This window comes from Pteropus vampyrus, unplaced genomic scaffold (assembly GCF_000151845.1).
Source record: "Pteropus vampyrus isolate Shadow unplaced genomic scaffold, Pvam_2.0 Scaffold607, whole genome shotgun sequence".
Taxonomy (NCBI): Eukaryota; Metazoa; Chordata; class Mammalia; order Chiroptera; family Pteropodidae; genus Pteropus; species Pteropus vampyrus.
This window is the reverse complement of record NW_011889388.1, coordinates 77690-149778: the sequence shown is the minus strand read 5'-3', so window position 1 is coordinate 149778 and position 72089 is coordinate 77690. Positions and strand designations below refer to the sequence as shown.

The 72089-nt window shown below is 43.0% G+C and overlaps 1 long non-coding RNA gene, 1 other non-coding gene and 1 pseudogene across 6 annotated transcripts; 2 read left to right on the top strand and 1 right to left on the bottom strand.

Annotated features, from left to right (window-relative positions):
* Nucleotides 1-14036: 14036 nt before the first annotated feature.
* LOC105308663 lies at nt 14037-14349 on the top strand (annotated as a pseudogene).
* A 27786-nt stretch (nt 14350-42135) lies between these two features.
* LOC105308662 lies at nt 42136-63161 on the bottom strand. 5 transcript variants are annotated; one of them, XR_002778089.1, is made up of 8 exons: nt 58422-58622; nt 57919-57996; nt 52860-53215; nt 52570-52675; nt 52175-52223; nt 49898-50125; nt 44515-44620; nt 42136-43851 (listed from the first exon to the last, which is right to left on the bottom strand). It is a non-coding gene; the product is annotated as an uncharacterized LOC105308662 (long non-coding RNA). The 5 variants fall into 5 exon arrangements; XR_002778091.1 differs by lacking the exons at nt 57919-57996; nt 58422-58622 and adding an exon at nt 63071-63161; XR_002778090.1 differs by lacking the exon at nt 57919-57996.
* LOC111733660 lies at nt 59949-60067 on the top strand. Its single transcript, XR_002778093.1, has one exon. It is a non-coding gene; the product is annotated as a 5S ribosomal RNA (ribosomal RNA).
* Nucleotides 63162-72089: the final 8928 nt, after the last annotated feature.

Here is a 72089-nt window from a genome sequence, read left to right as displayed (position 1 = left end):
ACACTGGGAAAGTAATACAGATGAGTCTGACATGGAGAAAATTAAGGCAAGGTCTTGATTCCCTGTTGCCCATTGGCATTGCAAGGGAAGGCATGTGGAGGAGTTCACACTCTGTGCACACTGCCCATCTCCTGTCACCATCAAAACTCATATTCCATTACCAGCAACAGGGACATTATTGGAGGATGACCCTGGTCCTAAAGACCCTGTCTGCTAATCTCACCTGCTTTTTTTACATAATGATACACAATGTACAACCATGAGCACCAGAAAATCTCCGGATGAATCTACTGCCTCGCACACCTTGGCACCACTATTGCTTAGATCCTCCCAAGGCCTCCCAGTATCTAGCTTCAGTAGGTAAGAAAAAAAAAAAAACCTGAGTTACATGAATCTTACACAACAAATATGGCAAAGGTAAAGGGCACCAGCTCTGCAATTACAAATGTACAACAGAGAGTGCAGGCTATGGTCACACGACCTTCTCTCTACATTAGAGAATGCACACTAGAGAAGTCCTTCAGCACTGACCAGTGAGATGGGGGTCACACCTGTGCAGACCTCGGCCCCTACTCCAGGCCACCCACAAGCTGATTCCAACACCGGTGCTAGTTCATACACTCAAGAAGTGCTGCAGTAGACGCTTAGTCTCTGTCCCTCATGGAGGGTCACTCACACCCTCTCTCTTGACTGCTCCACAAAACTCAGCTTTGTCTCTCAGGCAGAAGGGATCACTTGCTATTTGAAGGACAAGCCAAAGTGGGTACCTCTTTGCAAAGGGCCAAGCCACTCCCTGGGAAACACCATTAATCGCCCCCAATCCTTAGCAATAGTTCATGTAGTTACTGTTTAAAAACCTTATGCCTTACATTGAGTATACCACATTAACACATAAAATCTGTCCTGTTTTATAAAATACATTCCCTAGTATAACAAGAGACTAAATTTTTAAGAATCAAGAGTTGGATTTCTGTAAGTAAATCTTACTCTCCTGAGCACTCCAGCAACAGCAGCAGAGCCAGGAGTTCACAAAAAGTGTTGCTCAGTGAAAGCATGAGAAAATGGGTAGTCCTGAGAGTGCCAGATGCCCGGAGTCCTGCCATAGTCGAGTAGATAACATGTGTGCACTCCAAACCACCTCCTCTGGCCTGCACAGACAGGCCCTCCTCAGACCCAGTATGGTCTGTGATCACCATTTACCCTTGTTCTCCCACCCCTAGGCCACCTGCTCTGCATGCTACTCTCCCTCTCAAGCCCGCCCACTGTTGCCATCAGAGTGACTCCATGCTTAAAATCCGACAGAATAACACCTGGGCCTGGCATTCAAAGTTAGACTCATCTGGTCCCAATTTCACCTCCTGCTACTCCTCTCACCCCAGGGATCCTTCACTCCAAACATGGGCACCTCATTGGGATGCGCCACCAACTGGGCCCCCATTCTGTTGCCTTGAAAAATCCCACTATGCTTTGCAACTCAACCCAAATGGCCCTCCCAGGGCAGTGGCCTTCCAGGTGCTCCTCAGCATTTCATCTCCTTATCTGGCCCCTCTTATCTCTCTGTTGCCCCCATGATCTATGGTGCCTAGGGGCAGAGTCAGGCTTTTTATTCTGGAACCCAAGTGCCTACACTGCACCCGGCATCTAGGAAGACCTCAATAAATAGCTGATAGGTAGATGTCTGAACTAGTGAGAAAACATGGAATAACCTATATGCATAACAAATTTCCTAAGGTTAAAACAAATCTCAATTAACACAATAAGTGGCATTTTGTTGACTCTATTTAAGGAACATGAAATTATTAGTGTTTAAGTCTATGACCATACTATCCTCTAATCTTAGAAACTAAGCAGGGTCGGGCCTAGTTAGTACTTGGATGGGAGACCACCTAGAAAGATCAGGTACTGTAGGTGTAAAAAAAAAATTAAACCAGAAATTATTAGTGTTTAGTACACAGAGAAATCTGAGAATGAAACTGGATGAAATTGGTGTCAAAACATAGAAACCTAAGGAGAAAAAATAAATGGTGTGCTTGGTTAGGAAGGTGCTATTCCTCCAGGTGGGTTACTCCTGGAAGAGGGGCATCTTACTGCAGAAGACTGTTACAATGTGAAAAAACTCTTTTTCCAGCAGGAGAGCTGGAAAATGTGATGGTTCTGAGTTTAGATGGGTGTCCAGGAAGCCAGGTGGCTGAGCACCACATGGCAAGCCTGCCAGCCCCACCGTTATGAGGTAGGCGTTTGCTGAGTGCCAACCATGCTGGACATTTTATATTCACAAAACTCTCATGAAATAACGCTCTCATTATGTTCATTCTATCAATGTGGAAACAGAGGCTAAGCCGTTACATAATTTGCTCAAGGATTCAAATGCAGGTCTGTTTAGAGCTAAGACATGTATGTATTGACATTCTCTGGCAAAGAGACTAGCCTATCTTTCTCAGTTCATCAGTCCATGGTACTACTTCATTGTCAGTAGTGTGGCCTCCTCCTAGCTATCTTTTCAGACTCCCTTGGCCTCTCTATCTCCTGACTTTCAACCTCCTGGTCCCTTGGCCACCAGTACACTTGACCACTCTTCAGTTCCATTGTGTGTCACACTCCTGGAGTCTCTGGCTGCTCTTGCCACTTCCAGACTTGGAGATGAGATGTTGCCAAAGACCAAGTGATGTGACCCCACGTGGCGCATCACCTGTGCCCAACTCCCAATTATCCTTCCCATCTATCATCCCTAATAAAACATTAGCATTTAGTCCTTGCCTCTGGCTTTGGTTTCTAGAAAACCCAGGCTGACGCACTGCTCTAGTTTTTGCCTTTATTTTCCCCTTTTGACCCCAACCGTACCCTCCAACCTCCTTCCCATCTGAGCTGAATTGTCGCTTCCTCTAGGTTTTACCTTTGAGCTCATGTCATCCCAACAGTACTGGCCACCTGGGCTACTCGCCTCAGAATGAATTTAGAAAATTTAGGAAGGAAGAGGATCACATATCAGGGCAGAGAGCATCCTGGACTTGACTCCTCCCCAACGGCCCCCAAATCCTCTAGGGTGAGTTCAGGATTTATGGACCTAAAATTTAGAAAAAGAATCATGACTAGCACTGACTCAATACATTTTAAGTTTTATTTCTTCTTCATTCCCACTGGTTCAGAAGATATCAGATCAGGTCCTCTGTATGAAGGTCTAAAGACCAGGACACTACAGCCACAAATGACCCCACATGCACCTGGCTCCAAACACTGCTGATCCTCAGAGGATCTCACTGTAAAAGCCCAGAGGGACAGGGTCACCCTGAGTCAACCTGGTGCCCTAGTGTCAGGTAATCTGTCCTTCCCAGAGCCCAGAATCCAGCCAGAGGAACTCACAGGAGACAAGGAACAGCTCAATGGCTCCTCATCACCCCCAATAGTATTTACCAGAGTATGTCCCATAAAAACCACTGTTGTGCTATGTTAATATGAATTACAAAATAAAAGTAACCTGGTGGCCCTGTATCTGGGTTTATTTTTCATTAGATGTGAAAAGCATCAGGACCTTCCAGAGCCTATGAGTGTCCCCATGCACCGACATCCCAGGTTTGTGGTACAGTGGGCAGCACTTTGCAGAGTACTCTAACCAGAGAGCCCCTACTTGCTGCCCACCTAAGTGCATTCTTTGGAGTTAGCATTTCCACATGTAAACCCAGGGAAAATCAGTCTGCAGTAGAGAACACAGACTCCTCAACCTGCAACAAGAGAACCTTCTCCTTCTTCCACTGCTCCACCAGCATGCTCCCGAATACATTTCTCCAAATGCCAAGTGCTCTCAGGTCTTTCCTGTGGCCTCAAGAACTTCCATGATTTCTGCTCACCCTTTATGCTCAGCCTAAAGTTCTCTCCTTCTGGAACCCTCTCTGATTTCTCTAGACAAAGCCAGGCCCTTCTGCCCTTCATCTTTACAGCCCTGCAAACAGACAGGACTTTCTCCTGCGGTGCACACTCCCATAATATGAATAAGACACAGTGCAGTTGGTTAATTAAGAGCCCCGGTGTGTACTCCACACAGAACCCTGGTTCAGCACACATGTGAGCCTGAGCTTCACATATAGGGATGACATAGGCAGTACTGGAACCAGATCCTTCCTGTGTACACCTTCCAGATCTTTGCTCAGGCCACTTCCAGACCTTTGCTTTGTGATTGCTGTGGTAAAGTGTGCTACAATTTATTTTGATTTCCTAGAAACTCTACAATTTTAGTTTGTAATATCAAAATATACTTATAACTGTTAAGACACTAGTACTAGTAATAATTATACAGGAAAAAAATAAATTTATTTCTGCAAGTCAATTCTGAAGCCCCAGAGGTTGGCCTTTCCAGGGTTCTGTAATTCCTGATGTGGAGGGCCTCAGTCCAGAGTGCAGTGCCCATCTCATTCATGGAGTGATTGCATGCACGTATGCACACACTACTACACACATTACACACAGCATATGATGAAGGAACTGCATAAACCCCAGCCAAAGACCCAGATCCTCTCACCATCCCGCCCACCAACCAAGACCAACTCAGGTGCAACCTGAGCCCCTGGTGATGCAGGACAGTGCAAATTTCCCCAAGTGGAGAAGACCAAGCCCTGCAGTGAGAGAAAAGAGGGTCCTTTAGCAGAGAGTGTAGAAAGAATTCAATATACACGCCAAAGTCAGAATAAAAGGAAAGTTTATTAGAAAAGCAGTAACTATTCACAGACAGAGTGGTCTCTCAGAGGCACAGAGTGAGAAGGCCTAAGAGAGATATAGGACAGTGAGAGAGTCAGAGTAAAGAGTACCCAGAGAAAGACACTAAGAGAGACCTTGAGTGTTCAAGTGTTCAGGGAATTCAGTTTTTATATCATTCTTTAGTTCCTGGGAGTTACAGTTTAAAGACTTCACTTACCCATTTCCTTTGATATAGACATACAGTGAGGAAGGAGAAGGGGAAGAGTATGTAACATGACAAGGTAAGAATATGTGGCATGAAAGGCCTGCTGGCAGTTCTCAGCCGTTAATCCATAGTTTCCCTATAGTTTTAGTTATTTTGCATAGAGTAGCCACTTAAAAACTCTGTTTTTCCTGTTTCCCCTTCACAGATGTGGAATATGGGTGGTTAGTAATCCCAGCAGAAATATTCCTTTGTTCTGCAGGTATCCTCATGGCCTGGCTGCAGGGCTGATCAGCATATTACCATCTCTGAATGTGGCTTGATTTAACATTTTAATTCTCTTACCTCCTCTCTATGTTACCAGGACGCACTGGGCCAGGACACACTGCTCTCCCTCAAGACCACAACTCCTCCGGCCACCTTCAGGCCCTGCATTCAGAGTCCCCAGTCCCACTTAGAACACAACAGCCTTTCCAGAATAGCTCTGCACATGGGATGGTAAATTTAGAAACAGAGATCCATGGGCCCTCAGGGTGGGAGCGTGGCTAGTGAGGAAAGACACTCTTCATGGTTATCAAGGACTGGGAGCCAAAAGTTGCTTCCTCCCCACTGGGATGCAGCACCACAGTGAGAACTATAGCCATCCCACATCTCCCACAGGCAAGCTCCTGGATGGAGTTATATGGACCTTTGCTAAGGCTATAAGGACATATGAGTATCTATCCTGTGTCCCAGGGCAGAAGCTGAGGCATTTGTAAGTACGGCATTCGCTCAGACAATCCAGACAGTGGGTGTGGCACCAGAGACTCAACCTTCACCGGAGCCCAAGACTACAACCCGGCTGCTCAACACCAAAACATGCTGCTTCCTTTATCGCATCTCAGAGGGGAGGAGGAAAGCCACTCCACTTCCTGAATGCATTATTTATCAGGAGCACATTAACTGTGGGTGACATCACAGGCATTGGAAGGTAATTTGTGGAAAGTATTGTTAAAGTAATTGATTTGCAAATTCCTTGGCAGGAAAAGCAGAGCATTGAGCAGGCAAAGATGTGACATGGAGACTTTTTTTTAAAACTGTATTTGGGAATAATTGAAAGTTAAGCTGTGTAGCCAGTAAGAAAATGAGATTATTCTGTCCATTATACAAAGAAATTGTATATTGTGCAAAACAGCATGCTGAGGGGCTGTCAGGGCAGCTGAGAGGTACTTGATCTCTGTGTAAAGTAGGGGGTAATGTCTTTCTTTCCAAATTCAAATTCAAATCAATCATTTATTACTCCCCTTCCCCCAGAAAGCCTCTACATCCTCCTCCTTTTGAGCCTCTTCTCTCCCTCTACCTGCCCCTGCTTTGGGCCCAGGGCCTCAGCCCAGACCCATCCCTTTCCCTCCAAACCACTGTGTTCAGTCAGTCAGTCTCTGAGTTCCACATCCAAGCACCATTCCATCAATTATCTGTGCCAGCCCAGGCCAAAAGGCTAACTCTCAAGAACACAAGGGTCACCTGGGAAGCCAACGGGAACATGGGTGCAGAGTGCAGGGCAGGAGAGGTACAAATGTTAGTTAATTAGTCAGGCAAGAATGACATGAGAACAAAGAACAAAGGTCCAGACAGAGACAACCCAGAGACTGACCAGAGAACACCCAGTTTGTAGTTAAAAAAAAATCCCTCCTGCATCCTGAGAGACAAAGGAATGGAGGGCCATAAACCTATACCTGGTTTAGTCCAGTCACAGACACTGGCACAGAAAGTACTACCCTAACCTGCCCATAACCTCAGCCTCATTATACCATCATTATAATACCGTGTCTGTGCCCAGAAATACATAAATCTATAATAGACTGAATTCTGTGTAGCCACATGTGCACTAGACACTAGGCGGGGAGTTATAGGCAGCCAAATGTCAATCAGAATGACTTCACGTGCCAATCAACTAGGAACACCTTTGTAACTACCCATCATGGCCCTGATATAATACAGACCTTCCCACTTCTGCATCGTTACAGCCCTCTTCACTGAAAACCCTCTCCTCCTTTGGAGCATACTCTATCTTTTATCTTTTATCTTTTCACCTCCCAAATTCCACAGGGCTGCAGTCTTTCTTAGCAAAAGAAAGGTGCATTTAATAAATCTTACCTCTAAAAACTCTCTATGTGCTGGAATTATCTCTGCCTTGGCGAAAAGAACTGAGAATCACGTGTTACTGAGGCAGTGCCAGAGTTCAGATCACCCCTTACGGTATCACAGAGATTCACACTGCTTTCAGCCTCCACTATCCCTCACCTGGTCAGTTCAGTCCCTCAATAACAAGAACTGTGCTTCCTAGCCCACAAAGCTGACTGCCACCATTTATATAATTTACAAAGTGATCATCCTGATAGATCTAGTACCCATCTGACACCATACATAGTTATTACAATATTATTGACTATATTCCCTAGGCTGTACTTCACATCCCCATAACTATTTTGTAACTACAATTTGAACTTAATTTTTTCCTCTTTTTCACCCATCTCCCTAATGCCCCTCCCATCTGGCAGCCATCAAAATGTTCTCTATATCTATGAGTTTGTTTCTGTTTTGTTTGTTTTGTTCTTGAGATTCCACATATAAGTGAAATCATGTGTCATTTGTCTTTCTCCATCTGACTTATTCCACTGAACATAATACTGTCTGGGTTCATCCAAGTTGTTGCAAATGGCAAGTATTCACTCTTTTATATGGCTGAGTAATATTTCATTTTATATATGTACCACTTCTTCATTATCCATAAATCCAATGATGGGCACACAGTTTGCCTGCATATCTTGACTATTGTAAATAATGCTGCAATGAACATATGGATGCACAGTTCCCTTCAAAGTAATGTTTGCGGTTTCCTCAGATAAATACCCAGAAGTGGGATTACTGGGTCCTTTTATGCCAGCTTTGGAGCCTCCTGGGAGTAGCCCTGCCACAGGCCAAGTTTAGCCCAGCCTGAACCCCACCTGGGGCAACCTGGCATGAGCCACAAAGCAATCCACAGGGAGCTGCCATCCACACTGGGGCTTAGAGGTGCATAGGAGAGGCCAAACCTCGAACTGAGGCTGGCTGCCACCAATGCAGGGCTTGTGGCTGTTCAGCAAGAGGTAAGGGGCATGTTGAGGCCAGATTCTGCTTGTTTGGGGTTTGTGAACCTTTGAGAGATTTTAGAAAAGTCTATAGCATGAGCCGAGTCAGGCCTTTTGGACAGAAGAGCCATTATAAGCAGCTCAGGTATGTCCACATTTAGGGTGGGGCTAGGTCTCAGGAATTCACAAAGGCTGAATAAATGGTGTTAGCCAGGTTGGAAACTCAAACATGGCATCTACCTAAATATGCATGCTGGGAGCAGGAAGGGCTAAACAAAAAAACAATAGCTTCTGCCAGCACTCCTGTCTGGGAGAAAGCTGTCCCTCTAGCTCTTGCCCTGAAGCCAGATTATTCAGTTCCTCATCATTTGTCTCTGGCAGCTTTCAAGCTGCTGCTCCATTTCTGGAGCTCAGAGCAAATGCATCTGTCAGCAAGTCCCTGGGCAGGACTTTTAAGAGGAATGCTTAGCACTCCAGCAGCCTTACATCTCACTCAGCCACAATCTCCACTGGTTTTCACAGCCAGAAGACTTCTCTTGCCAGCACTGGAACCCCAGGCTGGGAAGCCTGGTTTGGGGCCAGGACCCCGTGCTCATCAGGAAGTACTTCCACAGCTGAGATATCGCTCCCAATTTTTAACTGCCACACATCAGTGTGGAATTAGCCCATCCTGCATCTCCACCCCTCCTACAGTCTTGATGCAACTTCTTCTGTATATCCTCAGTTAGACTTTTTCAGCTAGACTTCTGACGATTCTCAATAATGGTTGTTCTGTAGTTTAGTAGTAATTTTGATGTGGTCATGAGAGGAGGCAAGCATAGTGTTTACCTACTCTACTGTCTTGATCAGAAATCTCAAGTGAATTCTGATTATTCAACCATTCTACCTTTGAGGGAGTGCAAGTTATCTTGCCACTATCTTTCGTTGCCACTATAAACAATTCTTCAGTAAACATATTTCTTATAGGGTGGAGTCCCAGATATGGCATTGTCATATTAACTTTTCAAAAATGCAATATTAACATTCCCACTAACAATATACAGGAGTGTCTTTCTCACCACATCTTTGCAAGCACTGAGTGTTTCATTTTGTTTTATTTTCAATTATTACCAATCTGACATGAAAAGTAGCAAGTCATTCTTATTTTCATTTTTATTTTCTTGACTATCAGAGAAGTTGAACTTCTTTTCATTTGTTTGTTTTATTTTTTAAATATTATCTCTCTTGTGATTGCCCAACTCAAATATTATTTGCATATTTCAACACATTTGGATCATTTGTGTTTTATTTACTGGATCTCCTTATATGCTTAAATATTGATCTTTTAATTGATACGTGTTATATGGCCCAAGAACTGTACAAACTATTATTTGAACCTAACAAATATATATCCTGTAACTGGATGCTACAATCTCAACTCTGATTGTACATTGGAATCACCTAGGGAGCTTTGGATCCTGATGCCTGGACTCCACCCCAAGAAATTTGGATTTAGTGGTTTGGATGAAGCCTAGAAATCAGGATTTTTAAATTCACATAATATAAAAGTCATCATATAAACCATTTTAAAGTATACAATTCAGTGGCGTTTAGTACGTTTATAATGTTGTACCACCACCACCTCTCTCTAGTTCCAGAACATTTTCCTCATTCCAAATTAAACCTCATCCCCATTAGCAGTCACTCTCCATTTCCCACACCCTAGCCTTTAGTTACCACTAACTGCTTTCTATGTCTGTGGATTTATCTGCCCTGGACATTTCATATAAATGGACTTAAAAATGGCCTCTGTGTCTGGCTTCTTTCACTCAGCATAATATTTTCGAGGTTTATCCATGTTATATAAAAGATGTATAAATATTTCATTCCTGTTTATAGCTGAATAACATTCTATTGTATGATGTATCACATTTTGTTAATCTATTTATCTATTAATAGACTTTTAGGTTGTTTCTGCCTTTTGGCTATTGTGAATAGTACTGCTGTGAACATTGATATACAAGCTTTTGTTTAAATATCCGTTTTCAATATATTCCTAAGAGTGGAATTGCTAGTCATATGGTAATTCTATGTTTAATTTATTGAGTAATTACCAAGTTTTTTTTCACAGCAGCTGAACCATTTTACATCTGCATGGCATTAGGAATTTTTAAAGCTCCCCAGGTGACTCTAACATGCAGTCAAAGTTAAAATCTTCTGTCTTAGTAAATCTTTAATGATACTTATGATCTGTATCACAACAATTGTACCATGTTAGTTATAATTTAATCTGGGATCAACTTTGCTAATTTATATTCTGTTAGAAAATTACCTATTTTCTCTGCATTTTCAAAAGTGTTGTCATGTAATTGCATATAATAATATAATTGTTTTAATGTCTTCTATACCTGTTATTACATCTTTTCTTCTCTCTAATCTCATATACCTTTGTTAATACTTTATTTTTCTAGCTTTATAGAGATATAATTGACAAATGAAAATTTGTAAAGTGTACAATGGTGAGGATTTGATATACATACGCATGGTGAAATATTTATCACAATCAAGTTAATTAACACATCGATCACCTCACATAGTTACCATTTTGTATGTGTGGTGAGAATGCTTAAGATCTACTCTCTTAGCAAAGTTCAAGTATATAATACAGTATTGTTCAGCATAGTTACCATGCTTTACATTAGATCCTCAAAACTTATTCATCTAATAACTGAAAGTTTGTATTCTTTGACCAACATCTCACCATTTCCCCAACACATGGTTTTTGTTTTCTTTTTTTAAGATTCCACATATAAGTGAGATCATTCAGTATTTGTCTTTCTCTCCAGCTTATTTCACTTAGCATAATGTTCTCTAACTCTATCCATGTTACTAAAATGGCAAGATTTCCTTATTTTTAAGACTGAAGAATATTTATATATATCTCATATTTTCTTTATCCATTTATTCATCAAAGGACATTTAGTTTGTTTCCATGTCCTGACTATGGTAAATAATGCCACAACGAATATGTGAATACAAATATCTCTTTGAGATAATGATTTTCTTGGCTATATACCCAGAATGGTATTGCTGAATCATATGGTAGTCTTATTTTTAAGGTTCAGATAAGATATAAAGCTAAGATAATATTCAGAGTCATATCATATGCAAAATGCCCAAGGTTCAAGTGAAAGTCATCATTATACCAAGAACCATAAAATCTCGACTCAAATGAGAAAAGGCAATCAGCCAATGCTGATATGACATACATACTGGAATTATCTGACAAGGATTTCAAAGTAGGCATGATATAAATGATTCAATAATGGTACAAAAATGCAATTATGAACACATTTGAAACAAATGGAAAAATAAAAAGTATCAGCAAAGAAATAGAATATCCAAAAAAGAATGAAATGGAAACTTTACAGCTGAAAAATATAATTGTTGGGCTCAAAAGTAGAACAGAGAAGACAGAGAAAGACTTGGTGAACTTAAAGATGGAACAGAAATTGTCCAATCTTATCAACAAAAAGAAAATAGAGCAAAAAAAAAAAAAATGAGCACTCAGAGGCCTGTGGACTATAACAAAAAATCTAACATTTGTGTCATCTGAGTCCCAGAGCTGAAAGAAAAAGAACTGTCAACCAGAAATTCTATATCCAGCAAAAATAAGCATAAGGGGAAGGCAAGACATTCTCAAATGAAGGACAGTTTTAAAAATCTGTACTAGCAGACTCACCCAAAAGAAAAAGCTAAACAAAATTTTTGAGACACAATAAAAAATGAAACAAAGAATCTTAGAAAATTATGAAAGAATGAACAACAAAAAAGTAAAAATATGGGTAAATACAATAAAATTTTCTTCTCTTGAGTTTCCTAAGTTATGTTTGATGGCTGAAGCCAGACTTAGTTATTGTCTGATATTGTTCTCAGTATATGTAGAGAAAATATTTAATAGTTATATTTTAAATGGAGGAAGGTAAAAGAACTTAAAAGGAGGAAAGTTTTCTACATTTCATTTAAACTCGTAAAAATATTAAAACCGGTAGGCTGTGAAATGCTTACATCAGAAAAAATGTTTCACTACATCAGAAAAAAGAGAAAGACAATAAAATAAGCTCCCAACTTAAGAAACTAGAAAAATGAAAAAGAGTAAAATAAATGTAAGCAGAGGAAGAAAATACAAAATGGAAGAGAAGAAATTAAAATTGAAAACAGAAAATGTTAGAGAAAATCAATAAAACAAAAATAAGTTCTTTGAAAAGATCAATAAAATTGACAAAGCTCTACAAAGACTAACAAAAAAAAAAAAAAAAAAAAAATCACCAATATCAGAAATGTGACAGGTGCTATCATTACAGGGGCTAGAACCTGTAGCCATCAAAAGGTTAAAAGAAAATATCATGAACAACTCTCCACACATATATACAACTTAAATTAAATGGAACACTTCCTCAAAAAGCACAAACTAGAGATTTCCAGTTGAGATAGTAGGTAAACACTGTGCTTACCTCCTCCCACTACCACATCAAATTTACAAATAAATTATACAACAACCACCCTTAACAATCACATGAAGACTAGCTGAACAGAACTCCTACAACTAAGGATATAAAGAAGAGCCCACATCAAGACTGGTAGGAGGGGTGAGATATGAAACAGGCTGGTCCCATACCCACATATAGTGGTTAAGAATCAGGAGGAATATCACATCATTGGAGGAGTGGAGTCCCAGCCCCACACCAGGCTCACCAGCCCAAAGCAAAAGTGGTAGGAAAAGAAGTTCCCATATCTACATCTACCTGGTGAAACACAGGATTGCTATAGAGCCAGGCATCTTCTTAAAGGGCTCAAGCACAGACTCGGTACTCTCAAAACCTCACCCTAAATTCTAGTGAAAGGACAACAGTTCAAAAAGCACCAGAGACATACAGGAACAACTGAATTGTCTGGCTCCAGGGCAAGCGCTGGAGAGACCACTCTCTCCTAGACATAAGTGCTGGCAGGTGCCATTGTTCCTTTGTTGAGCCCTCCCCCAACCCAGCCAGCAGGTGCAGGCAGGTGCCAAATCTGACCTTCCATCAACCTGCCAAACACTGCTCACCCTACCCTAGTGATTCCCTGAGACCGAACCCCATCCAACTCATGTAGTGAAACCTTTTTCAGTGGCTGTTTCTCACAAATGTTTGCCCTTGGCATACACTGCAGACGTTCCTAAGATTTTTAAAGGTCCACAAATCTCAAACGAGCAATAACTGGTCTCAGCATGCCCTGTACTTCTTGCTTAGAGATCCCAAGCCCAGCACTAGTGGAAGTCAGCCTCAATTCACAGCATAGCATCTCTCAGATGTCTCCAAGTCCAATCCAGGTAGCTACCAACCACAGATCACTTTGTAGCTCCTACCAGGAGGCCCTGATCTGGAAACAGGTAGCAGCTGACCTTGGCCTGCTTGGGAGTCCCTCATAAAAAGCCCCAGAACCAACATACTCAGTGACAAGCTTCAGACCATAACTGAGCCCTACCCAATTAGCTCAACAAATTACTCAATTACCCAACAAACTATACACCACAAACTATACACCTCAGAAGGCATGAGAGCCCCACTAAAGTGAATCCCGTGGCCTGGGATCAGCCCCCTCACAACTGTTCATCCGCTATAGTCATGGCCAATCCTCACTAGTCAACTTGAGGGTCAATCCCACCCACAAATACGCCAACAGCAATTAAGGATCAACTACAACAGGAGGGCACACACAACACACACACAAGGGACACCCCTGAAGCATCCGGCTCAGATGACCAGAGAGACCGCACCACAGCATCCCACAGAACACCTACTACATAAGGCTACACTATTAAGACCAGGAGACAGCAGCCCTACCTAATATATAGAAACAAACACAAGGAGGCAGCTACAATGAGGCAACAAAAAAACAGTTCCCAGTGAAAAAAGAAAAAATAAATAAACAAAATGGAAGCAAGCTACTGACCAGATAGAGATCAAAATACTGGTTATATCTCTTTTTCTTGACCTGCAACCTCTGCCACAACCATGTTTCACCAGATCCTCTGTCAGGCCAAGAAACATCAGGCTTGATCCCCTTCTTTGTGTTCATTTGAGCTGGAGGTACTGGAGCAATGCTGTACATTTTGTGCCTGGCGTGTTCAATCCAGATATCTGTTGGTACAGAAAAAATAACCCAGAACTCTGGAACAAACTGGGTCCTAGTGATCAATACAAGCCCTACTCAGTGAATGTAGATTACAGCAAACCAAAGAAACCCAGAGTTCTAAATGAATGTTTCACTATAAAGCTGCTTAGAATGAAGCTCTACCAAAAGCCATTTGCACAATTTTCCACTTAACCAGGAAATACTTCCCCTCTAAATGCACAAAATCATGTTGCTGTATTATGTTGGGGTTATTAAATATGTGATTAATAAATATCTCAAACTTTTTAAAAAAACTAGTTATAAGAATATTCAATGAAGTTAGGGGAAGAATAGAGGAACTCAATAAGAACTTACACAGAGAGATAGTAACCATAAAAAAAGTAAGAAATTAAGAATACTGTAACTGAAATGAAGAATACATTAGTTGGAATCAATAGCAGATTAGTTGAAGCAGAGGATCAAATCAGTGATTTGGAAGACAAGGTAGCAAAAAGTACCTAATCTTAACACAAAAAAGAAAAAATAATTTTCAAAAAATGAGGATAGTTGAAGGGGCCTCTGGGACAATATCAAGCATACTGACATTTGCATCATGAGGGTGACAGAAGGAGAAGAGAGAGAGCAAAGAAGTGAAAACCTATTTCAAGTAATGACTGAAAACTTCCTTACCCTGGTAAAGGAAATAGACATACAAGCCCAGGAAGAACAGAGAGTTTCAAACAAGGTGAACCCAAAGAGGTCCACACCAAGAAACATCATAATTAAAATGCCAAAAGTTAAAGACAAAGAAAGAATCTTAAAAGCAACAAGAGAAAAGCAGTTAGCTACCCACAAGTGTTCTCTTATAAGATTTTCAACTGATTTCTCAACAGAAACTTTGCAGGCCAGAAAGGACTGGCATGAAATATTCAAAGTGATAAAAAGCAAGGACCTAAAACCAAAATTACTCTACCCAGCATGGCTATCATTTAGAAACAAAGGAAGAGAAATAAAGAGCTTCCCAGACGAGAAAAAGGTAAAGGAGTTCATCACCACCAACAAGAAATGTTAAAAAAGATTTAAGAAGAAGAAAAATATAAAAAATATGAAGAATAAAGTGGCAATAACTAAATACCTATCAATAATTACTTTAAATGTGTGGATTAAATGCTCCAATCCAAAAACATATGGTGGCTGAATGGATAAGAAAACCAGACCCAAACATGCCACTTACAAGAGACCTATTTCAGATTAAAAGACACATACAGACTGAAAGTAAAGGGATGGAAAAAGATATTTCATACAAATGAAAATGAAAAAAAAAAGCTGGGGTATTAGTATTTATATTAAACAAAATAGACTTTAAAACAAAGGCTATAACAAAAAAAAAATTTTTCATTATAATAAAGAGATAAATCCTACAAGAAGATATAACCCTTGTAAACATTTATGCATCCAATATAGAAGCACCTAAATATATAAAGCAAATGTTGACAGCATTATTTGCAATAGCAAAGATATGGAAGCAACCTAAGTGTTTATCAATAGACAAATAGATAAAGAAAATGTAGGACATATGTACAATGGATTATTACTCAGCAATAAAAAAATTGAAATTTTAACATTTGTAGCAAAATAGATGGACCTAAACAGTTTTATGCTAAGTTAAGTAAACAAGACAGAGAAAGACAAATACATATGATTTCACTTATATGTGAAATCTAAAAAGCAAAATACATGAATAAACAAACAGAAACAAATTCATAGATACAGCAAAGAAACTGATAGTTGCCAAATAGGAGGGGGTCAAGTGGCTAGGTGAAAAAGGTGAAAGGATTAAGTACAACTGACAATTACAAAATAGGCATGAGGATGTACAGTACAGCATAGGGAATATTATCAATAATATTGTAATAACTGTGTATGGTACCAGGTGAGTACTAGACATATTGGGGGGATCACTTTGTAAGTTATATAAATGTTTAATTGCTATGCTTTACATCTGAAACTAATATTATATTAAATGTCAACTGTAATTGAAAATTTTTTAATTAAAAAAAGGCACAACTCATTTAATATGAAATAGATCATTTGAATAATCTGTAACTCTTAAAGAAATTGACTTTGTAAGTGCAAATCTCCCCAAAAAGACATCTTTAGGCCCAGATGGTTTCACTGGAGAATTCTACCAAACACCTAAAGAAGAATTAACACCAATTCTACACAATCTTTTACAGAAAACAGAAGAAGAGAGAATACTTCTTAACTAATTTTATGAGGCCAGTATTACCCTGATAACAAAATAAGACCAAGAGAGTAGAAAGAAAGAAAACTACAGTCCAATATCCCTCATGATCATGGATGTAAAAATCCTTAATATAATATTAACTAATAAAATTCATAAATAAGCCAAATATAAAGAATTATACATCATGATCAAGTGGGGTTTATTCCAGGTATACAAGACTAATTCAAGAGTTGAAAAATCAATCACTGTAATCCACCACATTATAAGACAAAAGAAGAAAAATCACATAATCACATATGCATTGATGAAGAGAACGCACTCGTCAAAATCCAATAGCCATTAATGATAAAAAAAAAAATTGTTTTTCAAAAAAAATGGGAAAAGAGGGAAACTTTCTCAAATTGATAAAGATTATCTACAAAAACCCTATAGCTAACATCAGGGTTTTTTAATGGTGAAAGACTAAATGTTTTCCCCCTATGATTGGAACAAAGAAAAAATTATCATTCACCACTGTTTTCAACGCAGTACCGAAAGTTCTAGGCGGTGCAATAAGAGAAGAAAAGGAAATAGATAGAAGGGAAGGGAATGGAAAAGAAGGGGAAGGGAGGGAAAGGAAGCAGATCAGAAAGAAAGAAATAAAGCTATTTGCAGATCTGGATAGAAAACCCCAAGGAATGTATAAAACCATTCTTAGAACTAATAACTGATTCCAGCAATATTGCAATGTATAAGCTCAACTGTATTTCTGTACACTAGTAATGAGCATATGGGAAAAAAATTAAAAATACAATTCCATTTACAACTGCAGGGAAAAAATGAAATACATGTAAATCTAATAAAACAAGATTATTCTAAAATTTACATGGAAAGGCAAAGGAGCTAGAATAGCTAAAACAATTTTTTTAAAGAGAATAAAGTGGGAAGAATTACTCTAGATAATTTTAAGACTTATATAACTACAGGAATGAAGATTGTGTGTCCTTCTTCTGGCTATCTACCCAAAATTTTTGAAAACATTTACTTGTAAAGATTTATGTATTTCTATATTGATGCAATATTATTCATAATAGCCAAGACATAAAAACAACCTAACTATCCTTCAATCACTGATTAGATAAGAAGATGTAGAGAGACCGAAAAAAATGGCATAGATGATAAAGGATCTGTTTATCCCTCTGCTGACCAAATCAAAGTTGTGACAGAAATAAGGAGCAAACAGCAAAGAAAATCGCCTGAGATCTAGATGAACAAGCCATACAACTAGGGAGAAATCACTCTACAACGACAGAAGGTAAGACAGAGCAAAGACGAGGGGTTGCCCTGTCTCAAGTGACTGAGGGAGACAGAGGCTGCAACAGCGGCAGCGGCAGTACCTCTTAAAGGGGTCGCTTCCGCAAGTGGACTTTCCCAGTGACAGACCTGCTCGCTCTGAGCAAGAGTGCCAATTCAGCTGTGGGTGAGGGGCACCAGGAACTTACAAGGAGACATTGTTGGAGTGAGGGCCAAGGAGAGACTCGCTGTGTACAGATGTGCTGGCGGTATCCATTGATTCCTGTTGAGCCCTCTCCATTCCCAGTGTGTGGACACAGCACTGCCATAGCCATGATATCATCAAACTGGATAACAGAGGTCACTCAACCCAGAGGATTTCCTGAAATTCCACCTCCCTCAACTTGGGGCCCCACCCAACCCACATCCAGGTATATCTTCAGTGAGTTAGGTGCTCCTTGCTGAGTAGTGTCTAGACTCACACTGGAGGCAGCTGGCCTCGGTTTCTGGTGAGGCCTTTTGAGGTAACTATAAGCACAACATTTGTGGATTGCTTGCTGAATATTAACAGGTAGCCCCAGAGGGGTAGAGGCTTGAGCTAAATTTGGCCTGCAGCTGAACCCTTCTTAGGACTGTGCCACTGTACACCTACTTCACAAACCACACTAATAAGACCGGGAGACTTAGAAGCTTGGCTTAGTACATAGAAACAGACACAGAAAGGCAGTCAAAATGGAAAGACCAATGTGCAGAAACCATATGAGAGAAGAGAACTGAGATCCAGAAATAATGATGTCAAGTAATCTAACAGATGCAGAGTTCAAAACACTGGTTATAATGATGCTCAATAAACTTAGATAAATTCAGTGAGAACTTCAACAAGGAGATAAAAAAACATAAAAATAGAAATGAAAATTATAAAAGGGAACCAGTCAGAAATGAAGAACACATTATCTGAGATGAGAAGTATATTAAATGGAATAAACAAAGTGAATAAAGAAAAGAATCAAATGCCCTATCTAGGGAATGGGAAAGCCAAGGACACTCAATCAAAATGGCAAGAGATAAGTTGACAAGACTATAAAAATAATTTAAGGAGCATATGGGACACTATTAAGAGTCCAAATATCAATCTCATCGGTGTAACTGAAGAAAATCAAGATGTTGAACAGCTGTTTGGAGAAATAATGATGGAAAACTTCCCTAACCTGGTGAAGGAAATGGACATAAAACCCCAGGCAGTTCAGAGAATTCCAAAAATCAGGGATCCAAAGAGGTCCATACCAAAACACATCATAATTAAAATGCCAAAGATTAAATACAAAGAAAGAATATTAAAAGCAGCAAGAGAAAAACAGATAATTACTTATAAGGGAACACCCATAAGACTGGCAGCTGATTTCTCAGAAGAAACTATGCAGGACAGAAGGGCTTGGCAAAAAATATTCGACAGGATGAAGACCCAGGATATACAACCAAGAATAATTTATCCAGCAAAGCTATCATTTAGAGTTGAAGGAAAGATAAAGAGCTTCCCAGACAAAAATAAGCTAAAGGAATTTATCACCACTAAGCTAGTATTACAGGAAATGTTGGAGGGACTTCTTTAAGAAGAAAATATACAAAAAACTCACTTTGGATTAAAAGACACACTCAGACTAAAAAGAAAGGGATGGAAAAAGATAATCCTTTGATGGACCTAGAAGGTATTTAGGTCAGACAGAGAAAGATAACACTATATGAATCCACTTATATGTGGAATCTAAGGAATAAAAAGAACAAACTAATCAAAAACAGATACACAAATATACTGGACAATTTGGTGACGGATAGAGGGGAAGAGGGGTTAGGGGCCTAGGAGAATGGGGTGGAGAGTTAAAGAAGTACAAATTAGTAGCTGATGGTTGGTCATGGGGACGGGGAGCACAGCATAGCAAATGCAGTTAGCATTAACACGTTGGCTAGGTGGAGGGTTGGGAGGGGAGGGAGCATTTAGGAGGATTGTTTTACGAACTATATAGATGTCTAACCAATGTACTGTATACTTGAAACTAATTAAAATAAAAAATTTTTTAAAAAGACGATGCAGACTATATATATGTGTGTGTATGTGTGTGTGTGTGTGTGTGTGTGCATGTATATATATACATATATATAAATGAATACTACTCAGCCCTAAAAAAAGGGTGAAATATTGCCATTTGTGATACTGCCAATCAATAAAATGTACTTCATCAAATTTTAAAAGTTTTGCTATGAAAAAATAAGGTATACTGGGAGAAAATATTTGCAAACCACATATCTGACAAATGACTTGCATCTAAAATATATAATGAACACTCTTTTTTCCAAGTGGTGAGGTGGGGGTTGGGAGGGATTTTGACAAAAATCAAGCAAATAAATAAAAATTTCTAAGAGTGGTGACTGGTATGACGGAATAAAGCAGGGTTAAAGAACACTTCATATATAACTTATAAAACTTATGTTTATATATTTTTTAAGACTCAACAGTAAAAATAATAAACAATCCACTTAGAAAACGGGCCAAAAATCATAGAGATATTTTACAGAACAGCATACACAGATGTCAAATAAGCACAGAAAAGTTGTTCAGTGACACTAATCACTAAGGTAGTGCAATCAAGACCAGGACGCCTTGTCACTACTACCTGATCACCTCCTTCCCCACCTCCCACTGCCCCTACAAGTTTCTGGATCATAACTGCTCACCCACAGGAAGTTTGAAATGAAGAGAAGGAAGAGTCCCTCTGTGACCATCATCAGTCTGGGAAAGAAAAAGTAATAAGGCAATAGGGAAGCCTGTCAATATCCCTGCTTCAAAACTATGATGTCATTACATACTTTTACTAGGCAGGGTAGGGGTGAGAGCCTAGCAGCTCCCTAGTCCTGGCTGGTAGCCTTCAGAAAACTCCCCTCCTTTCTTTATGGTTATTTGTTAAGCTAATTAATTACCTGGCCTCAGAAAAATCCTAGTAAGTCCTTAACATGCAGTTATAAGAATGTTTGGCAGGAGATGCTGTTCTTCCTACCTAAAGAGAAATGAGCCAAAATTTAGCCAGACGTGCAAGCCACTGAGGAGTTAGCTGTCTGCCCCACAGGAAACAGGGGGAAGGCTGCAGGGGTGGGGAGTGGCTTGGACTTTGAGGCCCAGAGCAACCTAATGGAAAACCTGGTGGGAAGAGGAAGAACATTTGCATGGGAGACATCTCAATCCACACTCTGACAGAGACATTTCCTTGCTATGTGACCTGCTGATCCTTCCTTCCTGTGAAACAGCAGTGATGAGAACACCACTGCACACACTGCAGAGCATTCAGCCGCACCCCAGAAACAAGCTAAAAGCAATCATTTACAAGCAGTAATAGCTTCCAGGAATTGTACTTATGCATTTTTTTCATTCAACAGCATTTATCAGGCATGGTTTTAGAGATGAGAATACTGAGGCCAGAGAGCATAAGCCACTCACCCAAATCCCAGGGCTGGAGAAAAGCAGGCTGGGAACCAGACCCTCAGCCTCCCAAGGCCTGTCCAGTATCCTTGCCCTAGGAGAAAAAGCAAGGAAAGATGGAAAGTCAGGACTCACATACACCCAAGTTCCTGCAAATGCCCCCAGCACCTTCAGTTCTATAGGAACTCTTGACAACTTCCACCTTCAGAGGGGCCCAATTTTAAATATTCAAAAGATGAAAATATGCACTTTCCAACCAAGACTTTTAATGAAATAATCACTAACAGTATAGAAGGATTTGTTTTCAAAAATCTTTTCGGAACAGTTTCTCCTCCAATGCACTTAAACTCTGAGCCAATGTCCTACATTCTTATTTCCGTTCCAACCTCTCCAAAAGCCTGTGCGAACCAAGGCTGTAGTCTCTACAAGGATTTCTGCCCAGCTGTCCCTCCCCTGATGCCTCAGTGTGGGGGACTGCCAGTAGGATCAAACCAAGGGGATGCATTGGTGCTTACATTACCCCAAGAGAATCCCTCAGCTCACATGCTAGCAAACCCAACACAACGTCCTCTGGAGCTTGCTGCCCATAGATGAACATTGTCAGCCACGTTCAACTCCCAGCAAAAGGAGGAAATGATCACTTACTCTCTCAATTTAATCGAATCATATCCAGTACACCTACGGTGCATCGACAATTGAAATTAAGCAGCTTAAAAGTCTCCCCTACAGAAAAGGACAGAATCTCTCAAGGCAATGAGAGCCAGGCTCCAGAGAAAAGCCTGAAGACTGAAAATCATTCATCATCTCACTCCTGTACTGAAAGTGCTGTCATTCAAAAATCTTCTCAAATTAAAGCAGATTCTTTTAGAGTCTTTTACATTTTTTAATACAATAAACTGGTCCCCCCACAAAAAAATAAAAAATAAAAAATAAAAACCTGTCTCCTATGTGCTGTCTTCTTTAACTCCACAACAACCCTGCAAGGCAGGTATTATGAAACCTCTCTGGCAGGAGAGCACCAAGGAGAGCAGCAAGGTTAAATGAGATGTCCAAGATCAAACAGCAAAGTAGCAGCCTTAGGACCAACATCTCCTGCCTTCTTGCCTGGTGCTTGTCCCAATGTCAAAAGGCCTGCCTCCAAACTGTTCCTTAATATCCTGTCTTCAGCATCAAATGATTTATTTCTGAGTCGGCAACTGGCTGGCCAACATTTCAATTCAGTTATAACAAGTAATGGAGGCCTGACTGCCACAGAGAAAACAAAAATCAAAACTAAATTAAATCAAAAATTGGGTTTTAGGCTCCCGATGTCTTCTGGATTGCAAAGGGCAAAGGAAAGGCTCATTTACTTGGTCCAGTCTTCCCTACTAATTAGTCTCATTAGCATGCTGATGGCCTACCTTTTTTACTGAAGTGAATTTCTGACTAATTTGCAGGTCTCTATGGCTTTATGGTCATCCTTACACCAACGACGGAATAACATCATGAAAGGCACAGTGGACTCACTTAAGCAAACCTGGAAAGGGGATAGGCCGAATTTTGGGAGTCCTTTTCAAATATAACAACAACAAAAAAGATAACCAGAGAAAGTCACATCACTAAAATATAGAGAGATCATGGTGTGACCAAAATCTTTCCTCTCTTGCTACTCCTATTAAGACAGGGAACTTAGAAATTACTTCATAGACAAAGGGAGAGGAAAGCTGGGACCCTGATATTCCCAGAGTTGAGGGCTCATCCATAAGTTTACAGGAGCCAGCAGGACAAGGTATAAAACTCCAAGCTCCTGGGACACAGTAGGTATTTAATACACATTGACAGAATAGAATTGGATTACATTAGGAATATAGCAACAAAATTATGCCATGGGGAAGCATGGAAGAGGATGACAGTGAGTGAACGAGTAGGTAAGAACAAAAGGCCCACACTGAATGGGTAGGATCTAGGTCAAACCTATAAAGGGGTACAGATCCAGAGAAGGAGAAACACGGGGGAAAGCCCATCCACTGGCACAGGGTGAGGACTAGGAAGTATGTCTGTTCCTCCTGGTCTCTGAGTATGGATAAAAAAAAAGATCTCCCCTGAGAATCTGAAACATGAGCCCAAGGCTCATATATTTCATAGTTTAAAAATTATCTTACCCTCATGCTCCGCAAACCATCAAGCTAAGAAATTAACATAAAAACTAAGCTATAGGTCAGTGACATCCCTGAGACACCTGACAAAAGCAAAAACTAAATCTGGAGGACATGACTTTGATGAAGTCCATAAGCGATTCTCAAAGACATAGCCATTGTGAAGATAAGCTCATAATGAGAAATCATAAAATACACAATAAAAATCATCTGCCATGCCTGAGAGTCAGCAAATACCACAAACTAGAGTATTAATCCAAGAAGTGCAAACAATAGAATAATCAGATTGTAACTGTAATCTAAATTTAAAATTATTTAAAAAGTGAGAGAATTATTCCAAACAAAAAAGCTGTTTTTTAAAAAATGGATCTATTTGGGGGAAAGAAAGATAAATAGAATCTGTACAAATAAAAAGCAAAGACACTAAAACTGAAAAGTCAATGAATTACTTAAATAATAAGATTAAAAACAGTTGATAGGAGAATTTGTTGACTAGGAATTCAATCTGAAGAAATTAAGCCAGAAAAAGCATAAAGAAATAAAGAGAAACTGTAATAGAAAGGTTAAGAAACATGTTAAACGATTGGGAAAATTCAACAAATTGTAGGAACTCCAGAAAGAGAAAATAGAATGGAAGAAAGGCAGTAAAGAAGTTCTCAAACCTATTCAAGTATTATCTAAATAATACATTGATTATAGAAATATGTATAATAAAACTGATTTGGAAGTATTAAAAAAGTGGAACTAAAACGTTGGTTGCCAACACCATGTAAGGTGGGAGGGGTAATCAGGTGTCCATATTTCAGGACTTTCAATGCAGGCAGCCTGCCCCATACCTGAGGTCTTCCCTGCAGTGATATACTTCCTCCCAAGCATGGGAAGTATACTCTCATAAACTCCCTTCCCTATTGTAAGTTCTATTTTAAATTTAAGGTACTAAAAAGTAATACGTCTGCCAGGAAAATTTATGAATAGCTAGCTGCTACATCAATAAGCCAATACCGGTTTATTCTAATTAAAAGCATCATATTTCAGAGATAATAATCATTGCCTTAAAATATATTGCAAGAGCCATCACTTATGGTGGGCCTATTATACATTATCTTATTTTCTTTTACACTAAACCTGCAAAGTGGATATATTATGACTCAGACGAGATAGATAACCTGCCAAGATCACACAGCCAGTAGTGACAGAGTAGTTTCTGTTTCTAGTAAACCATTTGCCTCCATCATGGCAGAAGTTCTTTCTCTGCAAACCTAGCACTGTAAAATGCTTGTCAAAAGGGACCTGGGTAAATCCCTTTTGCTAATTGCTGGTCTGGTGAGATGCTGAGTGGGAAGCCTCTGCAGGTCTCCTTTACCAAGGTATATTACATTAAACCTGTATCGGAGAACTCGAGGCAGCCTGGCACAGGGAAATCCGGGTCAGATAAACAAACAGAGGCTGACACAAAGACTTCAAACCCCACAGGGAGCAATGTAGGGCTACAGAAAGGAGCCACCACCCGAGGGAAGATGGAGTGAATGTCATGCACTGCCAGGCATAGAGGGAAAAGATCAGGAATGTCTCCAACTCCCAATTCGAAAAGAGTGAAAGTCGGCCTGATAAGCCCTCTTGTGTTGTTCAAGTCCAGTTTTAAAGTTTAGGGCCCTTTAAGACAACTTATGTCCTTGGAAAAGTGACTCCCTGTGAGTTCCTCGAGAACACCAATGTGGCTGACTCATCTTCATGTGTCCAGACATTTTGGCACAAACAAACAACAAAGACTACTGAATGCCTGCATGAGTATGAATGAGCTGGCCTTCTCTCCCCCTGACAAGAAGAAGCCTTAGCATTCAGTCAACAAGCCCCTGCCAAGTGGGCCGGAAGGTGCTTGGGGGTAGAGGGGAGGGCAGAGCCAAGGAGCCAAGCCAGATCTCAACTGACTTGGATTTCAGTTGGATGGGATACCCTCAGGGGTTGCTGGCCATACAGAAAAGGGCAAACCACTCACACGTGATTTCCCCATAAGACCTTCTTAACATTTTTTTCACAGTCTAGGAAAAAAAATACTATGCATTTGTTTCTTATTAATTTATACTCAAATCATTAAAAACATCTTTTGTAAGAATTTTTAGCATCCACAAAGCACTTTTTTTAACCTCTTATAAGTCATTTAGTACTCTCTTCTTGAGAAAGGAGAAAAATGTATTTTTGTTAAGAATAAATTCCTCACTTTAATTTCAGTCCAGCTTTTAGTCCCAGGCTCATAAATTCCAGCAGAGCTTGGACAAACTGAGAAAGGAAATTCTTTTCCAGCCTCAAGTCTCTAAATAACCCAAGATTGTAACGAGCAGGATTTACACATACACACACACACATGCGTACGCACGCGCACGCGCCAAACAGAACTGGGGCATGAAAACTGGATAGGCCTCCACGAACTTGGTCTACACGCACATTCAATAGGCTCCCAAAAGAGCCATCTTAGGACTTGGGAGGTTTTCAGCTAGGGCACTTCACACCCTGGATAGCCACAAGGCCACTGTGGGAGATGCAGCTCTGAGCAACACTGTGTGCTGTGGAAGATATAAAGCCAGGCAATGATGATGACCAGGACAGCTGGGCTCTCTGTACTCTGTGCATAAGCAGTGGCAGGCAGCATGGCACCAAGTCAACACAAAAGGAAGACTTCCATGTGTAGAAAACAAGAGAACTCTGCTTTGTGCATATGCGTGAGACACAGTCACACAGTAAATCACCAAGACAGTGCACAGTCCCAAGAGAGAGTGGCAGAAGTGCAGGTGGTTTTGATGATGCACTTGGGCATCATAGCCCTGCAGTGATTATTGAACTGCATTTATCCCTGATTTGTGCACACTTAGTGTTATGGACTCAATGTTTGCATTCCCTCAATTTATCTATTGAAACCCTAATGCCCAATGCAATAGTATTTGGAGATGGGGCTTTCATGAGATGAGGTCATGAAGGTGGGACTCTCATGACAGGATTAGTGCCCTTACACGAGGAGAGCTCACTCTCTCTCCATGCACATACACTGAAGAAAGGTCATGTGAAGACACAGCAAAAAGGCGGCCATCTGCAAGCCAGGCAGAAGGCTCTCACCAGAACTCAACCATGCTGGCACCCTGTTCTCAGACTTCTAGCCTCCAGAATGTAAGGAAGTAAATTTCTGCTGTTTAAGCCACCCAGTCTGTGGTATCTTGCTATGACAGCCCAAGCAGACAAAGCACTTAGTCTGAGAGCTTTAATCCCTGCTGAATTCCCTCAAAGTCCTAGAGTTTGCAAGCATATTGTCAAGACCTGAGAATGAAAACTACTGGCCTGGCTGGGCAGAAGCCTGCTGAGTGGACAGGTGGGAGTCAGTGCCTGTCCATAGCAAGTTTGAAATCTCTCCATCTTTCTGTCTTTGTCCCTTGTTCAGGAGAATGCCTTCCTCCCCTCCCCTGCTCAACACACCCAGGATTCCAAGCCCCTGATCCTTCACACAACATTATCCTAGGAACCCAAACCACCTAGTCTCTTTTCAGCATGGCAGAGGGCTTCCCAGATGGTACCTGACAGGTTCCCTTGGAACTTCCTCTGGAGCCCTAACAATACAGAAGCCTGGGCCTCCCTGAAGGCTAATTCTGTAGCTCTGGGAATTTGCATTTTGGGCAAGGGCCACAGATGTTTCTAATGAGAGAATGCTGATGAGGTGGAAGTTCTAACGCCTTTAGAACCACATAGATCTGACTTTCAGTTCCAACTCTGCCACTTATGAGCTAAGTGACCTTAAGTTGTTTATTTAAACTTGCTAAATCTCACATTTACATTACTTTAGAAGAAAGGGAGTCCTGGTTTATTTTTCTTCTTCATGGAAGTAATACTCTATTAATTCTTCCAGAGACTCCCTAGGCACAATATATTGCCTGGGTTCTTATATGTCCAAAGATTACCTTATTCTGCCTTCACACAAAACTGATGTTTTAGCTGGGTGTAAAATTCTAGGTTCAGAATTATCATTTTACTCCTGAACTTTGTTAAGAAGACTGATGTATATTTTTTTGTAGACAAAAAGTTTATTTTTTTCTTGTTTTTGGTTTTGGTGTTGGTTTTTCTAGTTCTTATCACTCATCTTCTGAAATTTCAATATAGATAACCAGGTATGAAACTTTTTTGGTTGTATATTTGTTTTTGTTTTACTTGGCATTTGCTAAACTCTTACATCCTGAGGACTTAAGTCTTTTTTTATTTGGTTCTGTAATATTTTCATATATTTTTATTTAAATATTGCCTCCCCTCTGCTCTATTCTATCCCTCTGGAATATCTATGTAGAGGAATGCTTGAATTTCAGAACATATCATCATGTCTCAACTTTTCTTTCATTTTTCCATCTCATTATCACTTTGTGTTCTAATCCATTGCTTCTTAAACCATTAATATCCATATACATTGCCTGGGAATCTTGTTAAGTTAGATTCTGATTATGAGACTGATGGCATTTCTAACAAGCTTCCAGGTGATGCTGATGGATTACACTTTGAGCAACAAGGTTCTAGCATATTTTTTTTAGCTTAGTCTTCTAATCACATGGCACTCTTCAGCTCTGCCTATTTTGTTATCCAACCACATGCTGAGTTTCTCATAAATCTCTTAATTCATTTTTTATAACCACTTGTTTTGTGGATGTGATAGTCTCTCTTATCTAGTTCTAATTTCTTTACTACTTCACTTCCCTTGGTGCAAGTTTTTCTATTTGTACATTCATTTCCAATGCTGGTGTTCCTCTGATAATGACACTGTCTGTGTCATAGTTTATTAGCCTGCCTAGGGGAGTTTTATTTTGAGAGGAGAAGGGCAAGAAATACCATCAGATGCACTATCTCCGCAGTTCATTTTCTAAATTTGGGTAACTCTGTTTGTTACAAGTTGAATTGTGCCCCTAAAAATTCTTCTTTTGAAGTCTTAACCCCTGAGAATGTACCTGAGAATGTGACCTATATGTAAATAGAATTGTTACAGGTGTAATTAGTTAAGATGAGATCATACCAGAGTAGGGTAGGCCCCTAATCCAGTATGACTGGTGTTTTTATTAAAAGGGGAAATGTGGACACAAACACACATACACAGGGAAAATGTCATGTGAAGAAGAAAGCAGAGATGAGATGATGCTTCAACAAATCAAAGAACACATAATATTGCCAGCAAATCACCAGAAGCTAGGAGAGAGGCCTGGAACAGATTCTTTATCACAGCCTTCGGAAGAAACCAACCCTGCTGGCAACTTGATCTTAGGCTTCTAGACCGCCAGTCTGTGGTATTCAGTTATGAGAGTATGTACGGACTGCTACACTGTTCCACCCAGGCCCCTCGTGCATCTGGGGAACTGCATTGTCTCTAACCCAAGACCCTAGATGCCCAGCTCTCAGTTAGAGTCAGACACCTCAATCACTGCTGCCTGGACAAAGAGAACAAGGCAAAGAGGTCAGCTCCCCTGGTTATTCCCACCTAAGCGCCCCAACTGAAAATCTAGAGGTTATACTGGTACCTTGTCGTCCCCAGGTCCCATGACTTTTACCTACAGTTGCTAGCATTGTTCCTCAGCCCTGACTGCACACTAGAATCTCCAGCATATGGGCTGACATGCCCTCTCAAGCCAAACCTGTCTTCTTTCTTCTTAGCGGGGATTCCTTACAATTTCTGATCCCCTAAGAGTTGTCATTCTTGTTTTTGAACACAGTTGTGTATTTAGTGAGTCACCTTTAAAAATATCTTTTTTATAATTTCTAGAGGGTGAAGCTTATTCTTGGTCTACCATTTTGAAACACAAGTTGGAAATTCTTTCCACAAGGGAGACTGAATGACATAAGACATATGCAAGCATTTTATAAAATGCTATGGTGTTATCCCTAGTTGACCCCAAATTTTCCATGCCTGAAGTTTGTTTTTGGGCAATGGGATGGGAGACTGCCCTGGGCCATTCCTGTCTCCTGCTCTCCATGTGCCTGGGGTCTGAGGCTACCTATAAGGGCCCAGCCTTAGAAAGACAACAACTTCCATGTACCTGGGCCTGCTAGGTTCTTAGTAATACAAAAGAATTTCACTAGAAACTACCACCCAGTCCAGGAGCAGCTAAAAACAAATCCTGATCTCCTCTGTCCTTTGACACCCTGGAGCCAAGAGCACATCCTCAATACACACATGCGCATGCACACACACACACACACACACACACACACACACATACACACACACCAGCACTTCCTGGTGCAAGTCAGGGAACCAAACAGCTGATATTAAACTGATTTTTTTTTTCCCTATCTCATACCCTAAAGTCAGTTCACAAAGATGCATAAAATAACATGGGACCACATACAGACCAAGGTGAAGTAAAACTTGGAAGGTGGGGACACTAACTGGAACTAGGAATCCAGCAGACGGGCCTGCAGCCTAAGGATGCAGACCCTTTGATGGGTAACCTCCACTAGATGAAAGAGGAGACTGACCAGCAGCACAGCTCACCAGGACCATGACATCTGAACAAACTTTTTTTAATAGGTCAGGAAAACTATGAGTAATCATAAAAAGTGGCGAAGGCCAACTACACTGGGAAACTTCAGCGTGGGAAACAGACACAACACACTTGTCCTCAGCCCCTTTTACCAGGCCTGCCTCTTCCTTATAGCTGCATCTCCCTGTGTACTGGATACTCCACCCACTGCCCCACTGTCCATCTTCATTCTGAGCGAGGAGCAGGGTTTCTCTCACCATGGGCAGTGGGCCCTCAGACTTCCTTTCTCAGAGCTGCAGAGGCCTTCTACTACAGCCCAAGCTGACTTTGAGCCCTCTTTGTGGCCTCTCCTGTCCACAGCCATGCCCTTGTCATGCCTTTGGTGCTCCAGGCACTTAGCCTTTGCAGGTCTGCCCTTCACAAGGAGCTACCCTGTTCTGCCAGCTGGCCCTTGGGACTTGCAGAGTCCTCCCTGGCTCAATGAGGAGCCCTGCTATATTCTCGTAGGACCTACTGTTTCACACAGAGCCCTACCATGGCCCACCCAGTGCCTAGATAATGACTGGCATGTAACATGAGCTCAATAAATACTCACCCAAATGGTAAGCTGTTTCCCAGAACCAAATACATTCCTAAGATACAGTATGTATTTACCAAGTAATGCTGGATATACAAGAACACTTTCTACCCACAGTGCTGCATGCTAGGACAAGTATGCTCAGCTCTCCAGAAAGGGCACACAGGTATAGGGAAAATATCCCAGGCCACTCTCCTGCAGGAGGTAGTATGTGAGCTTGGCTGTATGGATGGGTGGACAAGGAGAGGAACTCTTCCAGAAAGAGAAAACAGGAAGGGTAAAGGTCAAAGGGCACAGCATGTTCAGAGATGGTTCCCACAGTGGGGCTAAAGCATGAGGTTGTTGTCTTAGCTTCATTTCACAGAGATAAAACCAGTGCTTTATTGGCTGTAATTGTTAAATATTCAAGAGTTTTTCAAGCCTCTTGTTAAAACATCGGTAGCTTGCATTCAGTCATGGTTAAATTCAGAAATTGCCAAATGCTGCAAATTAGGAAATGACAGGCCCAATCATGCTGCCCCTACCCCATGCCTTTGTTCTTCTAGTAAAGTTAAACGTTTGAGAATAACATGCATTATCAACCCATTGTTCCAAAGAAAATATTAACTTTGGAACTGTAGGCATGCGGTAGGTCACAGATGAATCATAAAACCCAAATTCTAACTGATGAGTCCAAAGCTTTCTCCACCAAGGAGCCCAGCAGGAAAAGCTTCTCATCTCATCATGGCTTCCTTCACTAAATTGGTGGCTTTAGACAGTCAGTAACTTCTCCAAATGTTCATAGACAAGGCCAGTCATATTTTCCAAAGATGGTTGCAACACTGTCCAGTTCCATGTGCTCGTCTTGCCTTGTGACCTTGACACTCCTCCAATCAGATTGTGATGGGTCTCCATCTTCCACTCATTAACCTAGGCAGATCTCTGTGACTGCCTCAAGTGCTAATGTACTGTAGACCTGACACTATGTGACTTCCAAAGCTGTATCATGAACATGCCAGGCACTAGAAGTGCCTGCTCTCTTGGGTCCCACATTCTGGGACCCAGCCACCATGCGATAAGGAAGCCCAAGCACCCATGAAGAGGCCACAGGATGAAGAAGCAGGGCTACCAACCCTCATCCCAGATAAGTTCCCAGCCAAGAGCCAGCCATGTGTGAGCCACATGAAAGTAGCCCTAAGTTAAGCCACTCAGCTGAAGTCACATTGAGCAGAAACAAACTGCCCCAACTGAGTCCTACTCAAATGTCAGATTCCTGAGTAAAATATATGATAGTTTTGTTTCACCCACTAAATTTTGAAATGGTTTGTTAAGTAGCAATATAGAATTAGAATAAAATTCCACATCCTGAAATTAGGGAGAAATTGTAATAACCTCCTTGTAGGGTTTCTGTGATGTCTCATGAGGTAAAGTGTGATTAAGTGCCAAATCCAACCACTGGCTCCCAGCAAGTGCTCAGCAAACACACATCACCTTCTCATCCTCCCTCTCTTCACTCTCCACCCGCAAGGACTCCTGTGTTCTGCCACCACAATGTTTGATCAGGCTTGACCAAAGGGAGATTTTGTCCTAGGACAAGATTCAGACTATTCTGCCATGGTCTAATTAACAATAAACCCTTGTCTTTCAGAGACAGAAAGATCGCAGGGATCATCATGCAGTTCATCTGACCAGCTGCTTCAGAATACAGATTTCCCTGCCCAATCCTCAGAAACGGAACCACAGGAGGGCCTAGGAATACATTCTCACCCCTCCTCAGTGATTCTGACATACAATCTCCCAGTCTACCCTCCACCCAAAGCCAGATGAGCTCAGCTGTGCTGAAATTCCACTGCACTAGGGCCACCTGCACTAGGGCCAAATCCCAGAACCAAGGAATAGCAACTAGGACAGTTCAGGTGTGGTGATAGCCCAATCTGGAATCAGGCTGACCTAACCTCATAACCAACTTTGCCATGTGATATGTGTCCTTAGGCTTCTTGGAGCCTCAGTCTCCTCATCTGTACACTGGGATAATCCTCTCAGGTGCTCATTAAATGAAATAATGTATAAACTTTCTGGCACACAGAGGATGTCCAGCAGATATCAGAGTCCCTATCATATCTTGCAGGTTGCTGTGGGCTTTTCAGAAGCTTTGTCATTATAACAATCCCCGTCACCTGCTTTAAAGTGTTCCTAACTCTCTCCCTAGAGCACTGGTTCTCAGTCTGGGCTGCACATTAAAATTGCCTGGGGCTCTTTAAAAATGCCATTATGCAGGCCCATTTCAGACCAAGTCAAAGTGTCTGAAGGGGTAGATGGTACAGTAAGAAGGGTGTCTATTTTTTAAACACCTAGGTCATTTTAATGTACTTCAAAGTGACCCAAAAGTGTGAACCTGTGGAGAGCAGTTACATATTTCATCCTGTCTACATGCCTAGGCTTAAGATATGCACTATGCATAAAAATATTAATTTAAATTAAGTCAGATCAGATCAGAGATTAGAGGCAGGACTGTGCTTTCCCATCTCTCTTCTGTTGGAGGCACATCTTGGTCTCCTGCGGGGCTCAGGCATTGCTTCACACTGGCTTAACCAACTGCAGGAAGTCTACGCCCCTACTCTTAGGCTCCCATTGCAAATGGCCCTGAGTGTGGCCCTCTTCTGCCATGCAGCCAGACAGCAAGCTCTGACACAAGAGGTCACCAGTTTTTTCCTCCCAGGACCCCAGCAGCGGGAGGCAGGAGTGCCAGCTCAAGCTTGTGCATGGCTAGGTTCTTGATGTGGCCCTAATATTTAAATAAGGAATACCACAACACCCCATGTGCACAAAGCCAGGTACTCCCTTCTTACTTTGCGGTCTCGGTCTTAGAGCAGAGGATAAGAACAACTGCTGGGAGAGATGAAAAATTGACAAACACATTTCCCTTCACTCTAGGCCCCGGCCAGACCAGGGGATCCCATGGAGTGCTAGCCATGCCACACGAGTGACCCTAAAACACTCCTGCACTGATTCCCCAGATTCAGTCCTCCATAGCCACAGTGGAATCACCATGTGGAGACTGTGACAGAGCCACACAAGAAAGGCCCTGAGCCCTCCCTTGGAGAAGCACCAACTGCTGATCAAAACCCTTTGGTACCCTAATGACTGAGAAATTATTGTCCTTGGTCTGGGCTACCATGATTTGGGATGTACCTTTACCACAGCAAGTGTTTCCTTAACTAGTCACTAACCCAAATACCTTTATAAAGGACAGGTGAATTGAACTATGTGCTCAATCCCTACACTGGAATCCTGGCAACCACTAAAATAAAAGTCACTTCTTAGGTGCCCATCTGTATCCATCCCCAAGATATACTGAGGAGTGAAAACAGCAAGATGCAGCCACTTGAGTATAGAAAACGGGGCAAGACAAGCACATTGGCTTGTATGGGAATAGAATACCTCTGGAAGGGTGCAGGAGAAATCAGTATCAGTAAAACCTAAGACAGGCGGGAGCTGCAAGACAGGGATGAGAGGGAGAATTCTTGTCTGCCTTGTCACTGCCCAGCAACTGTTTTGGCCATGTCTAGATATCAGCTATTCAAAATAAAACAAGTAAATTTTTTAAAAATATTTTTAAACAAAAGTTAAACATAAACCTTTAAATATATAAAAACATATTTTCTGAATATAAGATAATTTCAATTTTATTTGTTTTTTTTATATTTTTATTTTTTAATTATAGTTGACATACTATATGAATTTCAGATGTACAACACAGTGATTAGACATTTATGTAACTTGTGAAGTGATCATCCCAATAAATCTAGTATCCATGACACCATACATAGTTATTACAATACTACTGACTATATTTTATATCCATGTTAAACTCTATATCCCCATGACTATTTTGTAACTACCAATTTGTACCTCTTAATCCCCTCCCCTTCACACATCTTTCCACTTCCCAATAAATAACAATCAAAATGTTCTCTGTAAATATGAGTTTTTTTCTGTTGTTTGTTCATCCTGTTCTCTAGATTCCACATGTGACATTTGTCTTTCTCTGCCTGACATCCATGTTGTTGCAGATGATGAGATTTCATTCTTTTTTTGTGGCTGAGTAATATTCCATTACATACATATATATATATATATTCTCCTCTTCTTTATCCATTCATCCATCGATGGACATCCAGGATGCCTCCATTTCTTGGTTATTGTAAACAATGCTGCAATGAACATATGGATTCACGTGTCCCTTCAACATAAGTAGTGTTTTGGGTTTCTTCAAATAAATACCCAGAAGTGGGATAACTTGGTCCTTTTATAGCCTTTGTTTTAAAGTCTATTTTGTCTAGTATAAGGTTTTTTGTTTGTTTCTATTTTAAAGCAACATCTTTTTTCATCCCGTTACTTTCAGTCTGTGTGTGTCTTTCAATCTGAAGTGAATCTCTTGTAGGCAGCATATGTAAGGGTCTTGTTTTCTTATCCATTCAGCCATGCTATCTTTTTATTGGAGCATTTAATCCATTTACATTTAAAGTAATTGTTGCTAGATATGTAGTTATCATCATTTTATTATTCATATTTTTATCTTTATTTTTTCTTTTTCCTTATTCTTCTTAAAGAAGTCCCTCTAACATTTCCTGTCATACTGGTTGGTGGTGATGAACTCCTATTTCTTGTCTAGCTATTTTTGTCTGGGAAGCTCTTATCTTTATCTTTCAATTCTGAATGATAGCTTTGCCGTGTAGAGTAATCTTGGTTATAGGTCCTTGCTTTCCATCACTTTGAATATTTCCTGCCAATCTCTTTGGGCCTGCAAAGTTTCTGTTCAGAATTCAGCTGACAGTCTTATAGAAGTTTCTTTGTAGGTAACTAACTGCTTTTCTCTTGCCGCTTTTAAGATTCTCTCTTTGTATCTAAACTTTGGCATTTTAATTATGATGTATCTTGGTGTGGGTCTCTTTGGGTTCATCTTGTTTGGACTTTCTGTGCTTCTTGGGCTTGTATATCTATTTTCTTCACCAGGTTAGAGAAACATTTAGTCATTATTTCTTAAAATAGGTTTTCAATTCTTTGTTCTCTCTCTTCTCCTTCTGGTATCCTTATGAAACAAATGTTGGTATGCTTGATGCTGTCTCAGAGGCCCCTTAAACTATCCTCTTTTTTTTGGATTCTTTTTTCTTGTTGCTGTTCTGACTGGGTGTTTTCTGCCTCCTTATCTTCTAAATCACCGATTCGATCCTCTGCTTTATCTAATCTACTGTTAATTTCTCCTAAGGTATTCTTCATTTCAGTTATAGTATTCTTCATCTCTGACTGGTTCATTTTATGTTTTCTATCTCCTTTTTTATATTTTCTATCTCTTTGTGAAAGTTCTCACTGAGTTCATCTACTCTTCCCCTAAGTTCATTGAACATCCTTATTACAACATCCTTATTACTCTGCTTCTGAGAGATTGCTTGTCTCCATTTTGTTTAGTTCTCATTCTGAGCTTAGTTCTGTTCTTTCACTTAGGACATGTTTCTTTTCCCATTTTGGCTGCCTACTTGTATTTGTTTCTATGTATTAGGTAGGGCTGCTGTGTCTCCCAGTCTCAATAGAGTGGCCTTATGTAGTAGGTGTGCTGAGGGTCCCAGTGAAATAGTCTTCCCTGATCACCTAAGCCAGGTACTCCAGGTGTGTCCCTTATCTGGGTTGTGTGTGCCTTCCTACTGTAGCTGACTTTTGGTTGCTGTTTGCTCATCAATGGGAGAGACTGACTCTTGAACTGATTGGTTATGATGACTGGCCATGACCACTGGAGAAGCCATTGTGCAGGGGCTAACCCTACATAGTTTGTATGCAAGATTCACTTTAGCGGGGCCTTCCTATCTGTTCTTTGGGTGTTTTGTCCTCAGATGTGACCTTGGGTAATGCTCTGGCTCAGACCAAAGCTGGCTACTGGGCATGTAGGCTGGGCTCTCCAGGGAGGACACCTGCCACAAGTCAAGTTCAGCTGCAGCCCGTGCCCTGGCTGGAGTCATCTGGCATGAGCCACCAAGCCATCCACGAATGGCTACCACCCACCTTGGGCTTGGAAGTGCCTTGAGAAGCCAAGCCACAAACTGAGGCCACTACCACTAGTGCCAGGCTTGGGACTACTCGGCAAGAGGTACAGGGCATGCTGAGGCCATATGCTGCTTGTTTAGGTTTTGTGAACCTTTGAGAGATTTTAGGAAAGTCGGCAGCATGAGCCAAGACAGGTCATTTGAATGAAAATTCACTGGAAGCAGCTTGGGTGGGCCTGCAAGTTGGGAGGGTTGGGGTCTCAGGGACTCACCAGGGCAGGGTGACCAGTGTTTGGTACATTGCCGGAGACTCAGATATGGTGGCCACCTGGGTCTGTAAGTTGGGCACGGGAGGGCTCAGTAAAGGAACAATGCCCTCTGCCAGCAGTTCTGTCTGGGAGAAAGCTGTCCTTCAGCCCTTGACCTGAAGCCAGACAACTCAGTTCCTCCTCATATGTCTCTGGCACCTTTTGAGCTGCTGCCCCAGTGGTGGAGCACAGAGTGAGTGAATCCGTCACAGATTAAGTTCATGCTGGGCCCTTTATAAGGAGTGCCTGGGACTCCCTCAGCCCTTCGTCTCACTCAGGCACAATCTCCACTGGTTTTCACAGCCAGAAGTTGTGGGGACTTCTCTTCCGAGGACTGGGAGCCTGGGTTGGGGGGCCCAGTGTGGGATGGGGATCCCTTGCTCTTCCAGGGGGACCTCTATAGCCAAAATAGTTCTCTCAATTTTTAACCGCCACATGCAGGAGTGGGACTAGCTCATTTCACATCTCCACTCTTCCCACCAGTCTCAAAGTGGCTTCTTCTGTGTGTCCCTAGTTATAGAACTTTTGTTGAGCTAGACTTCAGATGACTCCTAGTGATAGCTATTCTGAAGTTTAGTTGTAATTTTAACATGGTTATGAGAGGAGGAAAGCATCGTGTTTACCTATTCTGCCAACTTGACCACAACTGATCAAAGTATATTTTAAACAGCCTTTTAAACAATAAGAAAATTTACCATTTGTAGAAATTATATAATATCTTGTTTAGTAAAGCAAGTCAAAATTTTTTTAATAAAATAAAAATCATAACCAAAGGAAGGCTTCCCCACATCTGCCCCTTCTGGTCCACATCTGGGATGCTCCCCAGGTACCCCTTCTGCCAGCCCACAGAGACCTGCACCTAAACCCAACAAGTGACTGGCTAATCACAGAGCATGCCTGTGCTGATGCATCTTTTCTCACTTATTTACTTAACTCAAACCATTAGGGCTCTTTCCAGTACATCCAGAAGACCTATATCTAGGGACCTTGCCTGAAAAAGTGATGAGACTTTCAATTACCAAAGCAACTGGAGCACCCAGCCATGGGGTTGATCAGTGCACTGTGGTGCATCACTAGGGGGAATGTTATGCAGCATTTAAAATATTATTTAATGACACAGACCAATGCTCTCTACAAAGTGTGCCCCTTCTCCATGCTGCCTGCCTTGTCCAATACAACATGACTACCAACCATTTTGAGAACCAGACCTGAGCAACACAGAGGGGACCAGAGAAGCTGGGTAAACCCTAGTGAGTCTCTCTAGCCAGGCCCCTACTCTACCAGGGCAGATCTGCCTCCTCTGGAAGGTGAACCTCAAGTCAGCCTCCACTGGATTCAGGGAGAGATTGTGAAAAGAAAGATTTCCAGGCCTCCCATATAGATCCCTCAGTGCAACCACTGGAGTCAAACGTTTACCCAGGATGTGTTATGTGGGTTCCAGCCCAGCCAGAGACTATCCACAGGACTTGAAGATGAGGCTTTGAATGAAGCTGAGATCTGAGGCAGAGAGTGCAAGGCCTCATCAACCACCAAAGCCTTCAAAGCTGGTGGGAAGTGTTCTCTGTTCATTTTAACCATATGGAAAATTAAAGTCTATTTAGCCCCTTTTAAATATATTTTCCTTTCTTTGTTTAATAAAAGCTAGAGCTGTGCCACTGTTCACAAACAATCTGGGACCCAGATCCAGGAAGAGAGTATGAGCTGCCTGTGCCCATAGCCCAAGCCACAGATGCTCCATCACTCCTCTCCAGATTGCTTCTCTTCACGGCCTGCAAAGAAGCTAAAACCAAGATGTCCTTTGGCACTGGTGGTTTTGTTCTCCTTTTCCTTTCCCCCACTTCCTTAGAATGTGTTGGGTAGAGAGAGGAGCACAGAGACAAAAAAAGAACTGTCCTGTCCACTGAAACCCAAGCTCAAGTAAAGGCCCCACACAACACACAGAAGATGCACCCACCACCAGCCTTCCAGTCTCTTCTGGGCCAGGCTGCTTTTCCTAGTGCCCAGATGGCTCACTCCAAACCCCATTGATATAAGTGGGCATCTAGTCCTACCACTCCCCTGTGACAAGGGACAGCTTTCTGTCCACATCTTACTTGATCCTCAGCAGGAACAAACTCGATGAACTCCTTCCTCCTTCTGGAAGCATGCTACTCTCCCAGTCTGAAGTTCAGATCTCTGCAGAGTACCCATCCAGTTGCTGAGAAGATCTGCTCAGAGCTTCTTCCATTGTTGCAACTACCCCCAGCTCCAGAGAGCCATCTCACCCAACTTGTTCTTCCTGCCAGGGCTGGCTTATAGGCCAGTGACTGCCTGATTGGGGAATCCAAAGGCTTGACTCTTTGACTCCATTTGGGACACCTCTGAGGGCCACCCCTGCCCCAGAGCACCCAAAGGATGGGCTGAGGCCTCAGTTTCAATCATGTTGCTAGCCAGTGCCTCCCTCTGCCCAGCTCTGCCTCCTACTCCTCTGTAGATGTGTCTCCTGAAATCACTCCCCAGTAAACATCCTGCACCTAACTCTCCAATTTCAGATTCTGTTTCTGGAAAACTCAACCTAAGAAAGTTGATATGGCAGCAATCTCAGAGACAGTCTCCAAAGGGAATTGTGGAGCCAGCTCTCTCACAGCCCCTGGCAATGCAGTCAGCACGAGTGGACATAGGAAGTGGAAGCCCTGCACCCTGCACTGGCATATGTGGTAAGTGTGCTGGTGGGGACCATGGAGAGGAGGCCTGTAGCTGAGGACACACACACAAGTGTGCTGGTGGGGACCATGGAGAGGAGGCCTGTAGCTGAGGACACACACACTGGGCAGCATCCCTGCCCATGAGAGGTTGACAGAAGAGGTGTGTATAATAAGGACTAAGGAATAAGTGAAACTTGCTGAGGTCATTGGTTTGTTGAAGAAAAAAAATGACAGGCTTGGGGTGATTAATTACTAACTCAAGGCAAAATGTGAAGCTAAAGGGGCCTCCCTGACAGTTTTAAGGGGATTCAAATCTCCTACAGCCAAGAAGAGAGAGAGGAACTTAATCTCAGAACTTAACTGTAAGAGTGCTGAGTTTCGAGAAGATGGACTTCTCCACCCTAGCAGACCCCCCACACAAAGGTCAGGGCCCAGTATGCAAAGCATGGACTTGAGACAGGATGAGGATATCTAGTGGCACATCTCTCAGGTCCCTAAACTTGCTAATGGGAGGCAGAGCAGCCCATTCCCTTTCCAGCAGATGGTGCCCTGCATGACGGCAGGCCCTGCAGCAGCTCAAACTAGGAGAGAGCCACACAAGACAGTGCCTCTCCCCTGAGAAAGTACCCACCTACCTTCTGGCCACCAACCCAAGCACTAGGATCCCATCCAGCACAGCCTATCAGGAAAGACACTGGGCCTGTGAAAGGAAGAAAGATATGACAGATCAAATAAGCTGCAGGACCACCCAGCATGCCCCCATGGGAGCCAGGGATATGCACAGGACTAAATTTTAGGGCGCTATAACAAAAGATAGAAAAGTTGGAGAAGGGAAAAAATACTAAGATAGGAAGGCTTCCTGTGATATGGGATTTAATGCTCCAGCAACACCTGAGAGAGCAGAGCTCCCACACATGGCTCCTGAAGGGAGTGGTGGTCCACGCTCAATGAAGTTAAAGTGCCAGAGTTGCCACAACAGACACTCTAGGCAGAGCACAAAGAATGTACCCGTTTGAGTGAATAGACTATGTAAGAAGGAAAATCACCAGGTGTCCATGTTCCCCAAGAGGGCTTGAGGATGCCCCATCCATTAGTGAGGAGTAATGAGTATCCCCAAAGGCCCTTAACAGCTCAGAGTTGGCTGTCCATGTAGGTCTAACAGAAGTAGGCTCCCTGGTAGCAGTGGAGAGACAAGCCCACTGAGACAGAGGGCAGGGCAGCACCTGATCTCAGAAGCCAGGTGTGCATGTGAACATAATGAGCAATAAGATCCAAGAGGCAGCTAGTGGCACCTGACTGGCAGAAAGCTATGGAGACAGTTAAAGAACATGGCATTCCTAGAGGCAAGAGAGATGGGCTAAGAACAAGGGTGTTGCTTACTTTATACAGTCAGAATGAATCATGGTTGAAAGATTAGAAGACTAAGGACAAAGACTCCACTGAAAAGTAAGCTCTAGGCCCTTGCCTAGCATCAGGTTTTAAGCCAGCTTTCAATCTGAAGCCTCTGACTGGAAAAAAATGAGTTCCCAGGAAGAAGGACGCAAGCACCACAGCAAAGACATTTAGTGACCTTCCTCAATCTTTCCCCAAAGGGCTCTATAGCCATTTACTTGGATAACCATGTGCTAGGGAAATAGGAATGCCCAGACCCTCAAAGATGGTTAGACATTGATTCTGGGAATGTGCCACCTTGCCCACTTTGTTAGAGCAGAGTGTGCAGGGACCAAGTACCAGCAGAGTTCTGGTCTGGCTCAGCTCACATTGTGTCCACAGAGCCATCAATTGTCCTGCTGGTCTTCAGCTCTGAGTATCAGTGCCCCAGGGCTGACTGCAGACCCCTGCCTTTGCTCTCCAAGCCTTCCCTGCTCCCATCCAGGCCCATCTATGTAAGCTGATTACCAAATATGTCTGCAGTCCTCACTCCAGACTGTTCTACATCCTCATTCGGCACCTCTTTACTTTTCCCAGGCATCTCAAAGGTATTATGTTCCAAACTCTTCCTTCTCCAACCCACGTCATGTGCAGTGAGCCACTGCCTATTCTGTGTACCTATCCCCAACTTCATCTGCCTTCTGAAACCAAACTTCTCTGGCCAGGACAGCTACAAATGCTCCCTGCTTACACACAGGCTCCTCTACCCACCCACCCACTGCAACCACAGAACTCATCTTAAAGCATAGATCAGACCTCATCCTTCCCTAGATCCCCATCCATGTAGAATGAAATCCAAAGGCAGGGTTTGGTCTTGAAAGTCTTGCCTGGCCCAAGCCTTGTCTGGCTCCCCAGCCCAGGGAGTTGTCAGCACTAAATAAAAATTCTGTGGGCTGTCCTTGACTCCCACATCCTGGACTGCCACCTCTCCTCTCTTCTTCCTTCTTCTCTTTCTCAAGAACAAAGACTTTGAAGGCCCATCTCTCTGTTTCTGAGGAAAGTCATTAGGGTGTGGACATGGATAGTCTTACCCACTGCTTTATAAAAGACACATGAAGAGAGCAACACTAGTCCAAGAAAAGATTTTCTGATAGCGTGATTTCTGGCAAAAAGGCTGGGCCATGAGGAAGAGCTATTGAGCAAAGAATTGCTTCCATATTTATTTCTATGGGCACCAAATCAATGTTTGTTGTAAATAAATAAATAAAAATTAATAAAAGCAACTTCACCATACACTCCTTCAACACCATGAGCATATCTCTAGCACCATGTTATTTAAAAATATCTTACATATTACCTTTTCTGCTCTCCTCTCTAAACTGTGAGCTTGCTGAGGGCAGGCATATGAAGTTATTCTCTGAATCTTTTACCTCTAGCTGGGCACAGAGCAAATGCCCAGAGAGTGATGAAGGCACAGAAGCAGCAGGCAGAATCTGGCCTCCTTAGGCCTCCTTTAACCCTGTGCACATGAGGAAAGCATGGGTCAAGATTGCAGCCCACATGTCTGCCTCCCACACGCCAGGCTGTCTGGCTTTGAGCTCTCCAGGGGCAAGCCTGCCAAGGCAAGCCCAGCTTCATGCCAACGCTGGCCCAGGTCCTGGCCCCAGAAAGTGCATAGTGCAGTCTGGCTGGCTGGGCTTCTACCAGGTGAATAAGGAATTACTCCCCTCCCTGAAGATTCATTTTGAAAATATATTTAGTAACTTCTAAACAAATTGTACCAATCCTCCCAGTTTTGTTTAGTTAAATTAATTTTATTTTAATATTTCCTTTAGCCATTTAATTTATTCTAAAATCTGGCACTGCAAAGTAATAAAACCTCTCAAATATTGACAGACAGTAAAGTAAATGTCACCCAGCTACAACCATCTGTTTTCCTCCAAATTCCTCAAGATGAAGAGTGTTCCATCATCATTTATTTATGGGCCTTCCTGGGCCTGTGGTATAGCTCTAAGCCTCCCCAACTCTGAATCAGGCTGAGAGGGAAAGAAGAAAAGGTTCTGGAATGAAAATGAGAAAATTTACACAGCAAAAAGAAATGGAGTAAGCTCCAGTGAAATGTGAAAGCTTGTTTACTGCTTACTCCATCAGCAGCTAATTGGTGTCCTTGGTACTGACCCTATTCTCATTTCTCACCCCCACTTCTCCCAGCCTTGCCTTGGGATGAGAGAGTGTCCTCCAGCCCCGCTTGCCTGGATAGGAGGGAGAGCAGCAGGCTGCACAACCGTCACTGGGAACTCACAGAGGCAGAACCTGGTCTGACAGCTCAGAGCCCCTCTCCTGCACCTCCTCCCAAACATCTTCTTTAGTATCTGGGGTGACAATGGAGCCCTGGCTCTGAGGGCAGCTCTCCATAAGCCAGGTGCCACATGGTGTGGAGGAAAGTCCTCAGGCATAACAGAGCCAGGTTCAAATCTTAGCCCCATCACTTGTGAACCGTGGGAGCTTAAACCTTCTTTTTCACTAGAGCCAAAGCACAGTATTCTCTGTGGGGCTGGGATATGGGCCGGCCCATAACAGGGGCCCAGGAGCCCCTGGCAACACTGGCCCCACTCTCCCGATGCCCATTGTCTCTAGAAAGAAAGGCCGTTGCCTGGGCCACTGCTCTCTGAGCCAGGGAACAGGTTAGACATCCCCAGGTGGGGGACCATAGAGGGAGACCACACAGCCCAAGGCACCTGCACACCTGCCTGTGAGTTTGAATGTACTAGTGTTTACATGGCACAATACTTACAATTTCTCTCCCTCCGGCATGCCAAGCCAAGGCAGCCACAAATATTCCCCTGCCCTCGTCCACCAGAAAGCCCCATCTGCTCAGTCTTCACTCTCTAATTGCTCTTGTGACTCCCTCCTCACTCCCACCCACTCTGGGCAGCATATCTGCAAGGTTATATATTCAATGCAAGACTCTACTGAAGAGGGAAGCGAGGATGCCATCCAGGAAGGCGTTTAGCCCTGAACTTCTGCTGGAGCCCAGAAGGGAACGGACGGCCAGGTCATTCACTGGTCCAGCCAGCAGGCATGTCAGCACCACAACTTGCTCCAGGGACATTAGACATCACCAGTTGCCCAGAGCCCTGTGAAGAGAGAGATCAACAAGTGAGAAGATGTGCCTGTGTGCTGTCAGCAATACAGGAGAGGTTCTAGAGAAGGTAGCACTGGAGTGGAATTCTGCAGTGTTCTAGGGGGAAGAAATGGTGTGAGTGAAGGGTCAGAGGAGGGAGCCGTACCCCCATTTAGGGAACCCCACACAGCTTGTCCACTGGAGCAAAAGGGGTGAGAAAACATGAACAAGGAAGGCCGAGACCTACGACTGGGAAGAAAGCACAGAATTTAGCCAGAGGGCAATACAGAGCCAAGGCAGGTTTTAGCCTGGGGGCATTAAAGGCTCCAGTGTGAAGCTCAGACACATCCCTAGGAAGAGTTGTGTGGAGTGTCAGAAGAGCCCAGTTGAGGATGAAATGCTGAAGATAGTGGGAAAAGAGCAGATGTGGGAAGGGCCTGAAAGAGTTCTTCAAACAAAAGCCTGCCCTGTGCTTTCCTTCCATCTATGTGCCACAGGGAGGGCCTCAAAGGAGGCAGTTGACATCAGCACCACACAAACTGGCAGGGAGTATTTGGGATGGGAGTGACCCCTCAGACTCAGGAGGGGACCTCAGTGGGTGTTGTCACAGGAGAATAAGCTCAAGTAAGGCCTCTGACATTTGGTGCAATTCCTAAAGAAATGCCACAAAACATACCTTGGTGACATTTCTTCCATTTTTAATCTACGCATTTGGGTCTTCAGTTATCTTAACAGGTTCTGCTGACATCATCCTGGAAATTAACAAAGCGACTCTCACAGCTCTAAAGGAAGAAAAGGAAGTTGTGTGTTCACAGTCAAAAGAGGAGTTCATAAATTTTCACAAAATTACTAGATGTGTGTAACTTATGGCTGAGTCTATGAGGAGCAAAGAGATGGCTGTGAGGAGACAACACGATGAGAGAGCAGCTGCACACTCAAAGGCTGTCAAGGACAACTGGGGTAGCCAGTGATAGCCCCTGGGCTCAGGAGCAGTGTTGGCCAAGATGGGCCAAGGCAGTGCTTCATTTACTTCTTATTCCAGGACGCCCGTGGACTTCACACACAGCAAATACCTGCATGATAGCCAGCCTCAGAATACTATACGGGCCCCAGGTGCCACCTAAGGGAGTCATGGCTGCTCCGCACACAAAGAGTCTCTGGCCCTTCCTGTCATGGCCCTTCCTGCTGCAGCAGAAATCTAAGTTGCCCAGAGACAGTGACGTCACCAAGGCTGGGCTGATGGCCGCGATGCAGGGCAGCCATGGATACTTGGATGACAAATACCACGTCAGCCACCCAGCACCCACCCCTATTGCACCATGTGTGTTCACTCAAGGAACATGCACAGGTCAAGAGCTCCTTCCTTGTGCAAGACAGCCCCTAAAAGAGAATCAACATTCAGTCTTGGTTCAGGAAGTGGGAATAGAGAAAAAGCTCTTCAGGTATCTCAGGACACATTCCTCAAAGATACTCTGAAACTTTTGTTGCCCATTTTTCAGCAAGGACACACCAAGGTCACACAGGTGGTGAGTGGTGGAGATAAGTTTCTAAGTCCATATCTGATAGCCTAATAACCTACATTCTCCACCGGCTGCTTCTGTCTACACCAGCATCCTGAACCTTTTTGGCACCAGGAACCAGTGCTCCTATGAGAATCTAACCTGATGATCTGAGGTGGAGCAGAGGCGGTGATTCTAGTGCTGGGAAGTGGCTGCAAAAACAGATGAAGCTTCTCACACTGGCCCCACTGCTCACCTCCTGCTGTGCAGCCTGGTTCCTAATAGGCCACAGACTGGTTGGAACTGGCCCGGGGTTTGGGGTCCCCCACTCTACACCAAATGACAATCAGGTGACAGTGCTTGATTGGGTATATATTTGCAAGTTCAATTCATAGTCATGCCTTATATGTTCTCTTGCATGCACCAGATATTTTACTTTAAAAGATAATAAAGAAAAGCTTTCAGAGCCAACCGAAAGCAGATCATTCCTCTCCTTGCACTCATGGGGACAGGCCTGAGGAGGAACCTCACCAGGGCATGGTGGAAAGTTTCTGGATGTCCCCTCTTGCCAGACTGTTAGCTTGTCTGTGGCCCCTGACTCATCTGGCTTTTGGGGTACTTTCTGGCACTAGTACTCTCAGCCCATCCCGGAGCCACCCCCAAAGATGGCCACAGCCGCTGCGGCGAAGGGGCCCATGGTTGCAGAAAGTGGGCACTACTGTGCCTGGGCTTCAAAATGAGGTACAGACTCTGCCACCATCAGGTAAGTCGGCCCCAAGGAGCTGTGATTTGCCAAAAGGCTGATTCCCTGTCAACATGTCCCCTAGAACCCTCTCACTAGCAGGATGAAAAGCCACCTTAGAGAGAGAAAAAAAGAACCCTGGGGGAAGTGACTCCTATGAAACAGGTATCCCACTGACTCACTCATCATGAGAGCTGCCCTACCAGAACAATCTAGGTCTAGCCTCCAAGTAGGGGTAGGAGGAGGGAAAGGAGAAGAGGACAGTGAGCTTGATCTAGAGCAGCTACCCAGTGACACAACAGTGTGGCCTGTCATGGGAGAGGGGTGGGTGGCAGGATCTGGCTATTGAGAAGACCTATGGGGAGATAGGTTCTTCATCATGTGGCAAGGTTAGCCTGGAGGTAGGGGTCATTGGAGAGCCATCCTGGAGGCCAGCCCAGCTGGCAGGCAGGCATGGTCCAAGACAAGAAGGCAGAGAAGTGAGATTAAACCCCAAGGAGGCCAGAGGAACCTTGAATGAGTATACCCATATTCAAGCCTGACCGTTGAACCTCAGACGAGCTGCTCAGCCTCTCTAAGGCTAGTTTCCTCATCCATCTGGTGGGACTGAGAATTCCCATCTAGTAGAAGTACTGGTGGGAGGAAGTAAGATCCACAGATGATATTGAGACGTATAGAGGATATGGCAACTTCTAGTTACTGAAAGACTTCTCTGATGGCCACCTAATCAAAAGCAGCACAATAGTCATTCCCATTTCATAGATGAGACAACTGAGGCCCAGAAAGAGAAGTAACGAGTGTAAACCCACAGGAGAAGAAAGCATGCCAGGCCCAGAAAGCAGGTCTCCCCCAGTTCCAAAGACACTGCCCTTTCTCTTACACCAGCCACTTCTTTAGCATAAGCCTCTTTACTCACCTCTTCCCCTGCAGAGATAAGAAGTGGAGTTATTTTCAATCTTCAAGTTTTCATTCCCTAAAATTCTGGGAAATTATTACAAAACTGCAGCTGCGGCAGATAGACCAGGGTGAGGTATGGCCTTGCTGAGAAGGTGGTGCCCATCCCCCTCAAATGTAAATTGGTACAGCCACTATGGAAAACAACATGGAGGTTTCTCAAAAAACTAAGAATGAATCTACCATATGATACACAATCCTTCTACTGGGTATTTACCCCAAAGACTTGAAAACCCATATCTAAAAAGATATTTGCACACTGATGTTCTTCATAGCAGCATTATTCACAGTGGCCAGGACCTGGAAGCAACCGAAGTGTCCTATGATAGATGACTGGATAAAGTAGCCGTGGTACATATATAAAATAGAATATTACTCAGCCATTAAGAAGAGATGAAATATTGCCATCTGCGACAACATGGATGGACCTCAATAATCATGCTAAGCAAAATAAGCCAGACAGAAAAAATTGAAAACCACATGATATCACTTATATGTGGGATGGACAATAGACTAGTGGTTACTAGAGGGGAGGAGGGGAGGTAGATGGGGTAAAAGGGGTCAACTATGTGGTGACAGAAAGAAATCTAACTGTGGGTGGTGAACACACAATGCAGTATATATATATGACTAACTGTTGAATTGTACACTTGAAACTCAATTGGATTTTTTTAACCAATGTCACCATAATAATTTTTTTATAATTAATTAATTAATTAAAAATGTTTATGGGTTGTCCCTCTCTGTCCCTTGACCTTCTCCACAAGGACAGCTGTGAGATACCTCCTGCCAGGCAGATCCTAGACTCGCTGTAGCCTCTGGCTACCTGTGACCTCACATGTCTCCTTCAGGGGGTCAATGACCAAATCTTCCACACTCCTTCTCCAGGACAGTTTCTGATGCTCCCTCAGGCTGTCAGGGGACTTAAATCACAAGTATGCCATGGCAGAGACAGCTGACAGGTGCGAAGTCCCCATCAATCTTTCCACAGGACAGTTCAGGCTCTGGCTAAGAGGGATTTATGGGATGAGGGGGACACGGGACAATGCCACCCTACCCAGGCCCCTCTGGCAGCCTTTTCCTATGATCAGGAAGGGCAGCTCAAGGGGAGCTCACTCCTGCAGGCGGAGTTGGTTTCCCCAATAGGCATCTCAGGCTGCTAAGCTTACCAATGGCTCCACTTGTTTTTCATTGTCTTCTGCATGCGTTCAAAGTATGCAAAAAGTGTGCATTATTTTTTAAATTAAGGGAGAAAAAAAACAATAAGGTTGTGTTTTGTTTTGTTTTGTTTTGTTTTGTTTTGTTTTGTTTTGTTTTGTTTTGTTTTGTTTTGAAGAGGGTTTTTCTCAAGTGCTAAGAACTACACAGGCGCCTTCCACCAGCCTGCAGGGAATAGGAACACTTGAAGAGAAGCCTGGGCATGTCTGATTTCCCAGGGAACCCTCATAAAAAGCCTTTCTTGTTCCAGGAACAATGCTGTGCTGGCAGCAGGCACAAATCAGCCCTAAAGAAACCCAAGCAGGATTCCAACCATAGCCTGGAAACGCAGCTGAGCTAACTGCCCCATTCAACCAGCCTCCAGCCACCAAAACCCAGCAGACACTTTGCGCCCTCTTCTTCTCTCTCCATAACCCCCACCTGAAACTCCAGACATTCTGGGCCTGGCTGCTGAGGTCTGGCCTAGGCAATTGTTCAGCATCTATGCCATTTTGGTCAGAAAAGTCTGGGTGGGTGCTTAGAGAAGGCCTTGATGATCTGGAAGGATACAAACGTTGGGGGCCCTCAATATTCCTCGTCTCTCTGCCTGCCTACCTATCCACCCACATGACCTTGGTAAGTTGCCTTACTTCTCTGTGCCTCAGTTTCCTGATCTCTACAGAAGGGTAACAATAACGCCCACTTTGTACAGTAGAGAAAAGGAGAAAAATGCTTAGGCAGGAGTTGCCTTGAGCACCCATGCATTCACAGTCATTACTATCAATGTTAATTTAATAATTTACCCTTAAGCAAACAAGTATCAAACGCCATCTGAGTCTCTGTGCTTGAATTCACTACTCCAATGAATACTTGATTCTTCATTGCCACTTTAAATTCTACCCACAATTTGGTGTGTCAAGACAGGAATTATCCTCACCATGTGACAGCTAACAAACATGATCAGCTCCTTACATTGTCATTGAGCCTCTGCAGGGCAGAGCACTAGGTTTGTGGAACACAAAGATGAGAAGCCCTTGCCCTGTTTTGAGCAACCTTATACTTTAACACAAGAAAAATGGGTTGTTTTTAAGTCACAAGTCACTTGTGTCTGGTTAATCAGAGCTGCCTGGAGCAGTGTATTGAAAAGGATTTTGAAGCTGCCTGTCAGTTCAGAATAGAAGTGCTGTGTGGTGGCTAAATGATGCCTACCATAGGCACAGGAGGGGCCTAAGTAGTGGGTTAGATACAGGCGGTAGTTTAAGGAGGAGCCAAAATTAGAACACAGGTCTCTTGTGCTCAATGTGGTGAGCACAGGCATAACACCATCAAAGTACTTGAAAATTAAGGAAAATTTTACAGCTTTCATTTTCTATTTTGATGAAAAGTCACCATTTGCTATGAACAGAATTGTATCCCTGTCCCAAATTCATGTGCTGAAGCCCTAATCCCCAATGTGACTATTTGAGCATAGGGCCTATAAAGAGGTGTTTACAGTTAAATGAGGTCATAAAAGTAGGGCCCTGATCTGATAGGACTGGTGTCCTTATAAGAAGAGACAGGGCTCAAGGAAGGAAATATGGCAATAGCCCAGCAGAATAAAAAGAGGGATGTGATGAGAATTAGGGAAAAGCAGTTGTCTCAATAGACTGGAAAGAGAACCTGAGCACCTGGCTGAAGAGGGTGCTGGGCCTTCTTAGAGCAGGAAAGCTCTCCCTGCTGTAAGCTCCCAGCAGGAGGGAAGGTAGATGAGCACACACTTCCCTGGCTCCTGGGTGCCAGGCTCTTCTCACAGTCTCCTCCAAAAAGATGCCTTCCAGCTGATCAGTCAGGACCTAGGCTGTCAGCTTCAGGGCTGGTCCCTCGCCCACCAGGCTCCAGATCTCTGTCTAGCCAGCCTATGAATAATACATGAAGCACCATTTTGAATATAAAGCATAGCATGTAAATACTATCTCTGAATTCTAAACACAGTCCTGCCTTTGAGGACAATTACCCATTTCAAAGTATTCTCCCATCCATTGTTTGCCTTTTCAACAGCCCTGTTGAAGTGGTTTGGGGATGATGCCATTTTATTCATTTGGCAGGTGAGAAAATTGAATCTCCAAATATTAGTATATTAGTCAGGGTAATTAATGCTGGCTGCTATAACAACTAAAAAATTTGGTTTAACACAATACAAGTGTATTTCTCATTCATGCAAACCCATTACAGGTGCTCTGGTCTGTGGCTCTCCTGGGAGTTCAGGGATTCCAGCTCCTGCTATTTTGTAAGAGCACTGTCTGTGAGGGTCTTTGGGGTCCTCCTCTGGACCCTTGAATTCTGCTGGTCAATGAGTAAAAGTGTGGAGAACACACAAGATGAGGCTCTGCCAGGCCTGAAGGTTGGTATACCTTACCTTTCTGTCCATGTTCCATTGGCCAAAACACAGTCACCTGACCTCAACTTTATGCAAGGGATGCTAGGAAATGTAGCTCAATGTGCCCACGAAGAGGTACTGGAACTGGGAGCATCTGGCCAGTTCACATATGCTCCAGGTTAGATGTCCAGGTTCTGGCTCCCTGAACCGTACTACCCACCCTCCCATTGGATTTCCCCACACATGTCCTCTCTGAGCCTACTCCTGGGACAGGGACTGAATTAAGACTTCAAACTGAAACCCCTACATGTATCTTTAGTTATAAGATGTTTGATTAATTAAATACCAGAGAAGTGTAAAGGGACAGGAAGACATTATATTCACCTAAGAGGAAATTGCAAGGAGGGAGATTAAAACCACATTTGAATTACAGAAAAAATAATTGGCAAAGTTCCTGGAATCCAATACATTCCTGTAATGAGTTGCTACCCGGGTGGAATTCTCTCCCCAAATGCAAAGCAATACTCGTGTCAGATTCCAGGAGACCCAACTTAATTACAATCTAGTTAGATATTAAAGTTGTAGCTACTCAAGTGCAGCAACAGTTGCCTAATTACCAGGTCTCAGGGGGGAGTCTACAATCAGTTTTTAAAGGAATATCTCTTCCATGTAGCACCTTTCCACAAGGGCCCCTGGAATCTTTCCAAACATTAACATCCCTTTAGGAAGTCTCAGGCATGTTGACAAAATTTGGAGTCTCTATCAGTAGAAAAGGTCTGACTCGGACACTGAACCACAGAACTGTGGGGACATTGTTTCAAGGTCCAAACTACAAAAAAGGAGAAGCAAAGTGGTATTGCCAAGGGTGGAGGGGAGTGTTCCAGGAGGTGTGTGGTAGGAGTCAGGAGACCTGGAATCCTGTCCTAGTTCTGGTCGGCTTTGAATTCCGAAACACTCGTGTTCATGCAAAGAAGTGCCTCACCATGAGTCAGTGGGAGGTTCCTGGGTCAGGATGTCTGCACAGCTAAGCTAGGACATCAGGATGCAGGAAAGTGGGTCGGAAGGCCTGAACATGGCCCCCAGTGCCTTTGCGCAACTGAGAAGTACTTGATAGAAGGAGAGCCTAGAGTGTGGGGGCAGGAGGTGGATATACTGCCAGGCAGGGAAGAAGGGGGTGGGATCCCCTTTAGCTCTGAAGGGAGAAGACACCTGAACAATGACAACTGGGGACAGAATGCTGCAGAGAGAGGGAAAAGCATCCACAAAGAGCACCTGAAACAGCCTGGCCACTTTGAGTGAAGCACATGCTTCAGGGTGGAGATGCAGCTGGCAGGTGATCGACAGTGGTGCAAGACAGGGAGAGGCTGTCACTAGAGCCTCAGGACCTCACAGCTGAGCACAAGAGTCTGGGCTTCCCCTTAAATAGGAGGCATTCTCAGGACCATCCCATCCTTCACAGTATTTCCCAATACGGACAGAATCTTTCAAGCCGTGGAGAGGAGCTATACTTGCTGCATCTTCACTTGCCCATGACAACTTCTAATACAGTGCCCAGAACTGGCTGCCAAAAATTCTCCAAATTCATCACCTTCACTGCAGGCCAGAAATTACACCTTTAGCTCCCACCAGCTCCTCTCCTATAAAGGGAAAACAGGAAAGTCTCAGCCACTTGCCTTAGCCAACCAGTGAACAGTCTCCCACCTAAGTCTGACCTCTCTCTCCCAGCCTCTCTAAACATCTGTGCCTTCTTGCAAGCCCACACATTCTTCTTCTGTAGCCTTCCCCAGGAAAGATTTGCCTTCTTCTTATAACCCTTGCCTGTCCCACACAGGGCCTCATCCATCTGTCTCGCTGATGACATTAGAGAAATGTGGGTATGTCCCCAATACTGCACAGCCTGGGATGATGCCCACAGTTGTTGGGTAGATCACATGAATAACCTAGCAAATAGGTGGAGAGCAGGGAGCTTAATAAAATACCTACCTCCTGATGCAAAGATCTTTTCACCAAAATCTGTTTTCTTCCTTCCTTCACTCTTTATTCCAATGATTTTTAGCTGCTATCGGTATGACCTATGGTTTGTTTGCAGCTATAGGGAAGGCAAAGGAAGAGAATATCCAGAAAGGAAATGGCCTTCATTTCCTCTGGGATGAAAAGACACGTGGGGTACCATGGGTTCAGGCTACTTTTTATAGCAAAACCATTTATGTTATCTACTGCTATGTAACAAATTACCCCAAAATTAGCAACTTAACACATATTTATTATCTCACCATTTCTGTGGGTCAGATTCTGGACTTGGCTTGACTGAGGGCCTCTGGCAAGGGTCTCTCATGAAGATGTAGTCAAGCTATCAGCAGGCTGTGTGGTCTCATCTGATGGCTTGACTGGAAACTCTACTTTCACAATCTCTCACACGGTTTTGACAGGCCATGGTCCCTTACCGTGTAGGCTGCTCCACAGAGCTGCTTCCTGACATTACAGTTGGTGTTCCCCTCCAGGATGAGTGATCCAACAGAGAGCAAGGGCATCCAAGATGGAAACCACAGTTTTTTTGTAATCTGATCTTAGAAGTGACATCCCACCACTTCAGCCATTAGTATGTTCATTAGAAGTGCATAAGTCCAACCTACATTCAAGAGGAGGAGATTACACAAGGGCACAATCCCAGGAAGAAGGGAGTCTTGGGCCATCTCAGAGGCTGCTTACCATATTTTTGTTTTTATAGCAGATCTCATTTTCCAATACTGTCCATAACATGCTCTTCTGGAACCATATGCTCTTCTAGAACCATGTGCTCCTCTAGAATCATATGCTTTTCTAGAACTCTGCTTCTCTATAATTTTGCCACCCACCCATCAAAAGGTGGAGCCAATGTTCCCAATCCTTGTACCTGGGTAAGACTTTGTGAAGGTTTTAATCCATATTGAGGGGCATAAGTTATGCCTTGTGACTTTAAAGGCTTTCAATTTGTTTTCTGGAGACACTCACTTTTGGAACTCAGCTGCCCTGCTTTAAAGAAGCCCAAGCATCCCACAGAAAGGAGCTGAGACCTCAGGCCCAAAGCCCAAGCTAATCCTCTAGCTGACAGCCAGCACTAACATGCCATGTGAGCATGCCATCTTGGAAGGGACTCCTCAGGTGATGCCACGAGCAGCCCAAATTGAAGATTCACAAGAAAGAAAAATTGTTATTCTTTAACTACTAAATCTTGGGGTGACTTCTTACCCAGCGATAGATAATCAATTCAATTTCCAAAAGTCCCTTCCCAGTTGAGGGGTGAGCCTGAGGGACCCCCAGGCCAGCATTGGCAGGAAGAACCCATGAAACCATCCAGGTGGGAGTGACTGTGACTCTAGCACAGACAAGAGAGTCTGTTGGAGTAGGGGATGAGATTTCACCTGGGGTCTAGGAATCCTGAGAAGTGTGAGTCTGTTGTAGAGAGGGTCACTCAAACAGCAGTCTGAAGACCAGTGGAGGGCCATGATGGGCAGGCCTAACACTCTGCAGGGAACTCATAACAGCTCCCCTGGGTATATATGCCTGGCTAGAGTAAGTAGGACCTGACTTGAAATGCACATCCAATTTCAGCTGCAGGGGAAAGAATGTCAGAGTTCTTGCTGCCCAGGGACAGCTGCCACAGACGGCAGCCACATTCAAGTGGTGACTGGGCCACAGAGACTCCAGCTCTCAGGCTGGCCTGAAGAGAAGAGGAGGAAGCTGGAATGGCATTCCAGCCTGGGTGCCATCCTGGCCAGGCATAGAAAAATGGAGCACAGAGAATTTTCCAGGTGCCACAGATCCCAAGCCCTCTTCATCTAAATGTCAGTAACTGCCTTCCTGTAGGTGGGCAAGAAAGCCAAGGTCACAGTTCAGGAAAACCCTCTCACAAAAGAACTTCTTGTAACCACATGCAGATGTTCGTAGTCTTAACTCCAGACTCTCTCACTGCCCATCTCAACAATGTACGTATCCTAAAGAGACTTTGAACATGGAAATGGCAAGTCTTGCAAGGAAAATGCAGGATGTGAGAAAGTCAAAGAAAGGTGGTGGAGAGCTGCATCCCTACACCCTTGGAAAGAGGGATCAGCGGGCCAGGGGGAGGGGCAGGGACAGGTGACTAGCTGAAGAGGAAGAACCCCTACCCCATAGCAAGAAGGAGGGCAGTGGGCTACCAACTGGGCACCGAGGCTCCCAGGGTTCTCAGGAAACATGATGAATCAGCAGTTTTCTTTTCAAAAGTGACCCTTTCTATGATCATATCACAAGTACCAGATGTCCAGCTTTCTCAGTAGCATCATGTACACACACACACATTCATCATCATCATCATCATCATCATCATCATCATCATCATCATCTTTGCATAGGAGTAATCATAACCAAAATTTAAGAATAAAGTAAGATTGAGCTTTTTAAAAAATGTTTACATTTAACATTTTAATATGATGTCCCAAGCAAATAGTTCCCTATGATATTTTGGTCCCTAAATTAAGTGATATCATTTTTTGTGGCCTTTTTTCAGTACCATGTGCTCTGGAGCACAGTCCCCCTGGTAGGAGCACTGCCCTCACTACCGCCCCCTGGTGAGAGGACGAGTAAGGCCTGGCAGGGCCCAGCAAATTTCTTCTGGCAACTCCTAGAGCCATGAGGTAGGACTAAAAGGAGCCCGGAGCCAACAGTTCTACACAGATCCTGGCTTCCAGGCAGAACCAGGCCAGAAAGGAAGCAGACATGCTTGGAATTCCAAAAATGCATCCCTTTCTCAGGCCTCTGCTTGCTTCCCCAGGCCTCCTAGGACTCAGAGAGTGGGGCTGGGAAAGCAAACCTGACCCCCACCCCTCTAAAAGACAGGGAGAAACTCGTGCCCCACCCCAGCCTATCCTGGGATTTCCTCTGCATACCCCCAAAGCTGCCTGTGTGCCAGTGGACCAGCTCTAAGGAGGAATACTAGACCCCATCTCTCCTGATAATGCAGCCTTCAGTGACCCACCCTAGGGCTATGATCTTTAGTCCCCTTTCCTCTCACCTCCAACTCCATCCCCCAGACACAAGGGGACAGGAGCGAATCTTAGTCAGTCCCCCTCCCACTGATACCTGGTAAACTCTTATTTTTTCTTAAGAGTTCTGAATGTATCTTATCCAGAAAGAAGGCCCTTCATGACATTGGTCACAAGAAGTCACAGGCTGGTAGAAAGAGGGGGCTCACCCAACAAAACACATATGTCCATAATGAACTCCAAGAAATTGGTCTGGCATTGAGGGTTGGGAAGAACCTACCACTAAGAAAAGATTATGTATCTGAGACCCAGCTGGACTACCTCCAGCAGGCAAGTATGTGCCCACGATAGCAGACAGCAAACAATAGACAAGACATGGCGGACAGAACACAAAAGATAGAATACAGCAGACAGAGGACAGCAGAGGACAGGGGACAGCAGACAGGACACAACAGACAAGACATAGCAGAGAGCACACAGCAGACAGAACATGACAAACGGAGGAAGTGGACAAGGAAGAGCAGACGGGACATGGAAGACAGTACACAGCAGACAAGGGAAAAAAGACAGGAAATGGCAGGCAGTAGACGGCAGACAGGACACAGCAGATGGAACACAGCAGAAAGGGACAGCATACGAGGAACAGCAGACAGGGAAATCAGACAGGGACAGGAGGCACGATGCAGCATAGAGGGGACAGCAGACAAGACACAGCAGATAAGGGACAGAAGACAGGAGACAACAGACAGGACATGGGAAATAGGACACAGTGAGACAGGATGTGGGAAATAGGACACAATGAAACCAAGGATCCTTATGACTAGGCAAATTTAGTTTTAAATCTTAGCTGTAGAAATCCTCTCCTTCTCCCCCTTCCCATCCCTCTCCCTCTCTCTCAAGCCCCTCTGCCCCTCAGAGACCTAGCCTCTCCCCTGGGTAATCAGTAACCCCAGAGGTAACAGAAGACAGTAGCCCAGACCTAACTAATGGTCACAGAGTCATGACTTTTGGCAGGTTAAAGAAAACAGCTTGACCTAGGATACGTTTCACCACTTGCGCCCTGAGGTAGAATGACCCCCTGGCTACCTTCCCATGAGACCAGACAGAGGGAGTCTGAAAAATACCTCAGAACTGCCCTCAATATCAAAACAAACAAAAAAAAGATTCATTACCTCACCTCCAACTGTTGTAGCCGCCAGCCCCCAATAGACACACGGACCACCAGAAACCAATGAGTTATAGGAAGCACACTCTTTATTCAGCCAGCTGGGTCTGCCAGGGATATGCAGACCCCAAATTAAGCAGCCCCGAAATGTAGAGGTACAGAGTTTTTAAGCCCTAAATCCCATTCCTCATTCTGTCTGAACACAAAAGTCTATTTTTCTTCTATTTACTAACTGTCAACCCACAAGTCGGTTGTGCAAGCGGGAGTACAGAAGCAGAAAGCTTATTGTTAGAATGTTATGTTCCCATGGGTGACAACCTATGTTCCCATGGGCGATAGCCAAGCAGTAATTTTCCAGCCAGCACACAACCAATCAGCTCCTAGTGAGATAGGACATCACTTGTAAAATTCTTAATCTTTTAGCAGGAAATGAAATGGGACATCTCTTCCCTCCTTTCTTTGGAAAAAGGCTCCCTTCCTCAAATCCTGATAATTGTCCTGGCACTCAGATCCTCTGGCTATTGATAAGGGTGATCAGCCCATTGTTAAGCAGAAACTGTGTTAAACCAGGCAGGGCTCTTAAGAGCCTGTTGGGTGGAGAGGACTTTAAGCCAAAGGTCTTTCTTTTTACTCTTTTAGAAGTATATTAACCAAGCCTGTTTCCCTTTACTCACTTAATAGGCAAATCACTAATAGAAATTAATAGATGTATAATTTAAATAAAGAGTTTGTATTTTCTTTTCCTTGTCTAGGGACTGAGGTGGCACTTCAGCAGGAAACTCAAGACCCCACCCTGACCAAGGCACAAAGGGAAAGAACTCCATGAAACCCCTGTAGACAGACAGGGACTACGGCCATTCTCAGCAGGAAGCAGAGACGGAAGAAGAGACATTCCGTCCCTCAACATCCACACTAATAATAAAGGGGTTCATGGCTCTTAGAAAAGAGCTAGGCAGGAAAGTTAGTTAGGGAGTTTCACGTCTGCCTGCAAAGACACTGAGGTCATCCTATTTTAGAAGGGATCTGCCCTAATCCGCCCACAATTAAGCAAGCCAGAAGGCATTTTTTTTAACTCACACAAAGAAACCAGTAGGCAGAGATTTAGGTACCAGTTTAAGCCAGTCGCTCGCACATGCCCATTGAAGACCCCAATGACCTTCAACTCACCTGAGTTTCATTATACCATCATTATGATATGATGCATATGGCCGGAATTTCATTAATATCATTATAACAGATGGAATTCTGGGAACAAACATGCACGGAAAGCAAAATGATGAATCACTGAGTCTTGTCAATCTTAGTTGTCAATCAAGGAAGCCCATTCCTCTAAGAAAAGTAACCACCCACAGCAAAAAGGGATAAACACCCCGAAGTGTTTGTTACCAGACCTTTCGAGCCACACTTCTCTTGCTCAAGGCCTGCTTCCACATCTGGAAGTGTACTTTCCTTTCTAATAAAACTTTTCTTTTCTACTGTATTTCGGTGACTTGCTCAATTCTTTGTTCGAGACATCAAAAATCTGGACAACGCACCAGGAGAGGACCCCACTCTCCAGTAACACCAGTATAACCCCTAAACCCCTAACCCACAGTGTCTTGTGATTTTGCCCTATATAATCTGTTACCTACACACCATCAAGGAGCCAGGTCTCAAGAGCACGAGCTTACCTTTGTCTCCAAGCTTGGTGCCATTTCCTTAAATAAACCTCTACTTTCTTTGCTGCAAATTCCTGTCCATGTATCCTGGCTTTGATTCATGCAGGCAAAATGAACCCCTTAAGTTCAGTAACAACAACAGACAGGACACAGCAGACAAGGACAGCAGATGGGATGACAGATGGGACAGCAGAAAAGACACAGCAGACAGGGGCAGCAAATAGGACATAGCAGAAAGGGACAGCAGACATGGGACAGAGTGTACACAACAAACAAGGGACAGAAAACAGGGAACGACAGACAGAAAACAGCATATAAGACAGCAGATAAAACAAGGGACAGAAAACAGGGAACGACAGACAGAAAACAGCATATAAGACAGCAGATAAAACGAGGGACAGAAAACAGGGAACAACAGACAGAAAACAGCAGATAAGACACAGAGCACAAGGACAACAGACAGTAGACAGGACATGGTAGATAGGGGAAAGCATATAAAACATGGTAGACAGGGACAACACATTAGACAACAGTCATCTTTCTGGCACTTCTGCTGTTGGAAACCCTCCAGCACTCTTCGTCTATGCTGGGAAGTGGGAGGAGAAAAACGCATGCATTGAACTCACCTCCAAGTTTGATGGCAGCGGTTCTAACACAAAATGGTTTTATTTTTCCTCCTGTCACTACTCTCAGCCTATGTGACAAATCTCTTTGGGCATGTCCCAGTATTAAAAAATCTAGTCATACTGAATAGTGTCCCTGTAATGTAGAGAGGAGGCGAGAGAATTAAAATGTTAACCAAGATACATTCAGAGACTGCAATACACTGATCAGCTCTGCAGCCAGGCAAAGAGGACACTTTCAGAACAAAGGGAGATTTCTGCTGGGATTACTAACAACCCATTACCCTACCTGTGAAGGGGAAACAAGAATCATGAGTCATTCCCTATAACTAAACCTATGGATTAAAGGCTGGGAACTGCCAGCAGGCCTTTCACTCTAGGTATTCTTGCCTTTTCACGCTACATACACTTCTCCTTCTTCACTATATGTCCATATCAAAGGAAATGGGTTAACAAAGTCTATTAAACTATAACTCACAGGAACTAAAGAATGATATATAAACTGAATTCCCCAAATACTCAGAGTCCCTCCCAGTGCATTTACTCTTTCTCTCCCACTGAGCTCGCTCTATTGTCACTGTCCCTCTCACTGTCACTCTCTCTGTCTCTCTCATGGTCCCTCTCACTGTCTTTCTCTTGGTATTCTGCACTCTGTCCCTCTCAGTGCTTTTACTGTCTCTCTCACTGTCTCCTTACTCTCTGTCTCTGAGAGGAGACCACACTCTGTCTGTGGAGTGTTATCTCTTTTCTAATAAACTTTTTTTTTTACTAACTTTGGCGTGTGTGTTGAATTTTTTCTACACTCTCCACCAAAGACCCTCTTCTCTCATTGCAAGTCTTGTCTCCCCACACCAACTCTGAGAAATTTGCCTTGTCCTGTATCAATGCATCTAGTCTCATTAAAATTCATTCTCCTGTCTATGGCCATGCCACCCTGAACACGCCCAATCCCATCTGATCTCGGAAGCTAAGCAGAGTCGGGCCTGGTTAGTACTTGGATGGGAGACCACCTAGGAAGACCAGGTGCTGTAGGCGTAAAAAATAAAAAATAAAAAATAAATAAGAGATTGTAAGCTGACAAATTCCTTGCAATCTGTGAGGTCAACCAAAGTTTGCCTCACTTAAAAAAAAATTTTCATTCTCCTGTCCATGCTCCACTCACATGGCAGGGAGATGGTAGGCTAAGGGAGAAGACCTTCTCATCAGACATGTCCACACCTCTGCAGAAGTGCCAGACAAATTTCCTTCCACAGCATAGGGGCACTCTTCAGGAGGGTGGTCCCAGGGGACTCTCTCCACTCTTGTCTGTGCCATCTACTCTTTCAGTCTCCCATCAGAGCCCAGCACTCTTATGGGAGTCCACAGCACACTCAAGGCCACTGATGGCTAATGAAATGTGTACTGTGTATTTTACGTTGTACAAATTTCTCAATTTAAAATTGTGATAGTGAACATAGATAAATATAACCATGGTGTGCTGGTAAATGTAAACAACCAGGTCTCCATCAATAAAGTTGTGATATGTAGTATTTTCCAATTTCTATTGTGTAAATATTCTCATCATGGCCAATTTTAGGCTGCCAAAGTCATGTCATAGACACAGAGGCGGCAAATAGGTGCACAATCAGCCGGTGAGAGGCAGCCCAGCTCAGCACACCACTAGAGAAAGCACACATAAAAAGGTCTTCAGTCACTTTTAAGAGTGTAAAAGAGTCCTGAGATCAAAAAGTTTGAGGACCACTACTCTACATTGCACCTGATCAAAACATGTACGAAGGACTGCAGGCACCATCGGGACGGGAGAGGCAGAGGACTTCGTCCCCACCTTCTGAAAGCTCCAACCTAACTGAGGAGTCCCTGGTGGAAGACTCTAGCAACTGAAGAGTCAATTCCATCAGGAAGTGTGGCAGGAGGGCTGAGAAAGGGGATGGAGACTAGGTATCCTACAGCTAGAGGCGAGTACAGTGGGGAGAGCTTAGGTTCTGTTATCAGGTGAACCTGGTTTCTACTGAAATCAGCTATAACCAGTTCCTTAGCACTGCTTTCTGGACTGCTTTGAGCCACATTCCTCACCAAGGACCCCAGAGGCACACTGCTGATGGCATGCTGAACTAGGACACAAATGGAGCAGCAAGAAGACTGATGGTTTTGATGCAAGACAGGGCAAATTTCCCTGAGTCGGGGGAAACCAAGCCCTGCACCAAGAGAAGAAGAGGGTCCTTTGGCATAAAGTGTAGAAAGAATTCAACACACACCAAAGCTAGTGTCAAAAAGAAAGTTTATTAGAAAAGGGGTAACACTCCACAGAGTGTGGTCTCCTCTCAGAGGCAAAGAATGAGAGGGACAGTGAGAGGGAACCTGAGTATTTGGGCAATTCAGTTTATATATCATTCTTTAGTTCCTGTGAGTTATAGTTTAATAGACTTCGTTAACCCATTTCCTTTGATATGGACATATAGTGAAGAAGGAGAAGGGTATGTAGCGTGAAAAGGTAAGAACACCTAGAGTGAAAGGTCTGCTGGCAGTTCCCAGCCTTTAATCCATAGGTTCCCCATGGTTTTAGCCATAGGAAATGACTCTTGGTTCCTGTTTCCCCTTCACAGTTGTGGAGAATGGGTTATTAGTAATCCTAGCAGAAATCTTTCTTAGTTCTGCAGGTGTCCTAGCCTGGCTACAGGGCTGATCAGAGTATTGCAGTCTCTGAATGTGGCTTGATTAACATTTTCAACCCTCTCGCCTCCTCCCTACATTAATTTGAAGAGTGATTTACAGGGAAAAAGACCTTTCTGGAAGGCAGCCAAACAGATTACCCAGGAGTTTATGCACCACCCCTTAAACTCACCCATAACAATAGTGGAGCTACGGAGTTCAAGGCCTAATGGGCTCCATGATCATCCTGATCTTGCCAGTTCCCACCAGGTTTTTTCCCAGCATTTCCACCAGCCCAGATCTGATCTAGGAGCTGGGAGCCCCAAGAAGAATAATGCTGCTATGCCCTTGAGCAGATGGAGAGACAGACAGGGAAACTCAGAAGGCCTGGAGGAGCCACAAGGTGCTGACAGCAGCAAAACCCAAAGAGGGCATTGGCCAGTCCATTGGTCACGGTGGTCTGAGGGGGATCTTTCATGGAAGAAACATGTGCCAGGCTATGAAAGTACAGCAAGGACGCCTCACATCCATGAAAAAGAACAAATGTCCTTAGGAGAGGAAATAGCAATGGCAAAGGTATAAAACAGCCTTGGAACTATAAAGCAGGACCTCTGAGTTTCCAGAGGCTAGAAAAGTACTAGGATTGTGGCAGCCTGACCCTGCCTGACCATTTCCTGCTCAAATGAGTTAGTTTCTGACTTCACCACCCCACTTCCCCAGGACTCTCTGGCTGACGCTGACGGGGCAGTCCAAAGACCTGCTTAACTGATTAAACCGGTTTCCTTATAGTTTGGCAGCCAATCAATATTCTCCTTATGTTCTCCTTCCTTATATGGAATATCTATAGTTGTGTAGGAATGCAGAAGTACAAGACTGTATAAAACTGCCCGTTATGTTGCAATTGGGGCTCAGCCTTTGGATAAGAATCTGCTGAGCCTGTGCCGGCCTCATATAACGCTGCTTCCTGCTTATAGCCTCAGTGTCCTGGCTCTCCTTTCAAGAAGTCCTCAACAGGATGAAACCATGGTCCTTATGCCCTGAGGGGCATTCTGTGTAGAAAACAATGGCTGCTAAGTGTAAATTCCTTCTGATCACCTAGCTAGAAACTCCAAACTGCAGAGGTTTTCTATCTCTCACATGCTCTGCCCAGAAAGTTCTTTCACACCCCACTTCTAGGGTAGGGGTGACCAGGCTGCTCCACTTCCCTCTCCCTGTCCTGGGACACATCCTGCACAGTCTCTCCTGTGGGTGCTAGGATGAAAGAAGGGAAGCTTAGAACTGTTGATGACCATCTTCCTCCCTACAAAGAAGACATGAGACCAACACAAAGGAGAAAGCAAAATCAAGGGCTAGAGTGAACACAGGCCCCATCTCTGGAGTTCATCTTACCTCCAAGTCCTGGGTGTCCCAGGTGAATAACAATAAATGCCCTTTTTGCCCAAGCAGGATGACTCAGGTTTGGTTTCAGTTTACATTTTTATTTGCAGGAGCATAGTCAGCAATGGGGAAATGAGGAAACAGATCATTAAACAGGAGGAGTTAGCAGCTCTCAGGGCTGAGAGTGAATTAGCAAACAGTAAATGTTTGACATAGCATCACCTTCATCTTTGTCATCATGACCCCATCTATTGACTTTAAAATGTGTCAAGTGCCTTTTACACAACCCATCCCATTTAATTTCCCCAACGCCCATAAGAAAAGCAAGACACATTCCTCCAACACATATAATATAATTGAGAAAACAAAGGCTCAGAAAGGCTAAGTAATGTGCCCAAGGTCACCAAGCTGGTAAACGGCCAGGCCAGGATTTGCCCCAGGCCTGACTGACTCCACAGCTCTCAGCCCCAAAACCTGGAGGTTAAGTGTGAGAACCCATGAGTCTCAGACACACCATCAGAAACAACACTAATGCTCTTCTGAAAAAGCTGAAGTATGGAAAAAACAGAATGGGGTTTCCAAATCCTCAACACATGCTACACTAATTGGGCAAAGTAAGGCACTACCATCAAAGCTTATTTCACTCAAATTGAACTCAGGAACCCTCACTATTGTCCCAGGGCTGTGGGATGGCTTGAACAGTGAGACGGATGGTCAGACTCCTCTCTGGTGGAGGTAGGGGCGAGGGTTATCGACCTAAGCTCACCATATTTGATAGCTGGGACAGGGAATAAAGCTATGCTCATATGCACACTCAGCCTCCCAGGCTCTCAGGACCTACAATAGTCACAGAAGTGAAGTAGACATAGGGAAACCAACACCACAACTTACCCCCAACTCCAGGATGTGAAATGTGTGACATAGGCTGGTCTTAACAGCATATTTCACCCACTGAGCCTTGATGATTAGTTCAGGTGTGAGCATGTGACCTATGTTTATCAGATTAAAGCAAATTTCAGGATACTTTGCAGGAATTCTATAACACAGGTGCTTTCTCTAGCTCTAGATCATGTAACTGTGCAGTAGTGAAGCCTAGAACTACAGCAGTCGTTTGCTACCATGTTTAAAGATAGCCTGAGGTGAGACTGGCCACAAAGTTGAATATAGCAGGAGAATAACAGAAAAATAAAGCCAGAGTTCTTCTTAAATTTAACTTATGGAAGACAATGTGGCAGAGACCACAAGTTGCCTATAAAAATATCCATTCTTTCCTCTATTATTCTTAGCAACAGAAACTTGATTTTGCACAGCAATGTGCCCATTAGGAAAACTCTATTTCCCAGCCTACCTTGCTGATAGAGGTGACCATGTGACTATATCCTGGACAATGGTACATGGATAGAAGTTCTTACACAAGTCTTCTACGAAGGCTTCTTTCAAAAGTAGGGCCCTTCCAATTTACAATATACTGAAGGTTCTAGCCAGGGCAACAAGGTAAGACAATGAAATAAAAGGTACCCAGACTGGAAAGGGAGAAGTAAAACTATCTAATTGTAGATGGTATGTTCTTGTATATACAATACCCTAAAAAATCCATAAAAAAAAACTACTAGAGCTAATAAATAAGTTCAGCAAAGTTGCAGGATACAAGATAAATATACAAAAGTCAGTTATATTTTTATACACTAGCAACAAACAATCTAAAAATAAAAGAAAGCAATTCTATTAATAGCAACAAAAATAAATAAAATAAAATACTTAGCAATAAATTTAACAAAAATGTAAGACTTGTATATTGAAAGCTATAAAACATTATTGAAAAAAAAATGAAAGAAGACTGAAGTAAGTGGAAAGACACCTGGTATTCATGTATTGGAAGACTTAATACCATTGAAAGGTCAATGCTCCCCAAATTACTCTACAGATTCAATGCAATCCCTATCAAAATTCCAGCTGACACACAATGCAATATATATAAATATGCCTTACTGTTAAATTGTACACCTGAAACTTACTGAATTTTGTTAACCAATGTCATCATAATAAAAATCAATTTAAAAAAATCCAGCTGCCTTTTTCACAGAAATGGACAAGCTGATCCTAAAATTCATATGGAAATGCAAAGGACTCAGAATAGCCAAAACTATCTTGAAAGAGGACAAATTTGGATTACTCACACTTTCAAAACTTACTATAGAGCTACAGTAAGCAAGACTATATGATACTGGCATAAAGATATACATTTAGATAAATATAACAGAATTTAGATTTTAGAAATAAATTCATACATCTATAGGTAATACAGTTCCAACAAAGATGTGAAGACAATTCAACAAATATTACTGTGACAACTAGATATCCAGATGCAAAAGAACAAATTTGGACCCTCACACCACATACAAAAGTTAACTCAAAAATGGATTAAAGTACTAAATGTAAGAGCTAAAACTATAAAAGTCTTAGAAGAAAACAGATGTAAATCTTCATGACCTTGGATTAGGCAACAATTACTTAGATATGACATCTAAAAAGCAAGCTACCAAAGGAGAAAATAGATAAACTGAACTTTATCAAAAGTAAATCTTTGTTGTATCAAAGGACATTATTAAGAGAATAAAAAGAAATCTTACAGAATGAGAGAAGTATTTATAAGTCATATAACTGATAAGTCTATATCCAGAATATAAATAAATAACCTAAATTTTTAATGAACAAAATATTTGAATAGATATTTCCCCAAAGAAGTTATAGAAATGGCCAATAAGTACATAGGAAGATGCCCAACATCACTAATCATTAGGGAAATGTAAATCAAAATACCAATGAAATATCAATTCATACCCACTAGGATGGCTATAATCAGACAGACAATAAAAAATTTGGATGAGCATGTGGAAAAACTGGAACCTTCTTGCACTACTGATGGAAATGTAAAATAATATGGCCAGTTTAGGAAAACAGTCTAATAGTTCTTCAAAAAACTAAACATGGAGTTACCATTTGACTGAGCAATTTCACTCTTAGGTATATACCCCCAAAAAATAAAAACATGCCTACATAAAAATTTGTACAAAATTGTTCATAGCAGCATTATTCATAATAACCAAAAAATTGAAACACCTCAAATGTCCATCAACAAATGATGATCAGCAAAGTGTAGTATATCCATGCAGTGGAATATTATTCAGCAATAAAAAGGAATGAAGTACTGGTATTGGCTACGACATGTATGAACCTTGAAATTTTAATACTAAGTGAATGAAAGCAGACACAGAACTCTTCATTTTACATGATACATCCAGAATAGGTAAATTCAAAAAAACAGAAAGTAAGTTCATAGTTGCCAAAGGCTGGAGGAAGGAAGGAATAAGGAGTAACCACTAATGAGTACAAAGTTTCTTTGTGGGGTGATGCAATGTTCTGTTCTTAGCGGTGATGATTGCACAATTCTGTGAATATATTAAAAACCACTAAATTATATACTTTAAAATGGTGAATTTTATGGTATGTGAATTATATCCCAATTTTTTAAAGTGATCGTTATTGTTTAAGCTAAGTTAAGGGAGATTTACTGTTTCTTGCAAACAAAATCCCTCTCTCTGATACTCGATGGGGCTGCCCCACTCTGCTTTCTGCCTTTTTCTGTCACAAAGGCAGCCTGCTTTCTCTTAGAGCCTGGATGAGGATGAAGTCTGACTATGATGACCTAGGCCACTGGGATCGGGAATGGCCTAGGGGAGCATGCAGGACCAGAGGTTCCTCGCTGCCCAGCTTCAAAGAAGAAACAAAGTCCCAAGTTCTTGCCCAAATTTCCTGGGTCTTGCTGCCTAAGGGCTGCCCTCTCAGGCCCTACAGGAGCAAAGACTACAGAGAGGTTCCAACAGATGATCAGAAACCACCATCCCCACCTCCACAGGTCGCTGGCCAATCCATGTGGTCAGATGCCCATGTGGTACAACAATGGTCTCCTCTGGGCCAGAACAGCTTGTGCAGCTTCCATAAACTTGGGAAGTGACTGGAGCCATAACTGACACCTGCCATATAGTCACCTTTGTTTATTCCACAACCTTATCCTAAAGAGGGTTGGTTACACTGTTTATATACAAAATAGGGCATGCATGTTAGGCTGTTTCTTTGGCCTTGGGGCAATTAGTAACTCCAGCTTTGGACATGTTAAGCCTAAATGCCCACAGCCATGATCTATGGTAGCAAGCTTTCAGATCCCCTCATCCACAGCATGAGAACACACAACTGGGGAACATTTGGCCTATCAGTAGAAACATCCTGGGCATCTCCTGTCCAGGGGAACATAGATATGAATTCAGATGAGAAGCAAGTTGAAACACCCTGGCCTTCTTAAGATGATGTCAACTTTACCGTTCATTCTCTAAAGTGGGTGCATCGACCTCTCATCAGCCAAGCTGAGAAGCAGTACTTCAAGCTCTCACCAGAGAACATAGCACAAACTCTCTATTCTCCAGCTTTGATCAAGGAATATTATTCATGGAAGATTGAGGGGAAAGCGCATATTCCATGAACTCCTGGAGGTCACGCCCACCAGAGAGCTGAAGGCCCATTAGAATAGTCTGTCTGCTAAGCCACATGGAAGGCTGTTAAGACAGACCCACCCATGAAACCAAGATTTGGTATTTTTATGCTATTGGTTTGTTAAGGTTTTTAAAATCTTTTTTAAAGTATACATTCACACAGAAAAAGGCACAGAACAAATATGTTCAGATAACATTGTGAATACTCATGTAACCACCACCCAGGTAAAAAAATAAAATGTTGCCAACTCCCTAGAAGCCCCTGAGACCTGCCCACCTCATCAAAGGTAACCTTGTTTAAGTGGAATTATGCAATGTACATTCTTTTATATCAGGCTTCTTCTACTCAAAGTTATGCTTATGAGACCTATTCATGTTATTGCATGTAGCCATAATTTATTAATTTTTAAAGCTTACAGCATTTGACTGTATGAATGAACTGTGAATAGATTTTTGGGCCCATTTCCTCTTTGAGGCTATTACAAATAATGCTGTTAGAAACATTCTGTATAGGTACTCTGCTGTGAATATATATATACATTTCTGTTGGGTATACTCCTTCCTATAAGTGGAATTGCTGGGTCACTGGGGATGGGTCATTGGAAATGAATACCTTCAACACATAAAAAATAATAGAAATAGAAATAATACCAAATTGTTTTCCAAAATAGTTATACCAAATGACGCTCCCATCAGTAGTGTATGACAGTTTCAGTTGCTCTACATTCTCATAAATACTTGATATTATCAGTGTTTTTTCCTACAGTTTGCTAAATCAATTACCACTTTCCATTTTCCATTTACTTTGCAATTTTCAAAATTTTGTAGCTTTACTCTCTTCTGTTCTTTTCATCTTTTTCAGCTTTTAAGAAAAAAAAGCTTTTATTATATCTTTAGTGGGATTTTGGGGAAATCAGATGTTTTCAACCTGCATCTTTATGTATACTTGTCCACATATTTCTTTATACATCACTCACATGACAGCAGAAAGCCTCAGTTTCTTACTACATGTTCTTCCCCACAGGGCTACTTGACTGTCCTCATGATATGGCATCAGACTTCCAGCAAGATCTGAGAGAGACAGATGGAGAGAGGGAGGGAGGGAAGGAGGGAGGGAGGGAGGGAGGGAAGGAGAGAGAGAGAGAAAGAGGGAAGAGAGAAAGAGATGCTACATTGACTTTAACAACCTAGTGTTGGAGGTGACACCCAATTACCATCGCCATATCCTGTTCATTAAAAGTGAGTCACTTCCAGCCCATACTCAAAGAGAGGGGAATTAAGTTCCACTTATTAAAAAGAGGAGTAGTAAAGAATTTGTGGGCATATTTTAAAACTACTAGAGGTATGTCTTGTGGGTTTTATTTGCATTTCTCCAACTAATTAAGTTGAATACCTTTTCATGTGTTTACTGGCCATTTGAATGAACTGTTTTGCAAAGTACCTACTAAAGTCTCTTTTACAGTTTCCTATCATGCTGTTTGTGTTTTCTTGTTGATTTGTAAGAGTTTTTAAAAATAATTTCTGGATATGAATACCTGTTAATTACATATACTGCAAAAACCTTCTCCCATCTTTAGCTTGCTTTTGTACACTCTTAATGGTGTTCTTAATTTTAATGTAGCCCAATTTATCAGTCTGTCTCTTTATGGTTTGTGCTTTTTATACCCTGCTTAAAAAGTCTCTCCCTAACCCAAAGTCATAAAGCCATTTTCTTACTATGATGGTTTTTTGATGTGTCAATTTGGCTGGGCTGAACTACAGTCCTCAAAGAATGTCTGTTCTGGTAATGGTTTCAGTTAGGAGGGCTACAGATTGAGAGTGACAAGGAATAGTCTCTTCTGAGAGCTGGGGAATGGAAGGGAGGCAGCAGTCATGGAGCATACACACATCTCCCAGTCATTTATTCAAACATAGGCTTAGGTGCTGCTGGAAAGGGATTTTGCAGATGTGATAAAAGTCCCAAGTCAGTTGACTTTAAAATAATCAAAAGGGAGATTATCCTGGATGGACCCGACTCAATCAACTGGAAGGTCTTTTAAAGGGACTAAACCATTTCCTGAGCCAGACTCCAAAAGCTGCTGGGTCTTCCTTCCTCACCACAAGCCCTATAAATTTCAGGCCTGCTTAGTCAGTCCTCACAGTTGCATAAGCTGTGTAATAAACACACACACACACACACACACACACACACACACACACACACACACACACTGATCACCTACTGGTTCTGCTGCTCTGGTTGAACCCTTATTGATACATAATGTTTTGCCTTTCCCCTTTAAATAAATATCCATAGAGAGCTGAGTGTGTGTGTGTGTGTGTGTGTGTGTGTGTGTGTGTGTGTGTGTGGTGTAAGATGAGGGTTAAGGTTTTTTTTTTCTTCTATTTAGGTACTCAATAATCTTAGGATTGTTTATTTAAAAGCCCTTTCTTAACATGAACCCTAATCATAAACTCGACCTTAAACCTAACCCTAACTCTAAACTTAATTCAAGACCTAACACTAACCCTAAACCTAAACCTCAACTTAACCCTAACCCTAAACCTATCCCTAACCCTAATTTAAACTAAAACCCTAACCCCAAAGCTAACTCTAATCCTAAACCTAATCAGAAACTCAATCCTAACCCTAATCCTAACTTTAATCCCCCCGAAAAAGAAAAAATAAATAATACAATTAAAAGCCCTTCCCTTCCTACTATTTTGCCAGTTTTGTCATAAGTCAAGAGTGCATATATTCACAGGTTTGAGTTTTCTGAGATGTTCTCTTTTGGCCACCCAGAAATTAGGTTTCAAATTTGCTGACACAATTCAACAATTGTGTCAGGCTTTACGACATGATTTCTGAATACCGATTTGCCACTGACTTCCCCTATAATCCAGTGCCTATTTTCCCTTCACTGTGGTTCACAGTAGAAACTAGGCCTGCCCTGCTGTGGAGCTGCTCCAGTATTCTCCTCTCCCTCAGCGGTTGGCAGAGGCACCTATTTTTCTTGGCAAGGCACTGCCTGTGAAAAATGTGGTGGCTGCAGGGCTGCATCTGCACACAATGGCTTGGACATGGTTCGAGTTAGGAAAAATGTCTACCTCTGCACTCCACACCCCATGTCTCTGCTATAGCCACACCAGGCACTCACTGAGGGCCAGAGAAAGGAGCGGAATCTGGAAAAACATACAGACTGCCTGCAAATACCTGGGGTGGTGGCTGGGAGTGGGAATGTGGGCTCAGAAAACAGAGTCTCATGGGATATGGGTCAGACATGGGGAGTTCAAAGGTGGATGTGTACATGGGCAAGTGTGTGTGTGTACACATGTGCACATCTTGGTACATATGCACAGGTGGAGCAGGCCCAGTGCATGTCAGTGGGGCATCCATCTGCAAGTCCATCCTATGGCTTGTAGAGCCAGCAGGGGTCAGAAGCAAGCGTGATATGACCCTGCCACACCACTTGCTACCTGGTGCTCTAAAAAGTTTTGTTAGTTCTTTAAATTTAGTTACTTTATCTATAACATAGGGTAGTGGTGAGGACTCAGCGAAGTTACACATATGAAAGGCCTCATACATTTTATCCTCTAATACAGATACTCAACAAATTGATCCCTGTCCTAGCTTTTTTGCCAAGGGCTGCTGTAATCAGCAGCTAGGAGATGTGGCCTCCTGGGAAGCCTACTCTGACAGAAGAAGTGGGCCTTGATAGGAAGACTAAGGGTGATCCAAATACATGACAGGTTCATGCCAAAATATTCTTGGGAAAAACAAAAACAGAAAATCTGAAGAAAAGAGGCAGCAATTCAGGGGACAGCATGGTACCTGGGGTGTGGGCCTCTTTTTCTGGCTTTGACTCTGGGCCACACCAATAGGCCTTTCTGTCCTGAAAGTGCATGGCTTTCCCCACAGGCCAGCTGAGCCCAGAGCTTGTGGCCCAGGACCCAAGGCAGACCTGACATGGGTGGTGGAGCGACACCAGGGTGAGAGGTCAGCAGCCCAGCTAATGCCCTCTGGATTTGCTCAAACTCCTATAGATGACTGGGCATTTATGCTGAGCCCACAGAAGCCCCACTCTCTGAGAGGGATATCCAGTTCCAGAAGCTCCAGGACCTGCCCCCTCTTCCTGTTGGCATTCTTTGTAGTAGGCCAGATACCTAGCCAGAGCTATTTGTTCCAATTCTCTCTACTCTTGGCCTCAGATGTGTAAATGCAGAAGCCAAGAGTCCACCGTACAGACCACATACTAAAAAGAAAAGGCAGCTCTACAGGGAGAAAAGGAACAAGTAGGCACTGGGGTGCAGAGACCCTGCCTTAAATGTGGCAACCAGGATGCCAGCCTTTTCTGTCTAGCCTTCCTGATTACCTTCCTCCACCCAACAGATGGGCAGGGGGTAAGAAGATGGCCAATGTCCCTTACCCTCCAGCTTCCTGTTGCCTTCAGCCAGTAGGAGGCACCAGCAGATCAGGCAAAGACAGGTCAGAGTATTGATTCTGT